Source organism: Ruditapes philippinarum, unplaced genomic scaffold (genome assembly GCF_026571515.1).
Source record: "Ruditapes philippinarum isolate M1 unplaced genomic scaffold, ASM2657151v2 ctg5552_1_1_1_1, whole genome shotgun sequence".
Lineage (NCBI taxonomy): Eukaryota > Metazoa > Mollusca > Bivalvia > Venerida > Veneridae > Ruditapes > Ruditapes philippinarum.
The window spans coordinates 75581-138210 of NW_026858426.1; the positions used below are offsets into that span (position 1 = coordinate 75581).

Sequence of the window (62630 nt, forward strand, 5' to 3'; positions counted from 1 at the left end):
TCCTTGAACATAAACTTTAAGAGCAAAAATACAATTTTCAGGGGTAGATAGCTCAAACAAACAAAAAAAGGATAGAAAATAGATCCTAAAATTATTTTCACCACTTTGTTTCAATTATGATTCCTATTTAATCAAGGTTAAGAAATTCTCTGCACTAGTTTAAATGTTCCTTTATTGCATACGTCAAAACATACACACACAAAATCCATAAGGAACCTAATACCTTACTTTTTTTAAAGTCTGGTCTTAGGGAAAAAACATGGCAAGTTAAAGTATGGACTTTTTTGTGAAATATGAAAGAAACCCTTATCTACGTTGTTATACATGATAAACTGTTTAACTGGATGTTTCAAGTGTATAAAGAACCTATTACCTTTTTGTAAAATATGAAACGTTGTTATACATGATGAACTGTATAACGGATGTTTCGAATGTATAAATTCGTGTCTTCTTTCAACCGAAACTTTTAATTGATGGTATCACTTTGATTTAAAACGTATTTCTTACAAAGACCAACCGGGGCATTTAAACACAAATATAAGCAAAATAAATATTAATAGACTCAGTAATGAATTGAAAATCGTATTTTCATGCCATTCTCGTCCTGATTTGATTTGGGTTGCACTGCTTGTCATTTTTCACAATTATAATAATTATTCTGGAAAAATGGAGTGAGCAATTATTCTGAAATTTTGAAAACACCAAATAAAACATTAATTTGGTGAAAATATTTCCATTCTGTTATGTCAAAACACTAAGTGGGGTAGTTTTTTCTGTGTTTCTCATTTGTGATTGAATCAATTTTAACGAAAGGGTGTTTATGTTATTGTTTTCTTTTTTTCTTTTTAAACGTTACTGAATCAGGGAATATACCTAAATACTTAAAAAATCAAAGGTTCCACATTAAATTTATGTATCAAAAATTCACTGCAAGTGTTCAATTCGTAAGGGGTTAAATTCGAACCACTATTAGCAATAAATTGTGATATGAGTTGGATTTCCACTCAACATAGACGTTGGGTTAACATTTTACGATTTTGTAATCGACTTGTAAATAAGTTAGTATATGCTTTCAATTTTCATTATGTCTATTGTGCTAAATTTTTAGTTGAAGCTATGAATAGAATAAGGATGTCTCTGCATAGATTTTTTTAAATGTTGTAAATGTATTTGCCCTAAAGCTATGTTACATGAATGGTAACTGTATAATGTACCATATATGTGATTTGATACGTCAAGTGATAATAAGATAGAAAAAATGATAATATTTAAGCTTGTATACTTCCTATTTCACTTCTGCAGATGTTGTTATTATGTACTAGAGCATTTTAATCTGTATCACTTCATGAATGTATATAATTAGTTCATATCTAAATGATGCTACAAATTGTTGTTGTTTTTTTGTTGTTGTTTTTTTTTTAAGATTAAACTCATTGAGTGACTTGTAGGCCCAACGTGACCGGGTGTTGTAGAAATAAATATATATCCTCATTATATATGTACATTACACAATGTCACTATTATAAAATTTACTTCATAATGTCTTTACTTATCATATATTTTCATTATTTACGTTTTAAGAAGAAAATACTAACGACATTATAGTGTATATTATAAGATTAAGTTTACAATTTTTAAGTTATATACACGCTTAGTTTGCTTGATCTACCGGATAGATTTACCTGATATCTGTAATAAGCATAAAGTATATTGTACTTTAATGTATGATTTATGCTAACATCAAAAAACAATAATATGTCCCAAAAAATGATAGAAATGTTGATTTATTTCATCAAGCCACGGTTTAAACTAGCTTAATATTTGTTACGCAAGGAGTGTTTTCAAACAAAATAATAACGCTTGATATTTTTTGCCGTAGTAATGTATATATCTAATGTTATTTAACTGTAAAAAAGTAATTAACTTCAAATTTTAACGAGCGTGAAACGTTTAAAAACCAAAAAAGTTTGATCACACATGTAAATATTTTTTTGGTATATCTGATTGTGCTTTTTGGACAATATTGATTTTGTTAACATTGAATATGAAGATTACGAGCAAATGCACTGTGGTTTGTAAAGGTCGCGATGTAAATAAAAAAGTAAATAGTTGTGATTAATGCAGGAAAAACAATTACGCTGCCCCTAAAAACCGCATTGTTAAAGCTGCATGCCTCCAGATGAGCCATAATTGTTCATGAAAATCAATATTGCGAAAAATGTAATAAAATTTAAAGAAAGGTAAATTATTCAAGATCCAAGTTATACTTTTCATGTTCTGTGCGTTAAAGACTGATTTGCAGTATTTTATTACCATATTTCTACTGCGTTACTAACGCAGTAAGGGCTATTTTTGCATATATTGACAACTTTTAGGTGATTTCTTGAATTGTTAGTGCCGATTACATAACATTAAAAAACAATGCCATTAAGAAAATTAAATAACTGCAAGCCAAGGTTAGAAAACCAAGATATTTATTATTGGGTTTTAACATAGCGTTTGTTTATTTATGATAAGATATTACATTTCGTTTATATCTAAGTTTTCGATTGCACGCTATCTTGTCATGCACAGGATATTTCTATCGGACAAGGCTACTCCATAATCTGATATGTTGTCAAGTATAACAAAATACGCGCAAAAACGTGCTATCTTATCATAAGTATAAGGTCGTTTAAACGACCGTCATTAAGACGCAGTTAAAACGGTTCGCATTTTTGCTACCGCGACACCCCTAATCGTTATCATGTAGTATTATTCAATTGTGCTGAGAATTTTAAGAAAGGGTGTTTGTTTTCATTTATTTTAATACATACATACATTTCTAATCTTGATCAAATACATATTTAATCATTTACAAACCATACATTTACGAATCAGACAATTATCATGTTAACGCTTTATAATTATAAGGTACATATTGAAATGTTAAAAGTAGTTGCAATTAAACAAATTTATAAACTCTAGGTATAGAATAATCAAAATATTATCAAGTATTGTTCACTTATACTATTATAATAATTACAAACTCGTGCAAAATAGAACTCATCCTCTATATCAGGTAAATTACAAATAAAACAAATGTAAAATGTGCAATGTATCTGGCAACGTTTAATTCTAGAATTAAATACCGTCTATTTATTTTCTATGTTGATAGCAAAAACAATTCTAGAGGTTCCTTGAAATTTGACCAAGAAACAGTGAGTAATCAAGTGACCTTTCGGGTTAGTGGAGACATTATGCATTTTCGACGTGCTTAGCATTTTTGAATGTGCTTCGCCTTATCGCAATATAGCTTCCCAATGTTATGTGACGACCACCCATAATATAAACGGCATAGTAAAAGTGTGTTTATACCTGCGCCATTTAAATGATATTTTATCGAAATAAAACGGCCACTTGATGCAGCATTTCAGCTGTCCGGCAATGAATTGTAAATAATAACGTCATTCAATACACTACAATGTATTCAGTTATCTAGTTATAATTACAGTCACTATAATTTAACGTCCTTGTCAATTTGTGCGTATCAAGCTGTATGTATATTCAATACATTACTTTGCTACCCAGGTAGTTTTGAATAAACTGTGATCGTTGAATGAATATGTTAGCGTTTGGGACACTGTGGGATTAATTAGCAAATATGTATGTAGAGTTACGTACAAATATGTCTTTAAAATCAAAACGTCATGTTATTGTGATTTTAATTTTCGTTACCATTGTGACATGTTTTATAAGTATGTCAAAACTTCGAATAATGGAGTATCGTACTCAAAAATGTGTTAATATATTTAGAAAAGACATTAGTTTAATTGAGTCTATATTAGGGATACATATAAACGGAGGTGAAGACTTTGGGAAAGCATTACAACAACTCATCAGAAACTATACCGTGGGAGTGAATCGGACGGTATGGGATAAAAATCTAAACAATTCGACACAAGAACAAAGCACAAAAAAACCGGATGAAATAAGAGAAACAGTATGTGATAAATGTTTTACTCATGATTTTAAATATTTGATAAATAATGAGAAAATCTGTAAGAAAAAAAGCGACAACAACGACACAATAGATTTGTTTATCATGATTTTGACAGTACATAAGAACTTTGAACAACGTGACGTCATTCGTAGAACGTGGCTGTCATACTCCAAGAACAATACTGGTAACGTACGTTATGCGTTTTTGCTCGGCAAGCCGACAAATGATGATCTTCACGAAAAAGTTGTACAGGAAAATAACGTGCATAATGATATAATAAAAGAAGATTTTGTTGATACTTATAACAATTTAACTTATAAGACCATAATGGGATTTAAATGGGTTGTGAAATTTTGTCCTACAGCTAAATATATTCTCAAAACGGACGATGACATGTATATAAATGTTCCAAATTTCGTACATTATGTAAACACATCTGGTGCAGAGTTAGAAAATCATTTGGTCGGTTCTTGTGAGAAAATTGCAAGTCCAATCAGGAACAATGGTTCAAAATGGTATGCCTCCAAAAAATCATACAAAGAAAGACGGTTTCCTGGTTACTGTTCTGGGACTGGCTACATTACAAGTTTCAATATAGTGAACAAAATATTTGCCATATCCCCTAAAATTCCATTTTTTCATCTGGAGGACATATATGTTGGTCTTTGTTTAAGGAAAATTGGAGGATCTGTAAAAAATAAAGGAGGTTTTAATCGAGGCAGGGTGAAATTAGATGCATGTGTTTATAAAGGTAAAACAATGTTTACGTCACACCAAGTGACGGCTAAACAAATGGAAACTATATGGAACTCGAAATGTTAATTGAAACTACTAATTTGTAATGCCACATATTATCTATTATTTCTAAATTACCGGTATCTTTATATTCTTTATACTTTATATCTTAACTGTTTCAAAGGCGTATTCTAAGATTAAATAAAGACAAAACGCAGGGAAAAAAAACTAATGATTATAATTTACATGAACTTATACTTACCTAAATTATTTAATTTTTATATTATTTTTTTTCAATGGCAGATTATTCACAATAAAGGCTAGCTATGCCTAATTGTTCTGCATTTCACGTAGCGGACTTCCAGTTGCAAGATTTCAAGAATAAGTATGGAGAAGTAGTGTTTTTTTTTTTCTTAACTTCAACCTTTTTTCGACTTTTCAAAAAAGATGGCCTGTTTTTTTTAAGAATTCTTTCAGTCTCCATACTTTTTACTGAATGGAAGGAATAGAATTTTTTAAAGGAATTCCATGAAATTTTGTATTGATAAAATGGGGAAAAAAAACGTGTACCTGTATGTAAATTATCTGCCCCCTTGATAATTACAAAAAAATCTCAAATTCAAGAGCAGATAACTCGAAGAGGAGGTCGCTGACTTCAAAATGTGTTTCGTGTCATCATATTTTAAGATCATGAAAAGAAAAAATAGAAATTATTAATTGATTAATTAATTAACTTTCAATCTTCTATGACAATATGTAACCCTAGCATACACATTTATTATTAAAAAGAATGTATTGCTGGAAGATAACCAAAGATTTGAAAAAATTGTGTCAACAATTTGTAAATGTTTTTAAATGAATAAAGTGTCATCTTTTTTGTTGACAACAAAGATAAAAATTCTAGTTTTCTCGGGTATTTTTAAATGCCTCATGATTTTTTTAAATTGTTTAGTAATGACAAACATGTGTTTAATAATATTTTGAATATGGATTTTGAGCAAGTAAGATGATTTACAACTAAAAAAGAGTAGAACTGAACGTGAAGTATTGTGTCAAAAAGTAGTAAAACTTTAACAAAATAGTATTTTGACTACCATACAAAATACTAATAAACACTCGCCAACAGAGCAAAAGAAGCAAAACAGTTCATCTGTGTGACAAAAGAGAGTTTGTGTTGTGTTGATTTTTTTAAAACTGTAACAATGCCAAAATACTAGTAAAAGGTTTTCGAGAAATGAAAATGACAGTCTTTCTGAGGTATAAGCGTCCTTTAAAAACATCCTTTTAACATATGAGCCGCGTCACGACAAAACCAACATAATGGGTTTGCGACCAGCATGGATCCTGACCAGCCTGCTCATCGCGCAGTCTGATCAGGATCCACGCTGTTCGCGTACCAACTTTATAACAAGTAGAGAAACTGATAGCGAACAGCATGGATCCTGATCAGACTGGGCGGAAGCGCAGGCTGGTCTGGATCCATGCTGGTCGCTAACCTATTATGTTGGTTTTGTCATGACACGGCTCATATATATCCTGGTGTTTTATGTGTTTGTAACACATGATAAATTTTCTTCCGCTTTATTTTAACATGAAATATGAAGCGGATCGCTTTCTGTGGTGTTTAGCTTATAGTTAATTTCACAGCGATATGATTAATGCCTGAAACCTGCCAAGGTTTTAACTTATCGTCGCTGGTATGAAGAGTAAAACACGATTTAAACAGAAAAAATGAGATAAATACTTAAAGACAGACTGCAGCTATTAAGGTGTTTAATCTTTAATTCATTTAAATTCCGCGCATATCTCAATGAATCAATGAAAAAATGGCAACCTCCTTTGTTTTGTTTGTGAGACAATTTTCGTGCGTCGGATATTCCATAGGCATTCTCATAGAAAAATTAATGTTAAGGATATAAAGCTCACTGTTTTGAGACAATTTCTCATTATTTAAGTTTATGGGGAAAATGAATAGTCTGACCATTACTCGGAATAAATACCACGACAATAGTCACGTTAAAAAACTTCAAGGGAATACATAAGAAAGGGTAAATATTACGAAAGAAAAACAAAAACAAAACAACATTACGAAGGTTTTTCATGTAGAACAAAAACATGCTTATTTCAGTAAATGAGTCAAATGATGGTTAATTGTATACGATACATTGGGAAAACAACATTGAGAATATTTGCTCTGGTAGCTTTGCACGTTAAAAGATATTGTTTTTTCCTAAATAAAGTAGTAAGTTATAGAGCTACATGCCTCCAGATGAGTCAAAATACTTCAATAAAATCAAACTTGAGAAAAAAGTAGAAAAGTAAAAAGTTTAAGTTTCAAGTAATTTTTTACATTTTATGTGTGAATAATGACTGATTTTTCAGTATTTACAACTATATTTCTAATGCGTTATTAACGCAGTAAAGGCTTTTTATACATATTTTGACCACTTTTTGGTACTTTACATGGTTTGTAAGTGCCATTGATAATTTGTAAATTGCTTCCTTTTAGTTACTTTACAATATTATACATTAAATACATTTTCAAAATTTTCATGAAAATCAGCATGAATCTGGAGGCGTGCTGCTTTAAAGCTGCTTTGTAAGATAAATTTTCATTGGCATAATAAAATGTGATGTTCACTTCAGTAGTAGGTATAATTAGTCTGAAAGCCAGAGCTGACAATTGGAGCAGACTTTTAGAGGGTCTATGAGTTTTAGATTATTTACTGTTGCTTTATCTGTACAATCCTAATGTGGCAAACTGGCGTAAAAGGTCTTTGATAGAAAACGATTATTTGGCCATTTTAAATGTTCTTTAGTGGTATTATATACTATCTGTAACTTGTTATGGTAAATGTTGAATAATGCACGTAAACAAACAGGAGCGATGGCCTAGTCATTACGGTGTCTACCCCCTCCACCTTGAGATCGTGACTTCAAGCCTTAATTCTCCACGACCACATTGCCTCATAATTTGGCATTCGGCAGCCCCATAAGGAAACCAACATAGTGCAGAAAATGAGAAAACGTCATTCAAATCTGACGTAAAATTATGCACGCTTTATATTGATATAAGGTTGTATACCCCTAATGCCCTATCTCCACTTTGAAGAGTATTCGAATAGGTTTGTATCACTGTAAAGTGTATTGAAATTCAGGGGCGCGGGTTCAAACCCCAAAAGGGGCAACTTTTTTTCTTTCTTTCTTTTCTTTTCTTTTTAACACTTTTTTTAATCTCTCAGATCCCTTATGGAAGAAAAAATGTTTCATTTTAATTATATAATTATTGTAGGTATTTATTTACTAAATAATGCCAAATTTAATAGCAAATATGATACAATATATTTTAAAAGTTTAATTAAATAAAAACTAATCGGTAAATGTATTTTATATTTTGCAAGACCAACCAATATACATTTTAAAAGAATTTAGGCAGACTTTGAAAACAGCCCCTTATTGTGGAAAATTTTAGGGATATTTTACATAAGGCTTTTTACATTATGAGGGAAATGGTCAAATAAGTGTTAAAAGTGGGTGGGATAGGTTACATTCTTATACATATTAAAAACATTTCGTTTAAAAACAATCATTTTGCTTGTTTAATTTGTTACCTTAATGTCATTACATGTTTCTTAACAATGTGCAATAGGAAAACATACTAATGATATTATAGATTATTTAGAGTTTCCTCATTTCTGAAAAAAGCCCTTCTAATGGCAAACTTTTAGTTCAGAAAAGTGTCCAAAACCATAAACCGTACGTTAAATTTTGCTTACGTTTTGCATACAGGTGTTATTAAAGGCATTTAACTGTCCTATGTTGTCAATTTCACAGTTCCTTATAGTGCCTATTAGGGGTGTTCTACCTTAACGCGTACACAATATCTACTCGATACAGTCAGTGCACGTCGTCCCACAACATCTATGGCGTGAAGGACGGAAGTTTCCGAAATACAAATATTTAACAAAAACGTTTTAATGAAACGACTGTAATACATTACATTTATATTATGGGCAGCTGTACTTAATGCCCGCTTACACTTTTCCTATTTTATGATGTTAAGCAGTAAATTGTGATCTGTTTTGAATCTATATCACGTGTTGTTTATTTGCATTTATATGCAAATATTAATTTTAGTAGAATATTTGTTTTTACGTTTTAATATATAAAGATCGACATTCACAATTCATTTGTAATTTATAATATAAAAAATAAACGTTTAATAGTCACGCAGTTTCGCAATTAAACGCATAAAGGGGTTGCAAGCTTTCATTACTCGTCTACCTTATAATAGATATGCCTAAACTTATAACAATAGCAAAGATCGATCAATGTAACTCTATGCCCTCAACATCTGCAAAGGTAGTTTCCAAGTATCATATAGAAATCAATTAGACATAATAAAACGTTTATTAGAACGGGTGCTTAACAAATATGTGTTTAGACCCTTGTTGATTTTTGTACTTATATTTTACTCAACTGAAACAATCCTCAGTCAATCATGATTGAGGCATGGACATATTTTGTATGCAAGATTTGTAAAATTATCTCATTGTTTAAATACCTATCATAATATCAACTGAAGTACAATAAATATATAAATCTGTATGATAGATAGACATGAAATTGTATAAAAGCTTTGAGTCGTTTATACTGAACAATAGTAAGTTTTTGTATGTGTCAATTCAAATCGAAATCGTGGCTAAGCTATCTAATTTTCTTTTGTCCTACCATTACACCATATCATATTTCAGTCCAGCGTATAGAAAACTAAAGCTTATACCGAGAGTAGAATTAAAGTAAATATCTTCCCTTTACAATCTTCACAATTGTACAACAAAATTATTATTTGCTCGTCTCTCATTAAAAAAAAATGTATCTTTCATCAAACGATTGAGCTTTATTTAAAGAGGTATATGTGTGTTCAAAGCAATTGATTCATTGTTTGTTTCCGTTGAAACCAATGTGTTATTCTTTTTCTTGTTTACCTTTGGAAATACGAGACCGACCAACGTTAAGTTTTACGACTATTAAAATTGCCCACATGGCTGCACACCTAAGCAAAATTAATGTATTTACTATTTAGCAAAGAAATGTACATTTCATTTAATACTGTATAAGGTCATGCACATGACTGCACAGTAAACACTCAAGCTAATGTATTCAACAGATAAATAAACAACCCATTTTATATTGCATGAAGTTAACCGTCATCTAAATAACGTACATGTATAACTTCATTTCGTGGCCATTTTGCCATAGAAATGCAGTTATTTTTATTTCTCAAAAGGCTTTTAACTGTGGTGTCGAAAAAGTGACTAATCAACCAATTATCTTCTGTAGCGTTTCGGCAAAAATAAAGTTATAGTGAATTAGTATTTGATATGCAGGAAGTCAAAATAGCACCTTGTCTTTAAACGTTATAAATACAGTATGCCCTTTCTTAAGGAGTAAAAATTAAAAGAGTTACTGAGGCATAATTGAGCAGTGTCGCGACAAAACCAACATAATTGGTTTGAGATCCGCTCGGTCTGATCAGGATCCATACTGCTCGCTTTCAAACCCTATTGCAAGTAAATTAACTGATAGCGAACAGCATAGATCCTGATCAGACTGTGCGGAGGCGCAGGCTGGTCTGGATCCATGCTGGTCGCAAACCCACTATGTTGGTTTTGTCATGACGCAGCTCAATTATCTTTAACATACAAAACCCTCGATAACAGGATATTCACAGGCAGACGTCGATAATTAATTTATTGATTTTACACGTGCCCTTATAAAAGCCATTAAGCACCACAATAATGTAGAGGATAAATTCCATGAAACGTTATTCTCTCTAGGTGAATCTTTAATCTCAGATTGTAAAGTAATTCAGACCAAATTAGTTTAAAGAGCTGTCCATTATATCTTATGTTAACTTTAGCCCATCAGATGTAGTTGACATTGTAAAGAATTGAATTCTAAGAATGCATCATAACTTAAACAATATAGTTAAGTTAATTAAAATATTTCAAACATATTTCATCAATGATAAAGCCAATCTTTTTCAATCAGAAGTTGTTTTAAGAAAGGATTGGGTATGTATTTTGTTTGTTTTTGTTTTCTTAAGTTTGGCGATGAACGGTAACAAATACTTTGTGATACGTGTTTTACACATGATACGTTACACTTTTTACAGTGTATAAGCGCAACGCTTATGTTTATGATTTGCAACAGACACATTGTAATATCAATTTACAAAATGCATTCAACATTATGTTGAATTACATTTAATTTAATATATAACATTACTGTACAATGTAATCCACAAAAACATCTCAAAAATGAGAAAAAAATACGAATCTTGCGAGTTTCTTTACACTAAGTTGACATTGTAAAGAATTGAATTCTAAGAATGCATCATGACTTAAACACTACAGTTAAGTTAATTAATATATTTCAAACATATTTCATCAATGATAAAGCCAATCTTTTTCAATCAGAAGTTGTTTTAAGAAAGGAGGGGGTATGTTTTTTGTTTCTTTTTGTTTTCTTAAGTTTGGCGCAAGAAAAGGAAAGATGAACGGTAACAAATACTTTCTGATACGTGTTTTACATTTACACATGTTTACAGTGTATAAGCGCAACGCAGATGTTTATGATTTGCAACAGAAACATTTTAATGTCAATTTACAAAATGCATTCAACATTATGTTGAATTACCTTTAATTTAATATATAACATTACTGTACAATGTAATTCAAAAAACATTTCAATAATGTAAAAAAACACGAATCTTGCGAGTTTCTTTACACTAAGGTGTGCAAAGGTGCGATTCTCATGCACGATTTCGTATCTTAATGTACATATTATACGAACATGTATGCAAACTTGTATTGAAACTTGTAACAGGATATATAAGGGTAATTGTGTAAACAAAAAGATTAAATCAAAGTATAGTCTCACATCGTAATACGTTTGTGAAAGGCGGTATTTTTTTACAAATTAAGAGATGAGAAGAAATAGTTATTCAAATTTACATAAATATGTCGTTATGCTGGTTAGATGTATAATTCAGTTCGAATTATATTGAATATATTAATAAATTAAAGATTTATTCAATTTATTGCAAAGAAGCTTGAAAAAGAGAAGAAAAGGGACCACTATTGATTTGACGCGGCGCGATTTGTAATTTCAACTTAACCTAACAATGCGTATATCTTAAAATTCAGTCTTATTAACACACTTACAATATGTGTGCTTAAATTATTCTTTTTCAAACATTCAACCAAATTCAATCTAAAGTTTTTAATTTGCAATCACGTTTTAGGGTTCGCTTCAAGTAACATGGCTGAGATACTGCTTATGAAACGAAGGTTCGAACCTTGACCAACACAGGACATTGTACGAATTGATTTAATGCTACTTTTAAAGAGCTAAAATTACATTAGAAGCTGATCAGAATAGGTCGATTATGGTGAGTTGCATGTTTTATTAGTCCATCAAGTATATGTTGTAACAAAGTCGGCGTACAACAGCCACGTATGCAAAGCAGCCACCTATTATACATTTGTTTATAACTCACTTAACTGTGTGTTATTTGTTGATCAAACTTCCGACAAGAAGTTTGGCTTGTATCATGTAAACTAGTCTCCATCCAACTTAAGGAAGGTCTGAGGTTCTATTCAAAAGCGTACACGTGCTTAAAATGAAAATGGAACACCTCATGCTGTCACACACAAGTAAAGCTGACAAAAACGATGTTCCAGATGTTTCTTAGCACAAATCCTATCTTTTGCTGTTCTTCTACTGCTGTGCGTGCGTGCGTTTTTGCGTGCGTGCCTGTGTGTATTTCTGTTGTGTGTTTTTTTTCTGACAATTATTTCTGATTAATATTTTTTGATATGGTTTAGATAATTAGAAATATAATTATAGACATGTTATAGTAAAATTTTCTACTATATAATAATTATGATAAGCTTCGTACAAAATTTTGCGGGGAACTTAAAAATCTCGATATTTTATAATATATGTTGAAAACAGCAAGGAACATTTTGACTTCAGTGGCCAGTAGTATGGTGGCATATTTCTGCCACCAGATAACATGATAACTAACTAGTTAATTAAGAGGTTAACTAGTTACGTAACTAGTTAGCCTTTTAATTAACTAGTTAGTTATCAGGTTAACTAGTTACGTAACTAGTTAACCTCTTAATAAACAAGTAAGATTTCAGATTAACTTGTTACGTAACAAGTTAACCTCTTAATTAACTAGTTAGTTATCAGGTAATCTGGTGGCAGAAATATGCCACCATACAGTAGCGTCCATGGTTTGATTTTATATTTTATCCTTCATTTGTCTATTAAAAAAAAAGTCGAGGAACAGACAGAATTCTCGGACATTTTTTGCAAGTGTTGTAGAAATTCTACAAAAGGTTTTGTGGCAAAATTATAGGCTGCGACTTTTTACTCCTTAACAACGGACTAATGAAATATTGCGGCGTGTACCGCGACTGTTTGTCAGGGACATATCCCGAATAAAAAGTCGATGCTTTATGCTCAAACTCAACTTTTTATGGTATGTATCAAAACAAAACATCGCGGGTTATAACGGCCGCAATCGGTCTCCTAAAGTAGGCATATGTTTGCATGGCTTATCGCGGTTTCCTTCGTAATATTCGATGTTTTTCGACTTGTTTTTCTCTAAGCCGCGATATTTTATACACTTTTGACATAACATCTTGCAGATTTAAAAGTTGCCCGTAACATTTTAAAAACTGACGGTAAAATTTCCCGCGGCTTTAAAATGGACGTTCTAGCCACCACATAAATGTCGACTTTCATACTTTACATACGGAGGAAGACCTCAGTAGCCTCTTCGTGCATTATTTCAGGAAAGATCAAGAACCCGAAAAGTTACACTGATTTTTCGTAAAGTTAGCTGGGTAGTTTTATCAGATGAAAACAAATCCAAATTCGCTGACGGGATTCGAGCCAACAACGGAGACGGGCTAGTGAGTATATTGCCAACTACCTTAGAACGCCACCATTTCGTTATTTTGAAAGCAAAGTGAAAATGTTTAATAAATATCATTATTACATGTACGATAAAAAAGTTGGCCTATGTGGCAAGCCAGCGTAAAAGGTCTGCACAAACTGCTGTTTGATAGAAAACGATTATTTGGCCATTTAAAATGTTCTTTTGTGGTACACTGTATTAAATACTATCTGTAACTTGTTATGGTAAATGTTAAAAAATGAACGTAAACAAAGAGGAGCGATGGCCTAGTCATTGCGGTGTCTACCCCTTCACCTTGAGATCGTGACTTCAAGCCTTAATTATCCACGAACACATTTCCTCACATGTCAACTGCATTTGGCAGCACCATGAGTAACCAGTTATGCATGCTTTATATTAATTCAACGCGTACACAATTCCTTCTTTCTACAGACTTCAGTGCGCGTCGTCTCACAATATCTATGGCGTGCAGGACGGAAGTTTCCAAATTCACGTATTTAACAAAAACGTTTTAACAAAATCAATGTAATACATTACATTGATATGATGGACAGCTCTTCTTAATGTCCGCTTGCACTTATCCTATTTCATGATGTTATGCGGTACATTGTGATTTATTTTGAATCTATATCACGTGTTGTTTATTTGCAATAACTTTACTTATCTTATACACAAATATTGATTTTAGTAGAATATTTGTTTTTACGTTTTAATATATAAAGATCGACATTCACAATTCATTTGTAATTTATAATATAAAAAATAAACGTTTGATAGTCACGCAGTTTCGCAATTAAACGCATAAAGGGGTTGCAAGCTTTCATTACTTGTCTACCTAAAATAGATATGCCTAAACTTATAACAATAGCAAAGATCGATCAATGTAACTCTATGCCCTCGACATCTGCAAAGGTAGTTTCCAAGTATCATATAGAAATCAATTAGACATAATTAAACGTTTATTAGAACGAGTGCTTAACAAATATGTGTTTAGACCCTTGTTGATTTTTGTACTTATATTTTACTCAACTGAAACAATCCTCAGTTAATCAATTAGATTTTTAACGATTTATATTATTAAAGTTATAATTATATGATCACAAAACCATTTTTCTTCATCTTGTACAAATGCACTAAGAGAATTACAAAAAAAAGCAAGCAAATCTTTTTTTTTATTATTTTTCTTATTATTTTATTCTATTTTTTTAAACATTCATTGAAATTTACAACAAACATTATTTCAAAATGAGAAAAAATACGAATCTTGCGAGTTTCTTTACACTATAAGGTGTGCAAAGGTGCGATTCTCGTATCTTAATGTACATATTATACGAGCATGTATGCAAACTTGTATTAAAACTTGTAACAGGATATATACAGGTAATTGTGTAAACAAAAAGATTAAATCAAAGTATAGTCTTACATCGTAATACGTTTGTGAAAGGCGGTATTTTTTTACAAGTTAAGAGATGAGAACAAATAGTTATTAAAATTTACATAAATATGTCGTTATGCTGGTTAGACGGGGTTTTTCTTTTTACAAATCAACTCGAATTATATTGAATATATTAATAAATTACAGATTTATTCTTTCAAAGAGGCTTGACAAAGAGAAGAAAAGGACCACTATTGATTTGACGCGGTGCGATTTGTAATTTCAACTTAACCTAACAATGCGTATATCTTAAAATTTAGTCTTGTAAATATTTGTGCCTAAATTATTCTTTTTTTCCCAACATTAAACCAAAGTCAATCTAAGTATTAAATTTACAATCACTTTTGAGAGTTCGCTTCAAGCAGCATGGCTGAGATACCGCTTACGAAACGAAGGTTCGAATCTTGACCGACATAGGGCATAGCACGAATTGATTTGATACTAGTTTTAATTAGCTATTTATTACATTAGAAGGTTACTAGAATATGTTGGCAATTTCTCTTGATTGCAGTGTTTCAATATGATGTGCATGATTTATCAGTCCATCAAGTATATACTGTAAGAAAGTCGGTGTACAACAGCCATCTTTAAGACATTCGCCAATTACTGTGTATTATTTATTGATCAAAATCCCGAAGAGAAGTTTTGTTTGTATTATGACTACTCTCCATCCAGCTTAAGGAAGATTCGAGGTTCTATTCACGTACATATACGTGGTAGGGTCAAAATGTTCCTTGCTGTTTCCAACCACAAGCACGAGTATCGGACCTTGATAAAAAAACCTTTGTGTTAATCTTGAATGTGTAAAAAATTTCTTTTAAAAATATACTGTTAGTTAAGAGAATGCCGGAACTCCAGATTCGAGTCTACGAGCAAGGAGTTCATTTCCCGGGATGTTGTGAAATCAATTGACCAGACAATTAAAAAACAATTTTTATCACTATTTTACGTTTGCATTAAGCTTCCAAATGAGACCGACCCCAAGTCTCTAGCCCTTCCGTTCATGAAATATCTATCAGGAAACGAGCGCATTCGTGCTTAAACTCTCAGGTAGACAAAACAATGGCACAACAATTCGGCACGTAAATATAGACTAATGCATGTTTGTTTGTCAAATAGGGGTCAAAATCACTTGAATTTACTCAATAATATTTCTAAAAACATCAAATGCATTGGGCCACTCACAACCGTCAGTAGCATCTGATACAAGCGAAATTCGAGTTTCAAACCTTTTCACGGTCTTTCGAATTAGGCAGTTTCGTTGCAGTTTCGCTTGCTTTTGGCCAATCAGACGACTCCTTACAAAATATCGAACAGCTGATTTATTATGTCGTAGAAAGGAACTGTTATGAAATATCGAGATTATACGTTCCACCTCGCACGATTCTCTTGCAGAATGAACAAATCAATACTAAGAACAAATGCAAATATATAATTCATTTAATATGCATTTAACACTACTAGTAGTCATTTAAAATTGTGTGCCTAGGATGACCTAATTCATATGCTATTGTAAGAAATAATTACATTAATATGTACAATCTGGTATGTTATATCTCTAAGTGGTAAGGGATAAGTTAATTCTGAATCCTGTAGCCTCATCGTTGTCGTCACTTTGAAACTGAATTATCGTAGAATCAGATCTAAATATTCCAGCCGGTCTGTTTCTTGCATCAAACCTGAGGTAGTTTCCTTCATTTAGAATGTCAACATAATCACCATGGTTTAAATCAAAGTGTTCAAATTCAAGAGCGAGCTTCAAACCGGAAGTAGGGAAAACGTTCCATTTACAGATGGTACCCGGTTCGTAATTTCTAGGAAAGTGCGGGCTGTTAAGGTGTTGCTGTCCTCCAGAAACCGTTATATTTCTTGAACATTCTGTAAGAAAGGTTAATGATTAAGAATACCACCAACATACCGCTCTAATTCGTAATTTCTTTCATTATCTCTTTATATCAAATAATGACAAATATAGATGTTACTTTAAGAAATCTTTTAACAACAAACATTTAAAAGCATATTATATATTGTCTATAGAAATACAATTAGATCTACTCATTGTTTAGCTTAATAGCGTAGTGGTAGAGTATTTATTTCGTCAGTTTTTAGACCCTTGCTCTTATCCTGGAAAAGGCATTTTTTATGCCATTATATTTTCTGCTTTTAGATTTTTTTCAACTGACTGGATTTTAATCCCTCACGAATTCCACAAGGCATTCAACAGAGTTTAAAAAAGTCGATAATTGGTGTAATAAATGATTGAATAAATAGAAATGGAAGAAGATGTTTAAAATGTGGCGAATAGTAAAATAAAATAAAATAAAATGAATAACACTATTAAAACTGTTCAATGACTGTTCAGAAATTAATATAATTTTAAACTTCAATTGTGAAAAAACATTAAAGATATAATTTGCTCAACCTTAAATAAAAAAATTTTCATCACATATATTTAATGAAATCTATAAAATTCTTACTGAATATGTCTGATTTAAATAAAAGAATACATCAACTATGTATGGAAAGCTACGTTCCATATAACAGGTCAAGTAAAGTTGTCTTAAAAAACAGTTTTTAATGACACTGTACCGATATTCACACTGTGACCACCTCTAGTGTGTAGAGATTAAAGACGATATCTTTAATGCCTGCGTCACATTACACTCCGATTAGGTTTACGATGAGGTACCGATGTCTGAACGGGCTGAAATTGCACATTTTTTAAAGGTCTCCGTCCGGTAACCCTCCAGTGTCAAGTGACCGGTGGTGCACCGTACAGGTAATCGGAGAATTTTAATGCAGAGTTATTTTCTTCCGGCATCCGGTACATCGCCAGCTCACCGTAGTAGACACGGTGAAACGCCCTCCGATACCAGGCCGGACACCTTTTGTTATCGGTTACATACCGGTTTAAATTTTCACCTCCTGGGCGCCAAATATTCCTCCAGTTTCCGAGCGATATATGAACGGTGTCCGTAGGCTTCTCGACAGGTAACTGACCAGGGCCCGGATGGACGCAGTACGTTGCACGTATGGTCCTAAGGTGTCCGTAAGGATAGCGTTAGGGTTATTAAACAGACCTTACGGCAGGTAAAGCTTTGGACTCTGAATTAGGCGACCCGTGTTCAATTCTTGGACAACGGTGAAGGTCATTTTAGTTGTACAGAGATAATCAGTACCTTGCAAAAGTGGAATACATTATTACTGTTTAACTGCTTGACAGACTGTCCAGGAACAATACGGTGGCTGAACTGTGCTCTAGTATGTATATTCAAGTTGCCTTACTGCCATAGTCATCAGAGTAAATAATAAATACCACCATCATTCCTTCTCTCATTAGCCAGCGTGCAGAGCTGAATCGGTTCAATCGCTTTAATTGTATTCTGGACATTGTGTGTTCGATTCCCGGGATGACCAACTGAAATTACTAGCAATCTTTCGGACGAGACTTTAAAGCAAAGTCCCGTGTATAAGTGCTTAAAAACTTGGAGAGGTAAAAAAGAAGGAGAAGATTGTTTGGTGTACTGCTTGGCTCCTTGACGGTGGTCATCCTGTGTTGCTGGATAGTGTTGTGGTTGCGTTCATTGAACGCCGCCTTCCTTATTGATCTTGTTTTTCATATTTTTCTGAAATTGTGGCATCTTGCTATCTGTATCTTCTGCTGTCCTTCTAAATCTAAAACGACTAATACTCTTCTTGAGGACTCGCCTATACGGGCAACCGATGGCGAGTATTAAGAGACTCAATTACACACACATATTCTCTCAGTTTTCACACACGTCAGAGGTTTCTGAAAAGTTTCAAGTTTCATTCACAATCTTTTATGGAAAACTTTGATTTCAGAGTGTAATGTTCCTTCCAAAACAGAAAGTCAAGAAAGAGTGGGGGATAAATCAGAGAAGGAGAAGGCAATGAAAAATGCCAACAAAAGAGGGGATGTGAAAAACGTCCGGAAAATGGGATAGCATGCCATACGAATACCGTCCAACAGCCGACCAGATATCGCACGTATACTTTACCATCACCGTACGATTGTTGCAAACAGACCAGATAACGGAAGGCAATTGGAAATTTATCGTACGGTAGTTTGCCGGTTACCGACCGGTGTCCAGAAAGAAGATGCCAAGGGTTTTCACCGGTCGACCGGGCGAGTACCCTTCGGAAACCGTCCGAATACCACCGAAGGAGAATGACCACCCACTTCTTCTCGGATATGATTGAAATGTATCTCTCCGATCTCAACTTATCAACGGTGTCCCATCGACCCCTCTATATCGGCCGGTCCCCGCTTGTAATGTGATGTAGGCATAAGTCGAACACGATAACGTTTGCATTAACCAGCCGTACCATAATGATATAATAGGTCGTGCCAATTATTCAATTATCATATTTTACACTTTGATTGCAATACAAAAAATAAGTGGATATGGACAAGTTTGTTTGTTTGTTTTGTTTGTTTGATTTTACGCCTTTGTCAACAGTATTTCAGTCATATAGGCGGGTAGTTTCCTAACCATCGTTCCTGGAGAGTTACACCAGTACTAGACTACCTTCCTCCGCGCTAAACTACCAAAGCATCTCCCGGGGATCGAACCCACGCCAGAGAGGTAACTGGATTAGAAGTCATCGACTCTAACCCCCTCGACCATGGAGGCGGCAACGGATATGGACAAGTAAATCCGAGTAGCATAATGTTAAGATTGTTCAGATTATGAAGAGCTCACTTTATGATAATGGTTTTTCGATTTCAAATCTGCAATTGTGAACATCTTTTAGTATGGTTTACATGCAACTTTTTCTATTTTCTTTTAATAAAACAGTAATATATTTAATGTTTTGCACACTTACCATAAAGCAAACATAAATGTATTTAATTTTAACTGTCATTAAACAGATTGACAGTATTAACAATTATATTCTGTTTGAAACTCGGAATTTCATTCGATACATTGTTAAGATTTACGGCTGTATTGCCTGTACCTTAACCTGTTGAATAAAAATGTGTATAAAACTTAAATGTTCTCAAATAGCATTGTGTAAATGAAAATCATGAGATCTTGAATCTAGTTCTATAAGAATTATCGCACTCCTATTTGTCAATGTTGATGTAAACAGGAAACGAAAGAAAAAGCGAATTCGAGCTTTAATCCGTATGAGGTCAAAACAAGTTCTTTTTTATATTTACAAATAGACCAGTTAGCAATTATCAATATTTCATGTATCAAATTTAAGCATAGTATATCCTCATATTTTGCTAAGCACAATATGTTTGAGTGTGAATATTTTTTTGGATAACACCGCGTTTTTTAATGTTGATTTCCTGTTTTATCAATTCAGTTGACGGGCGAATTTAACCCTATAAATGAGTTTTACACTGACTTTGTGGCATCCTCTCTTTAAGATTTCAGAACATGCAGCGTTTTTTTTTTAAATTTGTTCAAAAAATTGGTTGCTTGTGGCTGTCATTGACAGCTTGACAGCGCATTCTCATGCTCCCTATTAGGTTTATGATCGTTCTAACGGGTATGACTGCCCATTCTTAGACCAACATGGCTCAAATCTCCTGCATGGTTCTAGGTTGCATCTGACGAGCTGAAATTCTTACTAGCAGTTCATTCCACATGTGTTCTATCCCAGATGATGCCTTCCCACACCATAACTGACCCACCTCTGTAGCGGTCATGCTTAGCAATATTTGCAGCCTGAAACCGTTCACCTCGTCTTCTCCAGACTCTAACACGCCTATATGTGGAATCTAGACAGAACCTGGATTCATCAGTGAACAGAACGTATCTCAAGTGTTACATGGTTCACCGTGTATGCTCCATTCCAAACGGGTCTTGCGATGTCGACGCGTCATGGGGATACGTATGCAAGGTCTTCTCGACCGCAACATACCTTCATGCAGCCTTCTACGCACCATCTGCATGGAAACACGGACCCCGGAGCATTAGTAAGGTCTTTTAGAAGAGAAGTTGCTGTCAAAAACCTTGCTTGACGTGTCTGTACGACAAAAAACCTGAGCTTGCGTTGTTACACTTTGCCGACTTCTAGCATGCCTCCTGGCAGGTGAACCATGTAGCCGGTATCTCTCCAAGTCTCTTGTGATGACGGTGTGGTGCACATCAAGCGCCGCACCAAAATGACAAATGGTGCCCCTCATCATCCTCCCCCCCCCTTCTGCATCATCCCTACAGTCCTCCATAACTCTGCTTCTCTTAAATACCGCCTAATGTTAGCATTCGCCATGTCGATGTAACAGATTTAAGAAATGTAAAATATGGTAAACAAGACCAATAAGGAACGCAACCCCCAAACGACCTTACAACAAGGAGGGTCAGTGGCCAGGAGCCCATGAGGGCCCTAAACAAAACCAGAATAGGGCACAAGGTTGAGTACGGGCAGGATAATCATTAAATCATACATGAAAGGAAATAACAATAACCGATAAGGAAATCAATGCAATTGATAGATTAGTATGCCCACACAGTCAAAAGGCACAGGGGAAGGGAACTTGAAGTACGGGGAACGCAAGGGCGAAACCAATAAAAAAAACTAAAGGAAAAAGGGAAGATACTTACCGTAGATGAGAAAACAATAAGGGACACAAACAAAAGTGTCAAACAACAAAGACATTCATCTAAGGAACACAGAGGGGCGCCGCCTTTGAACGGTCACTGAATCACAAATAAGCCGATTAAATCGCCATATGATTGTACAACAGTCATAAACATGAAAATATTGGGGTGCATGCTTTCCACACTACCTTGAAGAGTAATAACGGATTGGTCAACACGGATTCATGTCAGGGGACTATCTCAAAAGTTGAGTAGTATATTTACCTGTTATAAGAGAGATTATTGAAACCTATGTTGCAAATTAAAAAAAAAACATACTCAAAAATATTCGCATTTGCAGATTTGAACTCGAAAAACAATTTTATTTAATAACCTGAGCACTTAATAACCAGAACTCTATAAACATTACACTGCTCTGGTAAACGTATCTATACGAAAGTGTAATATCTTAGTCATAATGGTACGACCAAATAATTATAAAGAATGTCGTTTTCGACTTTTACCCGTGCGAATAGCTGACATGCAACAAAACAGTATTTTCTTTTTAATATTTCATAAATTGATACTTTGATTAAAAGAACGGTTTATATTTGTCAAATATATTTTCGTTTTAATTTATTTCAAGTAACCCGATGCCTTTCGCTGATTTCATTTTTTTTATTTACATTTGAAATTCAAAATTTGATCCTATCAAAGTGTCGTTTTACAAATTTTTAAGTGACATAGAAAGCTGTCGTAAATAATTGATCATGTATTTATTGACTGTTGATATTGTTCAGTGTTGCATGTTTTTTCCCATGTATAATATACAGAACAACCTCTACATAGCGTACCTCTGTAAAGCAATAAGACTACCATAGTAACACCATTGATTAAGATTTTGATGATTTGAAAGTGCCGATACCTTGTTAAGGAATTAATAAAGACAAAAATTTCGTATCAGTTATAATCCTTGATATAGGCACGTTTCAATCACTCCTACTAATGTGACCTGTTATATTTTACATGTATAACTTTGGCCTAATGGATGGATGAATTGATGGATGGATGGGGTTGTTTCTTTTGGTCCTCTTTTGATCATTTCCAATCCCACGATACAATTTTTCGGCCACACATACTAATTTTCTGCCCCAGAATTTCAGTCTGTATCCAATAAAAGAAAACTCATGTCAAGTTGTACACATACACTAACCCACAATGTTTATCCTCTAAGAACGTAAGGTCAGACGAACGGACGGACATGCGGACAAAGGCACATACCAGTATTTGTGGTTTATTGGCTATTTCATTCATCACATAATAGATAAATACAGAATCCCTAAAGAAAGCCCAACACGGCAAAATTGAAAATGTTGCAGGCTCGGTTTGATTGAGCCTGTTCATGGACGGTACTGGAAAGTGCAAGTTACCGTCCACGCCCCCTAGCCCCGGCTTAAGCAGAATTCAACATTTAAACGTGAAACAGCAAAATTTTGAATTTAGAAACATCCGCAGATGTGTTAAACCGACAATTTATCTGATTTCCTTCTTTTTAAGGAAGGTTAAGGACCGAATGACTAGCTCATACACGTTTCTGATGGCAAATTATATGAGAAATATTATCTGGAATAGTTAGAGAAAATATTCTACAAATGGCTTACTTGATCTATGATAAACCGGACCAACAGATTCACTATTACCAGTTGTATAACGAGTATAGATCTCAATACTGTACTCTCTACCAAAGTGTGGATACGTTGATAGAAGAAAATATCGTGAATCCGGTGATACTGCTATTTCGTTGGAAACAGATTCTGACGTCAATTTGTAACTAATGATGTAAGAAGTTATAACGAATGGCGGTTTAATAGGTGGTTTCCATGAGATATTGAAGGCAGTGGTAAGCTCCTCGATATTAACATCTACTGGACTATTGCCTGAAATCATTAGACAACTTGCTATCTTGGACAATTATAAATTCAACATAAGCGTTTGTTTTTTATTCGGCAGAAAAAATTACTTGGCTCTAAATTTACATGTATAATCTATAAACTGTAAGATCTGCCCTTTAAAAAACCAATCTTCTGACAATCCAAATTGGAAATAAAAATTAGCACCAATTAGTCCGAAATAATAACTTCGCAAAAATAGCTTATTTTACAATAATGTATATCTTAACATTTAATAATACCAGAAGCTGAAGCGGTCATAGCAAATCCACCAGGTTTTCTGTCTGTGGGACCTGGTTTAGATACAAACGTCACCGTGGCGTCATTTCCTGGAATTATGATGTTGGAATATTGCGGTGATGCACTGCAATACCGCCTTGTGCTTCCAATGCGGACATAATCAGTGTAACAATTGCTGTCGCCGGATATGTTTAAATTTGTGAATGTCAAGTTCACGGTCTGTGAAGTATAAGTAATAGAGGATATTGATTGAGTGTATGTTCAATACTGAATTTATTGAACGAGTTGAATAAATGGATATTATGCGAGGTTCTTGTGAGCAAACAATTATTTTATTAAGTGTGTTAAATAAATTCACTATCGAACCTATACGAAAAGAATATTCTATCTACCCTTAATAAAAACTGCTTAAAGTTTACAAGAATCGTTTTTCATCGACGCGCATAAAGTGTTAAAATAATTATATGCACGACCGTGCAATACCATTTTAATGGGGTTGCAAAATTGGCACGGATATGTATCACACACCAGTGCCGCTTTTTGCGACTCCGTAATTAAAGTGGTATTGCACGCCCGTTTAAATATTTTGACATGACTTCATTTGTATATACAAAGTGTAAAGCAAACGCAACTTTTCGGTCCTTTTCGTAAGTCTTCGGATAGGGACGTTATTATAGATAATAGTCGATGACGTTCCGACTGAGTGTAAAGATCGATGCGCTAAATGCTGGCGTTACACTATATACGTGTCCATGAAAAATGATTATTTTTCACTTTAAAAAGTCTTTATTTTAGGATATGTAAAAGATAGAATATTATATTCGTGTAGGTTAAATACTGAATTTATTGAACTGGTTGAATAAAATAATACTATATCTCGCCATAAATTCAGTATTGAATTTACACTCATTCAATACCCTCAACTTGGGAAACAGATACATGGGATATAATCATATAACACCGAATGATGCAGCATGTTGGACTTGTTCGCGTGATAAATTAGCTACTTATTGATAATTGTATAGTAACCATATTAGTATAGTAACCATATGACACACCACCATTTATTTGTTAAAAGGATCATGTTTTGAGGGTGTAAGGCACAGACATTTAAGTTGCGAATATCTCGCAACATGCTTTGAAAGTTGATATTCCTTATTGTTTACAAAATAGGAAGGTTTACTAACCCATTTTATGTAGATTTTTTTTTTAAAAAAATACTTTGTGAAAAATATGATGTAGTAAATGGAAAATATTGCACAAAGAATAAAAAATTTAATCACATACTTGTCTAGCTGTTGTTTTTATTATCCATTGACAAACTACATCTTCTTCATAAAACCCGTGCTTGAAAAATGGAGAATGTATTTTATCATACGTCTCATTGTCTAGATAGAGGGTTTGTGTACATGCTGGAAAAATATAATATAAATTCGTAATACATTATGCTAGGATAGTTTACATGGCCTTGAAAAAATAGCTGCTAGCAATATAACGACTCCGGATACATATTTTACAATTGCTTAAAGATATACTTTGCTCATCTGTGAGTAAAATATTTTAATCGAAGAAATTAATTACAACCTATGTAATTCTAACTGAAAACGTCTAATTTGAATAAAAAATGCATACACTATGCATTGAAAGTCACGTTCTCTATTATAGGACAGGTAAAGTTGGTTTTTCCTTAAAAAAACTGCCAGTTTTTTTAACGACGCTATTTACTTATATCCATACTGTGATGACCATTGGAAGCTGTAATAAGCTGTAAGTAATATAAGTATATATGAAGAAAATATTATCTTAGACTAGTGCTAAACAATCGCAACTGTTGATCCCTTTCCGCCACTCTTCTGTTAAAGACTTTGTGGTTATATGGTTATAGGTTAGGTGTTCAAACTGCGAAACTTAATTTCAAGTTGAATAAACATTCATATTGGTAATCCAATTCGCCATAATAACGAGGCATTAGTGTTTGAATACCTGATCTTGTTGTAACAGGGTCAGACTCTGGACCTTTCCCATTGTCAGTTATGGCTGCGATGGTAATGGTGAATCTACGACCTGGGTGGCTTGAGTACGTCGACAGATAGTACGCCAACTTGTTTGGCGAGACTTTAATTTGTTGTATGCGACCATACGGTTCAAGTTTACATGAAAGCAAATACCCCTATGTATGTATAAAAATAAAATATGGAAATTCGATCTTTCGAGCAATACATAAAATGTCAGTTCTTGACAATTTTCAAAGGTTCAGAAACAGTCATCGATTATTTCCTTAGCATTCAATTGGCTTCCTTTTAAATCAATCTTTATTACAAAAATGTATTAAAAATTTACAACACAATTTTGCTTCACTAGATTGGTTCAAAACATTGGACAAATTGCCGACAAAAAAAAATTACTGTTATTTGATTGGCTGAAATTGGCTGGTTCCAGTTTATTCTTAGAGCATTCGGAAATACGGTGACCAGAACATTTGGTTTCCCGGGAGTTCCTGATATGGCTGCTAGATTGAAGAAAAAGAAAATGATTTCAAAATGTTGTAAAATATTATAGTACTATTGTATGATTTAAGTGATGATATATGGAACAATTTATTTATGAAAAGGATTCGACTGTTAAATGTTTAACTAATTTACTTTTTATACGAAATTGATACGAAAGTTATACTATGACGTCATTCACGTACTTGTAAGTGAAGTTGGAACTGACGTTGACATTTCTGGTGTCGTTGCAACTGACGTAGGTATCCATGTACTCGATAAGTACAGCATCCAATCCGGCACAGGAGGCACTCCTTAAAAAATAGTTCAGTTTATATTCATATGTAAACTATTTTTTAGTTTATATAAAAATTTATATCAATTCAACTGCGTTGGAAGCTATAAGCTTATTGAAACACTCTCGACCCAACCAGAACTAAGGAATGATTGCAAAGTTTCTTGATCGAGGAAACAACGGCTGGCTTCTTTCAGGGTTTGTACCCACGCGGTCAGCAATCCTTAGAATACTAGTCCAACGCGTTCAGCACTCGGCAATGCCGCTTCAGTAAACGATTAAGCATTTATTAAAAAAAACAGCTCAAAATGCGTTGCTAATATTATTATTCTTACGCGTTTTTATTGTGACGTCACAAAAATGTCACAGAATCGTTGGGTAACCAAAAGTACGTTAATACTTACTTAATTTTAGTTAATGATAAATAGGTGATTGTACTAATATCTACCCTTTAGTGGCATTGAAAAATATTGTTTACATGTATATTACATATATCATAGTAATATAATTACCAGATTTACAGCCATATAAAGTGTTAATTTTCCAAATATCAAGTTTACTAAATCCCTGCCGTTGACCCATTTCCACGTGAGTGTTATACTTAGGTCTCATTGTTGGCCTGTTTTGACCGTTACTGAATATATATGGCCCATAATGCATGATACTTCCGTAGTCATAGGAAGCACCAAGTGTATCTAAATATGTCGGTCCCTGAATAATGAAATCTTGATCTTTCCCTGTGATGAAAAATAAAAACGGTTAATATTGAAGATAATTTATCATCCGTTAACATGCCTTTAAACACAGGGACAAGACTCTGTGATCTAGGACCACCCCACCCACAGTGTACACCTTCGGTATGGAAGTCCCAAAGTACACCGTCTTGTCCCTGTGCTTTTAAACAGGAAGCATTTCAAGAATTTTTGGGTAAAAAAAAATAAGGAATAATAGAAGACTGCAATTAGTGCAAACGAAAATAACGTGTGCAGTTACATTCATTGCTTAATTTCATTGTATCAAGTCTCGCGTTTTGCTTACTCGTTTAGTACAAACAAATAAATGTTTAAACATTGTACGTTGTTATGTTAATAACACGGTTTAATAATTTTTGAAAAGTCACGATATCTAAATGAGGGATATAAGAACTTTGTAAGGCATGTTCACAATGAGTATTTAGCATTAAGTGACATTGGATGATAAAACAGAAGGATGCAAATGCCGGTACGCCCCTCTCCGGCCGTCTTAAAATCATCTAAGATGTCTACTTTATTTCAAGTATAGCAGAGCCAAGACATGCAGGAAAGTGCTTCCTTAAATACCCCTAGTGTATGCTCACAGACACATCTTGAAGACATGCTGCCTTTCTATTTTATTTTTACTCTAGAAGAACTACAGGTGTATTTCATGTGGAAAGATGTGGCCTTATACCCAAGCACCCTCGCCCCGCCCTTCGCCAAACAAAATTGATAGAGTTGCGGCTGCATTGGTTTCTTAGAATAAAGACACTTTTAATAAATACCAGATTGTATATTATTCCAAAGAACTGTCACATAATTGTCTCTATCCCATCGGTTCTGTTCGTGAAAGAAGCCGACCGCGTGCGTCATCTCGTGTAGAATAACGCCCATATAATAACAATCTGGACCTATAGTCAATGTTTGTTCTCCGCCATCTCTACCAATTGATGAATGGCAGCTGAAAGAAATATTAGCTGAATTAAGAATATTGTCGGCAAAAATGTGTGGTCCTCGACGCCGCTTTGATATTAATACCGTTTAAACATTGTCAAACTATAAAAAAAATGAACTGATAATCTCTATCGACTTTTTAACGAAAACTAACATTATTAATTAACATTTTTCAATATTAGGCACGTTTTCACTTCAAATGTTAGGCTAATATGAAGCTCAGCGCGGCATTATGAACATATAACAAGGCCATTATGCAAAAAGTACGGCCTTTACGAGAAAACCCGGCTATGAGATTTGAGAATTTTGCTTTGCTCCCCAGCTCGGCCATAATGAACCTGCCTTTTTTCATTGAAAAAAGTCGCCATTTTGAATTGCTTCAAGGTAGGTTTCCGGGCATTTTAAACCGGTAGGAAGTTAGCAGTAGCAGTGAGCAGTAGCAGTAGCAGTAGCAGATTTATAAAACGTGAAGTTGGCAGTAGCAGTAGGACAGCAGTAGCAGTAGCAAAATTATAAAACGTGAAATTGGCAGTAGCAGTAGCTCAGCAGTAGCAGTAGCAAAATTATAAAACGTGAAGTTGGCAGTAGCAGTAGCAAAATTATAAAACATAAACTGGCAGTAGTTGCACAGCAGTAGCAAAATTATAAAACGTGAAATTGGCAGTAGCAGTAGCTCAGCAGTAGCAGTAGCAAAATTATAAAACGTGAAGTTGGCAGTAGCAGTAGCTCAGCAGTAGCAGTAGCAAAATTATAAAACGTGAAGTTGGCAGTAGCAGTAGCTCAGCAGTAGCAGTAGCAAATTTATAAAAAGTGAAGTTGGCAGTAGCAGTAGCTCAGCAGTAGCAGTAGCAAATTTATATAACGTGAAGTTGGCAGTAGCAGTAGCTCAGCAGTAGCTGTAGCAAATTTATAAAACGTGAAGTTGGCAGTAGCAGTAGCTCGGCAGTAGCAGTAGCAAATTTATAAAAACGTGAAGATGGCAGTAGCAGTAGCTCAGCAAAATTAAAATAGCAGTAGCAATAGCAAAATTATAAAACGTGAAGTTTTGCAGTAGCAGTAGCTGGCAGTAGCAGTAGCTCAGCAGTAGCAGTAACAAATTTATAAAGCATGAAATTGGCAGTAGCAGTATCAGTAGCAAAATTATAAAACGTGAATTTAGCAGTAGCAGTAGCACAGCAGTAGCAGTAATATTGTAGCAGTAGAACAGCAACGCATTTTCGCGATTTTACTACTACGTTTAAGACGGGAAAAGGCCGCAAAAAATAGCTCAATATTTTGCCCTGTTTACATCCGATATATACCACAGGATGAACCGCAAGCAAGTGGGATTTTTCGTTTTGCATTTCGATTTCGCGTTATTTTATCGTGTTACAATCGCAATTCAGACGACAATGAAAAACCAAGCTGACCGTAATTTAACACTTCATTCAGATGAACAGTCACTTCACTTCGGTTTTACCTACGAAAACCGAATTATTTCATTTTGTTCGATATATACCCGAAAATCAAAAATAGTCGTTAAATAGAGTTAAAAGTTTTTTTACGGTCGTATGCAACAACTCGAATTCTGCATGGAATGGAATTATTTGTAAATGAAGGGGATCATCCTTTTTACTATGGAATTTCATACATGACAGTGTCCTGTTTAATGCATACTTGGTCCTGTTTACTGCGAGCTGCCTCCTGTTTAATTGCATAATTCTCAGCAGGAACTTAATTGACATTACGTCAGAGAAGGGATCGCTCCGCCCACTGGTTCAGGCGACCCGGTCAGTAAGAACCTTAGACAAAGTACGGTATCGATGAATTGGCAAAACTGTAATGTCACTAATGTTACAAATGAATTAACCTTATATAAATTTTCTATATATAAAAGTTTGATGCTTTAATGGTTTTATTGAATAGTAGATCTATTTCTCAATGTATAAATGCATTATGGTATTTCAAAAAAAAAAAGCGTAGGAAAAACAATATCTGCATTCCGTATTAATGATGCATGAAACGTTTTATTAAAGATCGTGTTATTTCTTGTTGATTTCAATGAAAATTTAAAACTGACAAAATATCATTATATCTTACAAATTCAAAGAGAGACTATATGTAGAAAGTATATGATTATGTTAAGAGTTTTATTTCGAAATTGAAAAAGCGAAGCAAAAACAGTAAAGTTATATAAGTGACACAAATAAATTTAAAAAATCATTTTTCGAGTTTTATGTGCGAAATTCTGTTGAGATAATACATTAATTTATTCAAGAATTTATAAAATTGATTCAGAAAATTGCATGCCCTTGTTAACTTTTTATATGTGATTATGTATTGATAACATACAAAGTTTTTATTATTTACGACATAACACAACGTTATTCTCTTTAAAATATGCTTCACATACATCAGACATGATGTTATTGGTATTTGTTTCGTATAAGCAGATCTATTTGAATATTTTATATTAATTTAATGAACTTTAATAGAAATACTCAGGTTAGATATTTTCACCAAAGTTGTTCCCTGCGGGCCGGAGCCCGCAGGGTATTGGTACGCGTTTTATTTTTGAGGCATGGAGGAGCACGTGACCTGTTTTCGGTACATGGAGGAGCATGTGATCTGTAAACCGTACATGATTGGTTAATTGACCTATTCGAAAACCTAGCTAAATACCGTTTCCCGGTACGTTACGGATTAACCTCTAGGGCACACCGGTCTCTCAAATGACCGGTGTACACAATGCTAGGGAATTAGTCCGAATTACACCTAATTAAGAACATAAAACTATTACGTGATATTTCTAATTTTCTATTATTATTTTACCGTTTAAGGTGGAAAAACTTGCATGATGTGTTTGAAAATTATCAATGTTTCTTTAATATCTATCTGAAATTTTACAAACAATAAACTGTTTATAGTGAAAATCCACAGAATTAAAATATTCGTTTGTGGCATCTGCCATAATAGATAGAGATATTTTCTGCGTAAACTTGTGTGTTAACTTTCTTTTATTTATTTTTTTGCACGGAATTATTCATACAATGGTATTTGATCATTTTCTTAAACAGAAATATTTATTTTTTATTTTCGACCAAGACCAAAGACCTTCTTCTATTGATCGATTATTGTCAACTATATTCCTGATACAAACGTTATTTTTTTCTATTTTTTCCCCAAACAATATTGAAAATAGTTAAATGAAATATCTTTAAATCACTATAAATGTTCCCCGCAGGAAACCATTTTACTTGTAAATCTCTTGAAAGTATCAGAATTGTTCCAGATATGCAGCTCGTGTGTTTCTCATATGTGGGTATTACGCACGCTCATCTCTGACTTTAATTGCAAAAATCTTTTTTTAACAAACTTAATCATAATTGTATGGAGCCCCTAAAGTGACATTTTCCACACTTTTTCCCGGGACTTAATACATTTAAACGAAATATTAATTCGTAATAGCGAAATATCAATTCATGTTTACGAAATATCAATTCGTAATTACGAAATATTAATTCGTTTTCACAAAATATTTATTCGTTTTAACGAAATAATAATTCGTGTTTATTAAATACTAATTCGTTATCGAAATAATAATTCGTTTTTACGAAATATTTATTCGTAACTACCAAATAATAATCCGTCTTTTACGAAATATTTCGTTTTTTTTTTAAATGTTAATTCGTTTTTACGAAATCATAATTCGTTTTAATGAAATCCTATTCCATTTTTGAGTAACCATGAACAGTCACAATACCATCATTCAGTAATGAGGACAGCAAGCAAAATAATATACCTGACTAATTGGTTATTAAATTATTTCTCAACCAGGCAAATAGTGCTTTATATTTCTTTTGTAATGGAACTTTAATGAGAATCATCGTAACAAAACCATCATAACAACAATCGTAACAATATAAACAAAAATATATGGTGCTTAAATAGTTTTTATTTCAACAGTTCAAAAATGTGAAATGGCGTCTGTTGTGCACTTCAATTTAATAAACAATTGTGATTTTCCCATTAGACGTATTATGTTTCTAATATACATGTAAGAATGTAAAACTCATTGTCATTTACTGTACATTATTACAATGTATATTAAATGTTGAAAAGATCTTCCCGTCCCGAAAAGGCTATTTCGGCAGGCAGTTGATATTATAAAATATTAATAGTTTAATAAATGTATGTGTAAACTATTTACCAATATTGCAACAATACGGAGCCCCTAAGGTGACATTTCCCACACTTTTTTCCCCAGACTTAATTCGATGTTACGAAATATTTATTCGTTTTTACGAAATATTAATTCGTAATAACGAAATATTAACTCGTTTTTACGAAATATTATTTCGTTATTACGAAATATTAATTTGTGAAAATGAAATATTATTTCGTAATTACGAACTAATATTTCGTAAAAACGATTTAATATTTCGTTATCACGAATGTTTCGTAATAACGAATTAATATCTCGTAATTACGAATTAATGTTTCGTTTTTATGAATTAATATTTATTTTTTTACGAAATGCATCATGTGATTAAACGGACTCACAAAAGGCACAAATGCATCTTTCTTGTCGGCTCAATAATTTAAAACCTTTGAAATTTACTATCTTTATAATATAAATTAGTGTTTTTTTATCATGGCATGGTGCCAATAAATAAATTTTAGCGAAATATATGTCTTTAAGATTAATTACTTATAGTGTATATGATATATAGTCGTTAGCTTTTTTAAGAAACATGTCAGAAAAGACTAATTGTCTAAGAAATTTAACATTTTTATTTTGCCAGCTGTTGGGAATATGTCCCTTTGTCATAGTCAGGCATTTGAGAAGCACATGCACGAAGCGATGCGCGAGAGACAAGAAAAGCGACATTCCGGCAAAACATGAAGCGAGCCGTGAAATTTCGTGGTACGGGATACTTCGACATGGCGAGATCTCGTGTTACAGTATCGTGCCTCGCTTCTGGTCTCGTCGGAATGTCGCGTCTCGCCCGATTCTGCGCGGTCAGATTTTCCATAATTATGGCATTACCCGGATTCTTTGAGGAACTCATGCACGTTGTAAGTGCTTTTCAATGACGGATCTGAAAGTAGCACTTCTCTTAAAATGGCAATATTTTTATATGTTTCTGATGAAAACAAAATACGTGTGGGATAATCATCTCGTTTTCTTCCTTAGATCATTTAGAGGTCTCCGTGGCCGGGAGATTTCAAAAAACTACTTGCCTTTAACCGATATTGGTTTGACACGCACTCGGAGCGTCGAACTATTCATGCGAGAAAGCCCGTCCAGGTTCCAAATGCAGAATACGTATCCGCGTGCGCACGTTATAGTAATCGCGTGAGCACGCAATAACTATTCCTTTTGCGTTCGCAGATATAAGTATCGAGTGGCCACGTAAACGCTTTTGCGTGTGAACATAATAAATAACAAAATCCTAAGTCCCTTTTACTACCCTTTGTTGCTTAGAATAATTCTTTAATCATTTATAAAACTTTGTTTATCGGAAAGAAACGTGTCACAATTGATAACGATAAAAATATCGCTGCATATGTGCTTTTTAGAATCGATGTTCGCCGTTTTACCTCATGTCAATTGTCCTCATAAATAGGTTTGTACATATTTTTATATAAAATCTTAAACCTAAAACCTACAGTGGAACTCTATATTATTATACTTCTAATTCAAGAAATTTGATTGGCTGAACCTGAAGCATACACTTAAACATACGAAATACCGTCCACCGTGATAAAATGATGAAAACGCAATGGTACGATGGTGAAAACATGATGATACGAACGTAAAAACGGTTGTATGATGGCGAAACAACGATGGTACAACGGGAATGGTGAAATTACGAAATCACGATGGTAAAATCGTGATGGTACGATGGTGAAAATACGATGCTACGATGGTGAAAATACGATGCTACGATTATGAAACTGCGACGGCATGATAATGAAAACGCGATATTATTTTCACTATCGTGTTATTGCATCAGCGTGATTTCACCATCCTGCCATCGTTGTTTCATCATCGTACCGTCGTGTTTTCATCATCGTACCATCGTTACATCACGTTTCAAAATTGTACAATCGTGCATAGTGTATCAGGGGAACAAAAATTGTTACTTATGTCCAAACGAAACACCGTAATCGGGCGATATTTGAACGATACAATATCGTGACTCGTTTCGCATCTCGCCTGAATCTCGCGTCTCTCTTCGCATATCGTGCGTCGACGCCAGACAAGAAAATCCTTCGAGGCCATGTACCACTAAATATTCCCTCTATATTCTATATAAAATTGACATTTTTCAAAGACCTACAAAGCATAGCTAGATCCATTTTAGAGAACAAATAAAGAGTTATGATAAAACGGAAAAAATGTACTTCAAAGAAAATGTCTAGCGTATTATTTGTTATTGTAAAATTTGCTATGACGTGGAAAAACCACCAATATTAAAATTGAAATTCACTTTATTAACACCTTTGCTCGCATTTTTGTTTTACCAAAATGTCTAAAATCGCGTGTCCCTTTAAAAAAGCTATCGCGCGCACATGTAATAGTACTAGTATCGCGTGGCCACGTAATAGCTATCGCGTGCGCACGTAATAGATAAGAAGATACTATGTCCCCTATATGCCACCGTAGATACTACCTTGGTGTTGCAAAGAATATTTCTTAAATTATTTATAATCTTTAAGCATCGAAAGAAACGTGTCACAATTAATAACGATAAGAATGGACTCTCTACATATGTATTTAAGTTCTGGATACTGCACTGGTAGAAATTTTCATTGTGACACGCAGAACAGGGATATTCTTTTAGTAAATATAGGACTCCTATGCAGAGGTAGGATGTTTTTGATCGGTCGGAAGTGACATAAAAACGGTATTACAAATACAGACAACACAGAACAATGACTGGTTGCCATGATACGGACGGGCATAATTATTACCATTTTAGAATTTTATGGAATAATGTGAGACAAATGTGATTCGAGTGTCCTTTCTATTGTGTGTCGAACACATCTGTCTTATTTCCCATTTTTCGCAAATATAAATGTTTACGAGCACATCGGTCACACCTCGTGAGACAAATGTGATCCGAGACAAATGTGCTCCTACATTGCTTGCAATACTGTGATTATTGCTTGTTCAACTAGGTGGCCTTCAAACTCGTAGTCGAGATTCAAGTATTCGACCTCGCACTTTCAATACGTTCGCCTTTATCACAAAGTACTAATATGCAAATTGGATTTTAAGCGTTGGTACTAGTACCGGTTGCCCAACGTACACAGAGGTTGGTTAGTTTATGTCTGAGGGATACTGAACTTGAATACTAGAATACAAGAAACGGTAATACGGAGTATTGAACTTTATTCGGACTGTGTGAATTCGTTGTGTTAGGAGTCGGATAGGACGAGTTGGTAATGTCGGTGAGAGCGATCCATTCTCCCGGAATAACAGTCTTGTAATTCTAATGTTGTTTCATGACCGTCATACACACCGATGGTCAATGTTGTACTTATGCAGTAAAGAAAAGTTATACACTGAATATTTCGAATTCGAGCATGTTTTACATATTATTACATTATATTCAGTCCAGAAGTAGTAAACAACAAGAATAAAAGGTCAGCTATAAAGATCGATCCTTTATTAATATCTATAGTCGCAGTTAAAACAGTTTTGAGGGAGCCTTGATGCGTGCTTTATATGTGACTGCTATCTATGAGTAAATACAAAAAACACAAACTATTTCGGCAACTGTATATATAGTTCTTTGACCAATGTGATTGCAATAGATTTTTTATTGTGAAACAAGAAGAAAATAGTTAGAAGTAGGCAGTAGACAGTACACTGTTTGTTGTAACGTTATCACAATATTCGGATGTTTGATATTATTGCTTTAAAATTTGCACAGCAAGCAATAGACAGTAAGCAAAACGCTGTATTTTGTATGTCTTGCTTATCAACACCGATTCCTAAGTGATATAATTAATATCTTAACATCAGAGTATCATTTTTCATAGCTCCGTCCTATTCAATCTACTCTAATGTAAGAAACCAGTTATTTGGAAATACACCACATCTGATATATAGACACATGTCTTCGAATCAGTTAAAAAAATCAACATAAAATTGTTTTTTTTAGAAGAAACTAATTTTCATCATGTTTTCGTTTGCATGTGCATTAACCAAAGGTCAGTATTTTCTGATTTGCTGGAAAAAAATGAAACCCGATTAATACTACCAACTACAGAAATATTATGAAAAGTGAAAATGTCGAAAATTATATGTAAAATTACGCACCTATGTCCAGATTGAAAGTTAAAGTTTGCTCGTTTAATAAAAAAAAAAAAACTTGTCCAGTTTGTAAATTTGAAAAAAGACGTACATCATATATAAATCATTTATTGATAAATTATGTTATGTTCGGTCATGAAATCGATTACCTAGAGTATTCAGAAGTGTTCGGCAGGCATTACGAAGGCAACCGATTTTCGGTTGTAAATTTAAAATTTCTCTAAAATACAGTTACATATATGATGAAACAATATATATAACATTGTCTTCCTTCTTTATGTAACATGTCCCCATAATTTAGATTAACTGCTTTACTCAACCCAGTTAATAGTGTTATTTTTTACCAATTGATGTTGAATAACAAAATAAAATAAATTTGTATTAACTAAAAATTAACACTGAAAATAGTCATATTGTGGAAGTTGTAATACATGAGTTGTTGAAAATGTATTATTCATGTCAATGCTCAATGCTCGTTTTATAATTTTGCTACTGCTACTGCTGAGCTACTGTTACTGCCAACTTCACGTTTTATAAATTTGCTACTGCTACTGCTACTGCTGAGCTACTGCTTCTGCCAACTTCACGTTTTATAATTTTGCTACTGCTACTGCTGAGCTACTGCTACTGCCAATTTCACGTTTTATAATTTTGCTACTGCTACTGCTGTCCTACTGCTACTGCCAACTTCACGTTTTATAAATTTGCTACTGCTACTGCTGAGCTACTGCTACTGCCAACTTCACGTTTTATAAATTTGGTACTGCTACTGCTGAGCTACTGCTACTGCCAACTTCACGTTTTTAAATTTGCTACTGCTACTGCTGAGCTACTGCTACTGCCACTTTCACGTTTTATAATTTTGCAACTGCTACTGCTGAGCTACTGCTACTGCCAACTTCACGTTTTATAATTTTGCTTCTGCTACTGCTGAGCTACTGCTACTGCCAACTTCACGTTTTATAATTTTGCTACTGCTACTGCTGAGCTACTGCTACTGCCAACTTCACGTTTTATAATTTTGCTACTGCTTCTGCTGAGCTACTGCTACTGCCAATTTCACGTTTTATAATTTTGCTACTGCTACTGCTGTCCTACTGCTACTGCCAATTTCACGTTTTTATAATTTTGCTACTGCTACTGCTAAGCTACTGCTACTGCCAATTTCACGTTTTATAATTTTGCTACTGCTACTGCTGTCCTACTGCTACTGTCAACTTCACGTTTTATTAATTTGCTACTGCTACTGCTAAGCTACTGCTACTGCCAACTTCACGTTTTATAAATTTGCTACTGCTGAGCTACTGCTACTGCCAACTTCACGTTTTATTAATTTGCTACTGCTACTGCTGAGCTACTGCTACTGCCAACTTCACGTTTTATAAATTTGCTACTGCTACTGCTGAGCTACTGCTACTGCCAACTTCACGTTTTATAATAACTTGCTACTGCACGTTTTATAAATTTGCTACTGCTACTGCTGAGCTACTGCTACTGCCAACTTCACGTTTTATAAATTTGCTACTACTGCAGAGCTACTGCTACTGCCAACTTCACATTTTATAAATTTGCTACTGCTACTGCTGAGCTACTGCTACTGCCAACTTCACGTTTTATAAATTTGCTACTGCTACTGCTGAGCTACTGCTACTGCCAATTTCACGTTTTATTATTTTGCTACTGCTACTGCTGCCCTACTGCTACTGCCAATTTCACGTTTTATAAATTTGCTACTGCTACTGCTGAGCTACTGCTACTGCCAACTTCACGTTTTATAAATTTGCTACTGCTACTGCTGAGCTACTGCTACTGCCAACTTCACGTTTTATAAATTTGCTACTGCTACTGCTGAGCTACTGCTACTGCCAACTTCACGTTTTATAAATTTGCTACTGCTACTGCTGAGCTACTGCTACTGCCAACTTCACGTTTTATAAATTTGCTACTGCTACTGCTGAGCTACTGCTACTGCCAACTTCACGTTTTATAAATTTGCTACTGCTACTGCTGAGCTACTGCTACTGCCAACTTCACGTTTTATAAATTTGCTACTGCTACTGCTGAGCTACTGCTACTGCCAACTTCACGTTTTATAAATTTGCTACTGCTACTGCTGAGCTACTGCTACTGCCAACTTCACGTTTTATAATTTTGCTACTGCTACTGCTGTGCTACTGCTACTGCCAACTTTACGTTTCCTACTGATGTGCTACTGCTACTGCCTACTTCCCATACATAAAACAAGAATCTCATTTGCAAAACCACACAACAACGGACTTTCACATCAGTTTATTTTTGTTCACTAAGTGACTTTTTAAGTTTATGTGTAGTTAATTAATAAAATTGTCAATAATTAAGTGTTTTCATTATGACCTTGATATTCGGCATTACACTGTCTTATATGATAGTCTTCAGTCCAATAACAAGGTAATAATGGAAACACTTAATTATTATCTATTAACATTATAATCTGACCCATCAACCTCCAACCCCTGCTATTTTGCTTCGCAATATACCCCTGACATATTGGAGCTTCTTCAGTCATATGATTCCGCCATTTTGTTTGTTGTTTTGTATAAAGTCATTTGGTTTTAAATTCAAAAAAACTATGGTGGCTGAATTGGAAATTTTGTGGGTCGTGTTGGCAAGGGGAAAAAACGCCAACGGGAAAAAAAAGCAAAAAAAGGGGCGGTTGGTGGGGAATTTGTTTGTTTTTCTGTCGCTAACGAATGTTACGAAAAAACGGCGCTTTGTCGTGCGGTGTTTTTGTCCGGTGTCACTTTTTCGCTCATTTAAAAATCAAAGGATTGGTTTACAGGCTAAGGGGAAAACCGCGCCCCAACGCCCCTTTCCCGTTTGGAGTTTAAAAAACGAAAGTGAGAAAAACAAAAGCCGTTTGGCAAAATTGTGTATTGCCCGCTAGGGGAAAAAGGACAAAAAAAGGCGCGAAGGAAAATGGGTTTCGTTGTGGGCTTGCCCACCAACGCGCAATGTCCCAAAATCACCCCAGAAAAATGTAGAATTTAATAATTGGGTTTTCTTTAATGTGACCAATGTGTCGTCGCACTGTCGTGTTGTTGTCCTGTCGCTAATAGCGAAGCACGCCGAACGGTGCATTGTTATGGTGGCTGTTTTGGTGCACTTTGTGCGTTGCGTTGTCGATAACGATAACAAAAACTATATCGTTATCACCTTTTCGTCTTGTCGCTAGCGTTGTCGGGATGTCGCCCTGTCGCTTGGTCCTGTCGAAAATTCTTCGGTTAGAGCCGAGCGACAATGTGACACCGTGCATCGTTAGCGACAGGACGACAAGACGAAAGTCCGACAACGCAACGTTTGGCGTGCGGAGAGTTTTTGCGATGTCGGCCTGTCGCTTGGCTTAAATACAAAAAGCTTATCCTTTGATTTGAGCCGAGCGACATTGTGACATTGCGACAACCTGCAACACGACAACGCGCCGTTTGGCCTTCTTCGTTAGCGACAAGACCAGTGTAACGTATGGCGCTTTGTCATGCTTTCGCTAGCGAAACAGGACGCACATAAGTGTTCCAAATCATATGGTGACTGATTTTGAACGCTTTTGTGCGTCGTGCTGTCGCTAGCGAAAAAAAAAGACAAAGCACCAAACGGCGGCGCGTTGTCGGACTTTCGTCTTGTCGGACTGTCGCAAACGAGGCATATCAATAAGTGCGTTGTCGTGCGGCGTGTTGTCACGATTGTCTCTCGGCTCAAATCGAAGGATTGGTAACAAGGCCAAGCGACAGGGCGACTTCACGAAAACGCGCCGCACGACAACGCGCCGTTTGGCGTGCTTTGATTGAGACAGGACGACAAAACGACAACGCGCCGTTTGGCGCGTTTCGCTAGCGACAAGACGAAAAGGCGATAACGATAAAGGTAATGTTGTCTTTATCGACAACGCAACGCGCAAAGTACCAAAACAGCCACCATAACAGTGCGCCGTTCGGCGCGTTTATAGGTTGTGTTGTCGCTTTTGACACGCACACAATATAACAAAATCAGAAACCATATTGGTGTGTATTCGTTTTCTACGTAAGAAGCTTCTTATCTGAAGTATACGGCAAGAGCCGGTGTTCAACATTTACGATAACTTAACGCTCTCACCAAACAAACCAGTTATAACATTATCATGTTAAAGCTTGATTATTTCTCATTTTTGCGTTTTGAGTGTTTGAAATCATTGTTATCATCATTAGCAAGTTATCATCATAAATTTGGTTTTGATCTACACAAACAATGCAAAGGTGGTTAATGAACTTAGCACCTTACTAAAAGGGAAAAGGGAAACAACCACACAACGTGCATAAGTAAATGCAAATTGTTTACCCTTGTCCAGTTTTGAAGCGTACGAAGTCGAATTCATTGATTCGTGGTGTAAATTTTATACACCTCACATCTTCGTTAAACTGTTTGATTGCATTGATTATCAATATCACACCTTCAGTACCTGCAAAAAAAAAATAATATCGTCATATCATATATCATACATCCATCATATCACATATCACATTTATCAAATTTCATATTAATAAATTTAAAATTAATCAAATATATTATTAAATGCATATATCATACATTACATAGTGCATTATAAAAATATTTAAAATAAAATGTGCATCGTATATTACAAGTCATATTAAGCATATAACATACATCATTATAACTACTAATTTATAAGGTATCATATATAAGCTATAGTATATCATATCCAAAACTTTTGATCATATCTTTATTTTAGTGCGACGTAAAGCCCAATTAACCAACCAAAAGGGAAAAATGACCATGTCTGATCATTTGTATATGGCGCCATTAACTGTCTTTCATGTGAATTGGAGTCGCGAAAATGTAACTTGTACCAGACAATCTACAACAACATTAAATTAAAATAAAATATGATATGTTTTCTTTTTTTGTTTCTTACTAAAGTCGCTCTTGTCTATGACATAAGGGATTTTGTTTTCCTTCCATAACCATGCCTTTACTGCCACCGCATTGCGTTTCTGAAAAAAATATATTGTTTCTTTGTCTTATTCATGTAAGTAACTTGAAGACACTTTAAAATAATTGAATCTTGAAACATCACTTTTTAGATCTTGTACATTAATATTTGAATATGAAGATTAGTTAGGGCTTGTTGTTGTATGAGTGTGCAAAGAAATGCAATAATTTGACAAATAATATATTCAACCTGAAAACGCAAATACATGTATCAGCAAAAACGTAATATAACGGGAAAAAAGACGGGAAAAAACAAACAAACAAAAACAGCAATACCACAGTATACGACCTAAAATCTATTAGGTCTATAGAACGGTTAGTTTCTTTGCATCGGCGACATCTAAAAATGCCGAAGCTTCGAAACCACATAATGCAAAAAAAAGATGGTCCGAACGAACGGAACACCTTAGTTATCTCGCTGAATTGTTGTTGTACATTTGAGTGCTTGTGACGATAACCATAGACTTGTGAAACATTCATTGAAAAAGACAAGCCACCACATCGATCGATTTTAATTTTGATATCTAATAAATCTCTTAAACCATAGATGATCTATTTGCACTACTCCATAATGAAATAATGAAAAAGTCCACAGTTTCAATCAAAACCTCCTGAATGTGATTTGTGTAAATTAAATTTTCATTTGTTAGAAGAAAAATTTAAAAAGGGTTTTTTGTCTTAACCCAAAAAAGAAAAATAAAAAAAAATGGAGGGTACCAAGAATAGAAACCCTAAATTGGGAGACAGGGGTATTAAAAACTTCTTTCTTTTGTAAATACGTGAAATTCAATATATTTAAAAAAATATGTATCCGTTTGCTTTTTTTTTTTTTTTTTTTTTTGTTCATGAAAATTAATGTCATTCATCCATAACTATTTTGTGACAACAGCGTATGAACTTACAGTTTTAATAACAACGGCGAAATGACTTCATCCTAAGCACATAGTTCCCTTCTAAAATAACGTCATTTTAACGCGGTTCATTCATAAAATGTGCTAAAATGACGTTGTTGTATGGCACGCAACTCATCTGGCACCCCCATGCTAGATGAAATTTCCGGATTGCGTAAAACTCACGGAACGCCAGTCTGCTATGCAAGAAACCTTAGTGCAACGTCAAAAATAAACGTTGTAAACGACCACAGACAATGGGTGGGGTACTTTGTTGAGACTTGACGGTACATGGGATTATTTCTTTTAATTCATGAGGAAATGGTTAAAAAAAACAATTTAAATGATTAAGACAGATGCCCTATTTGTGTAAAAACGTTAAAATATTTTATTGATCGTTTACAGGGGCGGTTCAAGTCGGCCAAGTGTCCGTGTTTACGTCAAGTATCCTAGTAATAAGTATGAGGTATCTGTATAGTACTGATCCTGAAACCGCTTATGTTTTCTTAAGTGATCAGAAAATGGGTTTGTTAGAGTCTCCTCAAATACTAAGATACTAAAATCAAACATGAGCTGTTCAATACCTTATGTACTTTGCCTGGGAATTCCTTTGATATTGTTTCATTAACCAACACTTGAGTATAATTGGCATAAAAAGATTATCACATACCCGTGCAACTTTTGCGACTCCGTAAAAACAAACATAGTGTAACGACATGCTTAACTGTAGACGCGTAAATGAAAAATGACTCTTTTTCACTTTAAACGGTCTTTATTTTTGGTATGTGATAAATTTCATATTAAATTCGTGTAAGTTCATAATAAGAGGGTCGCATAATATAATATTATTCAACTCATTCAATAAATTCAGTATTGAATTATCTTCTATATCTGGGGCAGTGACAGGTCAAACTAGTTTAATTGTTTCTGTTATTTCTTATTGAGAACAGGTTGCTAATACAAGCTCTGTAAAATATAAGGTTTTCAATATTTGTTTACACAATACCTAAGTTAGTCCATATTCCTGTTTGACCCTTTATGTTCATTCAACTTTCAAATAATTATTATTAGAAGCAAACTCTAGCTCATCGTCCAAATATTTTATCTTCCAATCTTCAGTGTCAGTATATAAATAACACATGGGTTTGTGGGTAACAGTAAAAATATCATCCCGAGGAAAATACTGTTGTCTTACAAAAATAAACCAAGAGTAACAATAACTAAACTGTCCTTACCTTTTGAGTTTTAAGTGTACTTTAGGCCTACTTGAGAAGTTTTCTATTTCTTGTATCATAATTTGGAGACCTTTCTGTTGAAAATCTGTCAGGGTTTAATCGTATACATATACATGGACAGTGCGTTAACTGGAGTGCGAGTATTAGTTACCCGCACTCCAGAACATGCCCATTGATTGGCTCATTTTTGCTGGGGTTTACATATTGTGACGGCAGAGATAGGGAAAGCGACAGAAATATCATATTCAGATGTTCGTTCATTGGTACATTTTTGCCGGGGTTTCATATTGTGGCAACAGGGAACGTGTTTTTATGTTTGACTATGATACAAAAGAGAAATAACACCAAAACACTCGGTAATCTGATTAATAATCGGGGGCTACGCCCCCTCGTACAAATCAGAAAACCTCGTGTTTCGGTGCTCTTTCTATTACTTTTATTCTTTAAGCAAGTGATGATATCTTCAAATCATAAACATACAATAAGCTCGGTTTTATTTAGAAAACAAAACACTAACACATTTGCACGGTTATGACCTGTGAAATCTGATCCTTCTATTTCAAGAATATTCTTAGCATGGTTTTTGACAAAATAACGATGATATCCTGTGTCTGTCCACCATATCTGTAACATTTCACTGATTAAAATTGTTAAATTATCCTTTGTTGCATGCTTAAATCGTCTGCATGTTCCAGTTTGACACAATTACAGTATTTACATTTCAAGTACTTCCGTTGAAAACGGATGTTCATTTTTTGACTATTCAACAAAAAGATATTTTATACGCGGAAAGCACACAACTAAATTTTATGGCAATCTCCTGGTTTAGACCCCTATGAGTGTCATAGTTACTCCAGAGAAGAAATTGATGTCCTTTCGGGGTTTAACGTTGAAAATAAGAATGAATCGAGAAAAATATGGCGGCCATTTTATTTCATTTTATTTAGAAAATAGACCACGTGACCAGATTTTATACTGCTTAAAAATACTGTTAGGGGGCCTACCTTTGTAACAGTACAAAATTCTTAGTCACGTTGTACACTTGCATTAACAGTAAAAATAACTCCCAGAGGCCTATGGGAAATTAGCATTACGAAAAAAGTGAGGGGTAATAATATCAATTGACAATAACATTAAATGTTGCAATATTGTATAATACATGTAAAGAAAACATAATGGTGTATGAAACTATTGAGTACAGAAGTGGCTGAAATGAAAACGTGTTTCTATATACAAATGATTTTTGTTTTTTTTAACTATTTTACATTCAAAAAGAATTTTCCTAAGAATAGTCAACTGATACTTATTTAATCCCGATTTTTTTTGCTACGAGTCAATGATCCAAATTTTTGGAAGATGTTCATTGCAAACATTGGTTGTTTCATTATTGTTTCATTATTTATGCCATTATTGTCATTTTTGGTTTTAACTTAATGTATTCTAAGTATTCATGTTTTATTGGCGTCATTGCCCTGTCTTGCTATAACAGGTTGTGGTTATCATTTGCATTTATTGTTGATATGTATCCTTGTGGTTGTTATTTGTGTTGATCAAAATAAAAGTATGTGGTTGTTATGGGCTTATTATACGAGTTGATTTTCAAGAGCGTCGTGTGTTATCAAGGGGACATCGCTATAATATTAACTTGTAAAAATCCACGAAACTTTTATACAAATTGTACATACGACCGATTGGCTCCTGACGTTTCCATGTGCAATAACTTTTTTTATATATATACACACAAAAAATTGACTTTGCAACTTTTGGGGAAGGAGGAAATGTTGATCAAATGAAAAGTGTGTAAACATTATTTCATTCATCGTTTATTAGCGAATGCGACTCAAACAAAATACCTTTGGCTATTTACAAATCATGACAAAAATGTCATATAAATGTTGTGACATGGAATAAGGGAGCAGTTATATTAACAGGAAAAATCTGATTTTCACACTAGTAATAATTATTTTTATAATGATACCGCCACCAATGTTCTGATTATTGTCGCGTATATTATGCATTCTTTGAACGTTTTTTACTGGATAATAAAGTTGTAGTAGGTATATCTATGTTCTGTAGGATTAATTTGGTTTTTAACTTTTTATGGATTAATTTGTCAAACAAAACATTTATAAAAGGGTACTGATTTATTCATTTATTACAAACAATTACAACAGTACTTTGCTCGTTTCTGTACCCACATGCCTTTCTCATATTAGCTACCGAAAATCTGAATACATTCTAGAACTATAACGGCACCTCTCTTTGTCCTCTTGACGTCATAACATCCGATTGACCAAACCCTCCTTTAGCACAATGGTTGAAATCTAGGTGTGGATAATGACCGTTAAAGAAAGAAGTTCCGAATGGAGATATGAACGCTGCAAATATCTTGGATGATGAGCACGTGACATTGAAGCCATTAGTAAGGACGCCGATATAAGATACAAGCGTGCTGATAAAAGAAAAAAAACATAGAAACAATAAGTGAGTTAGTTTCCCTCTTCGTGATATTTTTAAACAGTTAGTGATTGTCATTAAATAAAAACATTACTCAATATTCAAATTTAAAAATTAAAATTTAATTCTGGTGTGAATGTTACATTTATATCATAGATCTACACGAAATCATGTATAAATCTATAAATGAAATCATACTCTGTATATTTTAATGATATTTCACGCAGATAATATCCGAACGACATTATTCATTCAAACACAAATACCGTTATTTTCATTGTTATGGCAACATTTGTTTGGTAAAAACCAACTTGTAATATTTACGCAAAATTGCCTTCAATGTGATACAAAAAATCACATTGCACAGACAATGTACGAGCTCAGCAGGTGTTAGACTTCCTTGTGGGAGTTTATTTTGTCACAAAGGGAGATAAATCAGCAGTAAATACACAGTAAACTGCTGTAATATTAGCCGCAGAGTTGTCTCCTCTTAAACAGTCATAGTACAATGGCTGTTCATGTTTGTTATGTTTGTGTTGAATATATGTGAACATAAATAGACGAGACTATATTAAATTAATTAATTAATTACCATCATGTTACCATCATTAACAAAAGTTTTAAACTTTATTGGCTAGCGACAAAATAAGTAACATTAATTGACTTATTTGCAAAATGTCTTTTATGTTATCAACATCGTTTAAGACATTAACTTACTTGCAAACAAGGTCCTTATTGTTGTATCCATCCAGGGAATTAAAGGCTGTGCCGCCACTGGTTGCAAAGAATGATACCAGTCGAAAATCGTCATCACACATTGATGTAGACACGTAACTCTCGTTCACTTTAACAGAGAAAATTTAATTAAACTAAAATATAACTATGAGAATAAAGAATTTCCTACTGAAAATCGATACATAACACTATTTTATCTACATTAACCCTTCACTTGCTAAAATTGGTATAGTTGATTTGCCGTGCTTTGAATTTGCAACAGACCGTTTGAAATGAATGAAGACAAATATTGATCAGTATTTCGTTTGTATTTTATTATTTGTATACACGGCTGATTAGTATTTCCTAGTAATAAGAGAAATTGGTAACCAAGGTATATAAAAAAGATGTCTAAAATACATTTGGCTGCTCGGACGATTTACCGGAAATTAAATATTCAGATTTTTTTGTGAACAGTTCATCATTTGATGGAAATAGAACTGATTAGCCCATGTCAACAGTGTAGATTATACATGTCTGAATTGTAAGCTAGATTTATACATTTTGATGTACAAACCCCTTACTATTAAATATGATAACCATAAACCTATATTGTCAGTCTTTAGTCTTGTAATTTTCGAAAGGCTGACATATTTCGAGATATTGTACCAGTGTTTCATATCTTAAAATACCTTTCGAACTATTTTCGTCAAGGTAATATGCTCCAGAATGAATCATATGAATTGTATCAATAAGATCTGTATGACTTTAGATAAAGTAAATAAATAAAGTGATGTTTAAAGCTGCAAATCACAATATTTTGCGGTACTAATTTGGTACATGTTTTGACTAAATAAGCGCAAGGGAAGGGAAACAACTCGCACAAAAATAACCTATTCACAGAGTATTTGCAGAGTTCTCGCCCCGACAATACTTGTTAAGTTATGTTAAAAAATGGCTTCGTCGTAAAAATGGCGTGGCATTTCAGTGCATATATTTTGACGTGACGTCACTAGCGTTGCAATACTGTATAGGCGTGTCAATGCTTAAATGGAAAAAATGGTTCTTTTTTAGGTATGTGATAAATAAAATATCATATTCGTGTTGGTTCATTACAAAATTTATTGAAATCGTTGAATAAAAAAATAAAATATTATGCCCGCCAGATGTTCGCATAACATAATTTTATTATCACTCAATAAATTCAGTATTCAATTTGAACACATTTACACTCATTCAGTATCTTTTGTATATTCAATCACCTTGACATTCTGATATGTGAAGCAAGCCAGCCCCCATCTGTGATAGATGTATATACGTGTTCACGGCTGACTGCATTTGCTTCATGGTGCACTGGGAGCCAATAACAGCCAATTGTTTTACCATACAAGCCAGTACTTCCTGAACAAAACTGATAAAAATCATATACATGTTATATTACATTCTTTGAATAGTATTTTCTCAATATGATTTAATAAAATGATTTATTTAGCTAACACGTCCATTATTTCCTCTATCTTAACTCGACTTCAGAACGCCATCGAGAACATCTTCTTGTCTTTTATTTAAAGCAAACTAACATTTTATTCCTTAACAAGAAAAGTTGGAAAGTCGCTATTTAACATAATTAAGACTAGCCTGTTTAGTTATGACATCTGACCAACCAGAACCTATGTACAGTTTCATTTTCTCAAATTAATTATTTTCTATACTGAATTCCCTAACACTAACAATGGACTGTTTCAACTTCAACACAGGACATGTCTATTACACAAATTCATCAGAAAAAAGGTTTGAGCCGGTCTATATTTGGTCTGTTTGGATATCACAAAATTTATGTCAACGATAAATGCAATAACCACAAACTTACCTGTTTTAACTAAATTATTTATGACTACTTACCTACATTGCATGTTTTTATCTTGTTGGGACATGTTGTCTGTAAAGTTAGTTCTTGGTAGACTTGCCATGCACGTGGTCACGCTGCTGTAGGAGAATATGGTAACATAGTCCACACAATTCTTGTCCGAACTCGAACCTTGTGTCCCTACCGTCTGAAATATTCCAAAATGTTAACTTTAATGATCCCAATGAAGCTCGAGTTATTTTTTTTAAATTCTAAACTAATTTGATACATAAGCCAATGTTTCATTGATATGCAGTGTGTCCGCTAGAACTAACCAATCTTTATGATAGACTTGTCAAGACATAATAAACACATACTGAAAATTGGCAGGAACATAGATTGCAAGCATTCTGACTATGGATGGTGTATCTATTATTATGTATAATTTTGGTTTATGTGTGGTAATACTCTGTGTATAGGTTAAAGTTTATTAGTACGTATTTTCAAAATGAAATTGGTCAGGCGCAGCACAGCCGCCCGACCAATTTAATATTTAATTTTAACCGACTTAGAGTTTTAGATTATTTTTAAAAACAGTCGATTTACTAGACTGATTAACAGTTTGCGTTACGATTTATTTGAAATACTGCAATACTATCGGACAAAAAGATAATTTCAAAAAATTAATCACTCACTGATAATGCACATACCTTAAAGCAACTACCAAGGTCTACACCAAATGCGTGTTTAGAAAGAAATGTTGCCGTTGTATGACTTCTAAAGGCTTCCTCTACTTGAAACTTACTGCACTGAATACCAATATAGCCAAGACTTTGTTCGGCACACTGAACGAGTGCTGCCTTATACCTTGAAATGTAAATAATGCATACATATTTTTGTTGGTTTATTCGTCGCATTTACACGTTCAAATGGCGACTTTCTAGCTTTACTGGTGGAGACATACCTCAGGTACTCATCTGTACATTATTGCAGGCACAAAAAGTCACCTGAGTAGAACCACCGACAACCTTAACCACTCAATCACATCCTCGGTAACCCATCCTCGTTACGTATACACTTCATTCGTACGTAGAACTTCAGCGAAATCAGTACCCTTGGGTTCCAACGATGCTCGGCCACGGACGCCTCGTTATAAAACATATTTAAACTACGTTCAATAAAATTAAAACGCTTAGAACAGAAATAATTAGCATATATAAGGAGGAGGAGTTTATTTGAGTTTTAAGGTCTTAATTAGTTTGACTTTTTTGTTGGTTTTGTTGTTGTTGTTGTTGTTGTTGTTGTTGTTGTTGTTGAATTTTCAGTCACATTGTCATTGTAAACATCATATGATGACTTTTCAACTTTCATTTTGGAGAAAGACTTCAGATACCTCTTCTTATATTATACGTAGACATAAAAGAAGACACATCATTTTTCCGTAAGCTATCTGGATAGCTTCATCACATGAATGAATACTAAGTCAGTGAAGTGTTTGTAGCTAAGGAAATATTAATGTTTGTAGTTCATTAAACATCAAAATAGTCTACGGAAATGTCTTCATTTATTTGGATAGGAAAATTAGCTAAGATAGTTGTATGACTTTTTTTATCAAAAACTGAAATTGTTTTAAAATCTATAGTTTAAGAAGAAATACAAAAAAAAGAAAATGAGCCGCGTCACGACAAAACCAACATAGTGCGTTTGCGACCAGCATGGATCCAGACCAGCCTGAGCCTCCGCGCAGTCTGATCAGGATCCATGCTGTTCGCTATCAGTTTCTCTACTTGTTATAGGGTTTGTAAGCGAACAGCATGGATCCTGATCAGATTGCGCGGATGCGCAGGCTGGTCTGAATCCATGCTGGTCGCAAACGCACTATGTTGGTTTTGTCGTGACGCGGCTCAAATGTCTTACGCGCAAGCCGCCAACGAGTCTCCATACAACGCCATTTGTGAAAGGTATGGTGTGCAAGCAATAAGCGTGTACGTCACTAGTCGATCTTCGCTTGAACAGATATTTCCAACTTCTGGTGTAACTTTTATTAGAAATAAAGCAACACGAGAATATAAATATCAAACATTTGCTTAATTGTTCAAAAATACTTTACAAATTTACAAATACACATTCTTTCTTTCTCCCTTCTTTCCATTCTTTCGTTCTCCCGTAATTCCGTCATTCTTTTACCCGCTACATTTAACCATACTGAATGCGATTGAAAAGTTGCCCCACCTCTTCAGAAAAAATATTCAATAACTGGTCAAATAAGTCAACCAATTGACTGCGAGGGAACTACTTGAATGATTCTTTTATTCCGTTCCGGCCAAAATATATAGATCTTTTTTTTTTTGAAGAAGGGATTATTGGTTTAAGTCACACTTTACTCATGTTAGTACACTCCCGATGCCCTTGTATAACTTACCATTCTGGCTTGTTAAAAGAAAGATTTAATGTAACCAGGGTCGAAATTCGAACAAAGAGCGACATGGTTCTACTAATTTAAATCAGTTACCTTAACCACGCGGCTGCGGAAACCTGCCTATTCTATTTCTACCAAGGTATATGATCAGCTAATATTTGAATGTGGAGCAAACATAAACCAGACTATGACCACCTCTTTAACAATGACTAAGTTCCATGTTAAAAAAAACAACAGAACAACAGTATCAACATACGTGTACAAGAGTCGTAATTGAAGAGTTCCGGACCGATTGTTTTATAAATGATCGCCATGCTTGCCCCAATATCTGGTAGATCACAGTCAAGCCCTTGATCATGTATCTTTTTCTGTATACAATACAACGTCTCTTTATATATACTGTAACAAACAAAAATAGTGGATTACAGGCTTCGTCCAATAAATGACAAAGTATTTTTGCCCTTATCAAAAGCCTTAACAATATGCATGTATATTTCGCATATTATCAGGGTTTCATTGAGTGAAAGTTATAAAGATAAAGTGTTTTTATCATTCTCAATAAGTCTAGGGTGTAGCAAATTTTTGACAGAGTAAAAATTTAACATAGAATTTTGCATTTCCTTCATTAAAGCCACATCTAAGTAATTTTGGATATTGACATGCATGACTTGGTCGAAAGTGTTTTTGAAAATATTCTCTTTTTTATTGTGATACCGTGCAAATGCTTAAAAATAGCATACATGTTTCATTTATAACTGTTTACATTGTTATTCGTCCTTTTTTTCTTCACTTCAGTGTTGTTATTTTTTCTAGTCCTTCGGGATCATTGTTGCCAGCACTATTAAGTGTTGAGAATTGAGTACCGCTCAAGCCGGTGCTAGGGGGCGTGAGGAGTGTTGCACTTATTCATTATCTCTCATGTACAGACTCAATCAAACCGAGTATGCAATTCTTGTGTAATTTTGTTGTGATTAATGCTTCCGAGGAATCACTTTCTTTCCAGAATTTCGAATGTTCGCAGTATATAAATTTAAGGTAAGGTACAATACCTGCAAATTTCGTCCTGGGAATTGATTGTACTGTTCAGAAAGCCAATGCCAGTGACGCAGGTTTGAGCTGCTACACTTGTCACCGTTTGTACTGGACATGCTGAAAACATAACAATCCAATGAAATGATTTGACCAGCCACCAGATTTTAATAGCAAAAGAACTAAATAGTTTAAAAGATAAATACTGTTGAAAAACAGTTTTAATTTGTTATTTGTTATACAAAAAAGATAGAGTGTAAATACATTTATATGACAATCTTTTATTTATAGTCATTTGTAAAACGACAATAATACACGAATGTCACTTACTTGCATATCCCAACTGAAAAATGAAGAAAATACTTTTATTTATTTATTTATTTATTTATTTTTATGTATTTATTTATTATTTATTTATTTATTTATTTATTTATTCCTTCATTTATTAATTAATTCATTCATTCATTCATTTATTCATTCATTCCTTCATTTTATTATTTAAAGAAAGAAAAGATTAGGGTATGAAAGAAGAAAAAAAGTCTTAAATATGGAAAAGAAGATGAAGAAGAAGCAGGTGAAATAAAAGAAGAGGAGGAGAAAGAAGAATATGAAGAAATGTAAAACAGGTCACTGAAGTGAACATTAAAGTACTTAAATAAGGGAAAGTAAAAAATGGAAAAAAAAGGAAAAGAAGAAGAAGAAAAAAAAGAAGATTAAAAATGAAAGAAGAAAAAGAGAAAAGAAGCAGGAGAAAAATGCCAAGCCATGATGAATTAGAAGAAGAAAACGAAGACGAAAAAATGACGATGATGAAGATAGCAAGCCTCGCAATTCATGCGGGTAATGGCGTCATCATACATGTGACTTCATGGACGTCATCTTATTATAATATTGTGTGTTGCTGTCGTGTGCTCATTTTATTAAATACAACATTATAAGAATTATCATTTGTTATAATAATTTGTTATACTTGTTGTTAGTTATCTGTATTCACGTGCTAATATGTATATATAAATTGTAAAATCACGGTCATGCTCGTTTATCGTTGAATTATGTTTTATTTCTTTCTAACACTTACTCAAAAAAATAAGATATTCACTTACGTCAGCTAGGACTGTTACCAAGTAAAAGACCGTGAAGCCAACTGCATAGTTACGACAAGCAAACATATCTGCACCAATATAGTCCTCCAATTAACCAAACTGTCGTCAAAGTACAGTCCTCAATAAAAATATGAACTCTGGTCTCATAAATATTACAATATCTGGTGTAGTGTCCGTATCATTTATCTAAACATATAAATGTAAGGAGAATATTTGTTTGCGGGTGCTTTGTTTTCGAGACGGTTGGTTTCAGAATGCACTTCATTATAAATTATTATTTCTTTAAAATCTAAAATGGTGATATTATTATTAGTCTGTAAACATCTAATTATTATCTAATGAAATATATACATAGAGTAATTAATGGAATGATAAGCGGATATGTGATCGGTTTTGCAATATTTACATATTATGTACGTCTTGTACATATACGAACTTCGCTAGCAATACATTACAATTACACAACCTCTAGTGGTGATAGAGTCTTTTTCTCCAGTTGTTTTTTTTTCTATAAATTTTCTTTTTGACTGTTTGCTCTTATATATCTTACATTGTAAAATACTTGAGTATGTACATTTCTTGTATATAATTATGCCATGAACTGTAACTGGGAGAGGACACTCATTTCTGCCTAATCCAGAATTGTATTGTGTGAATATTGTTAATCATACAAAAATGTTATGTTTAAACAATGATAAAATATTAATCATACTCAAATCGTTTTGATTTTACAGTAAATAAGCTTACTCGTACATCTACAGAGATTGTTTAAGCAACCATTTCTAATCTTTTGGCGGTAGTTTGATAAATATAACTTAAATTGTTGTGTTTCTAAAAAACAAAACCATTTTCTGGTATGTATGAAAATTGTTATTCATTAATAGTATCTAAATAACGGGACTGAATTTCTATAAAGTTATAGTTCATAGTTATATTACAAAAGAAAATGACTTTAGAAAATCAAATTAACAAAAATATTGTAATAGTTTGAGAAATGATTTAAGAGACAATCTGAATATTTTTGCGTAAACTATTGCACAATTTATTAATCTAATCGCTTTCACCATAAACGTTTCTCACCATGCTAACTGATTATGGACTTATTCTGTATCCTTAAATAAGCTATGCATATTTTTGCGCATAAAAATGCTTTGGATTCGAAGGAATTACTTATTTTGTAAATTTGAAATTTTCACGGGAACAAATCGTGCTGCTTTAAAGGTCGATCACCGTCCGAGTAATCTCCCCTTCTCTGAAGAAGTCGTGAGTAAATGTATATATATCTTATAATATAAACAAAACACAAGGAATACTGTCTCACCTACTCGCGATTATCCCATCCCGTTCGTTGATTATAAGTAGCTTTTTTGTATGATTTGTTCACTGTCACCAGAGTTCTTAAATAATCATAATAAGAATCAAATAATTCCCACGACTGTCCGAAATATAATCAAGAATTAATTTTCAGATACATATCCTTATATACCATAATATATTATTTTTACACGGCGTTGAATCGTTTGTTAAACAGGGGGTGCGATCTAACCACTTATTTTTACATTCAGTTATGATTATTTAAAGAATTTAAGGATTCTGATGCCAGTGGGTTTTTTTGCATATTTAATGTTAAACGCCTATTGTTGGGAACACACTGGCACTATCATCATCTGGTTTTCATCATCATTATCTCCACCGTCCTCCTCCTCCACCTCCTCCTAACCATCATCATCATCAACATCATTTGCTTTCAGCCACTATGTTTACGCAACGTTTTAGGTTATATTTTTAAAGGTAAAATAGAATTGGTGTACATTGTCGGTGGCTCGTATTACCTTTTATTCGTTAAACTATTCAAGCATAGAACGGTCTTTTGTTTAAGCTGAATTACTTTTTTTTTCATTTGTTATTTCATGCTTGTTTTAACTGTTATAGGTATTTCAATTCAATTTTAGACATTTCCTGATTTCAAAATATTGTATAATATCTTCTTTTCTCTTGAGTTTAAATGAAAATGAAAAATATTAATCTCTTTCGCTTTGGAGTAGTGTATACATTTTTCTCCGTGTTTTCACTTATTTCATGTAAGTTAGTTTTATTTTATGTATTTATTTGTTTAAGATTATCCAAATGATATACTAGTAATATACTTTGTTATTACTTTTATTACATGGCAGTCACACTACTATAGTGTTTTCGATTGTATTATACTTTTTCTTCATTAGGATATTTGATTTAAACTAGTAGTGCCATTTTTTTTAATTTTATAAGCTTTTCACGTATTTCATCTAGGAATATTTTATAAATAATTTCTACCCATTTGATTTATAAATATAAAAGATAAAACTCTTATTAAACAAATTCCTAAGATTTGAAAGCCGAAAATGGGCCATAAAGTATTTTATAATGTATAAAATAAATGTATTATATATTATGTTTTGACCAAGGATATACATGTTTATCACTAATATTAAGGAGTATAGAATACCGTAAAATGTATACTCTGCTCATATTTCAATCTCATATGCTCACATGCAGTGAGCAAACCACATCACGTAAGACGTTACTTTTAAGGTATCGCATGCATAAAACGATACAATATGTTAATTAAAGCAAGTTTCCCCTCAGAATCAAATCTGAAATGCTATATGAGATACATAAAATATATCACATTGTTTAGCTTCCTATTGTATGAATTTAAAATTATGAACAAAACTGAATATTTATTTCTTGTTTATTTTTTTTCGGACTTGCGCATAGCTCCCTGTCCACTAAAAATATGATTACGATACATTATCAAAACGCAGAGTAAGCAGATCTTACATGTACAATTATGTAGATAAGAACAAAATAATATTACATATATATCAGAAAGTAGACACTTATATAACGAGTGTTCTAGTTTAGTCTTTCATTTAATGAAGAACTTTCATTTGTAAGATAAATTTAATTAAAATTCATGTAATAAGATATAATCTGTATGTATATTAAATATATATTTGTGTGCACACATACGGAACTTTGTGATGAACTGTCTGTAAAGTTTATTTCCAACACTACTTAAATAATCTTCATATTTAAAGTCTAATTTCATATGTTTGTAACAGATAAGTCGCGTTGCTGAAATGCATTGTCATTTTTTATACTGGGGATATGTTTTGTGAAAAACTGACATAAAATAAAATGGAACTCCACTGAGGTTTTTTTACATGAAAGGAATGTACATATTTCCGACATGTTTGTACCATTTGATAAAGGTCTGGACAAAAAAACGTGTGTGCATTCCCTGTGCCATATGATTTGAAAAGAAAATATGTTGGATTTGGTGAGAGGTTATTATTTCAGATTAAAATATCATATGTTTTCTTTGTTTTCCTTTTTTGCGTGTTTGTTTCAAAGGCATGTACTCGGTTAGAATTGGGTCACAAATTCGATTCACCCCATCCATATCGCAAGTGTTTGTCTTCTGCAATTTATGCATATGTTTTATTATTGTCATAAACACCACTGGACATTTTAAGGTGTTGCACCAAAACATAATGACCCCGTCTGTGACTTGTATTAACAAGCGACAAAATGTTTCGTCGTCGTTGTTGTTGTTGTTGTTGCTGATGATGATGTTGTTGTTTTTCTTTTTTAATATTATTAACTTTCTAATTTTATTTCTTAGGTGTACCAACTTGCCCACCATACACGATCAACGTCGGCATCAATTCTACAGCAGGTACGACTTTAAAGACGATAGCGTGTAATACACTAACCGGGACTGTAGCGTATTCCATCGACACAAGTTCAGGTAAATTTAAATTTCATATGAAAAACGACAAAAGATTAGATAAGATAAATGCTTTAAATACAATCTCGTCTGTTTGTTGACGATGGAAATGAAGCTAGGTTTCATTAGTTAAATAAACGAATGTGTAACACGTGTTAAAAAAGGCAATAGGTGTGATAGGTCTGTACTCACCGAAAATAGTAAGTGTTTCAAATGTATATGTTACTAATACGTTTGACTTGGGAATTACACACACACTTGATGGTCAAACACTGTCCCTACATATTAATATCGGTGAAAAAAGTCAGACGGATATGTAACATCAGAAAATCTCAGTTTTATCTTTGAATAAATCTTTTAACGTTACATTTTCGGTCTGTAATTGACATATATATGCCGTATTTTTTCGAAACACAATTTTGGTCAGATATTTGCACGGGTTATATTTTGTGCTGATTCTACTATCCTTAAAATGTAAAAAATAAAATAGTATAAAAGCATATTTTCACATTAAAGACACTCGAAATACAATGCAAGTTTATTTCTATTAGATATTTTACCTTTTTATCACAAGTTGTTGACTAAAATCTCTTTCTGGTTTTTGAAATAATTCCACCTCTCATGTGAAAAACTAAAATACGGCATTTTCAAATAAATAAATAGATCCCGATCTCTCTCTTCCTTTTTTGTATTAAATACACTGCATTATTGTATTACTAGAATCGTGACGCCAAATGCAAGTGTGTGTATTGACAATATATTCAGTACACATTTTCTTCAGAATAAAATAATTAATTAAAATTATAATTATTCATTGACATTTTCCTTACAAAAACTACCATGTTATTTTTTTTATTTCTCCAGATGGTTATTCATACTTTGCAATTGATTCATCCTCTGGGATTCTGTCACTAGCAAATTTGTTGGACGTAGAATATGGACCAAGAACATGGACAGTAAATGTTATGGCAACGGACGATACCGGAACAAGTAAGTTTTTTTGATAATATCAATAGACTGTGTAAGTGTATTGCTTATTTCTTTAATTTGAGTGTTGTTTTTTTTAATTAAATGTAAAGGTAACAGACAGGACCGGTTCTTGTAAGAATGAAGATTGTTGATTATTTCTTAATGATGCTGTCACTCCATACTAGTTCTTAACAAAGTCCAACCAGTTCCTCGAAATATCTTTGAAAGAACTGTGGTTTAGTTAAGACGAGTAAATTTTGCCGGAAAATATCTACAATGTGATTTAAAAGCCTTAGTAAATAAACCGTTAGTGATACGTCCACCACATTTTTATTACGACTGAAATCCGTTTATGTCTGACTTAATTGCCAGTTAACATTGTTTTGAATCAGTTTACGGCCGTCTGCAGTCAGTTCAAATCTATTGTGTTTCTAGTTCAATTATAAACTAGATTGCATTTAACTACAACGTGTTCTAACAATATCCCCATCATGCCTCTAATGCGTTCAGATCATCATTTCAATCACGTCCTGTTTTGCTGAGCATGTTTTGCTGTTAGTCACTATTCTAGTTCGGTCGTTCTTACATTTTAAAATCAAACCAACGATTTTTGAAATCAACATGAAAACAAAGGAGAGAAGAGCTAAAAATAAAGCCTTGTCCTTACCCAGTCCTTTCTTCGTCTTCTGTTTCTCTCTCATTACATATCTTTGCTCTGCTGACAACAAAATCCAATATCAAGTGTGCTCACAGCTGCTAGATTGTCTCGAGCAATTGAGACCAGTGAGAAAACGGCCCTTATTTATTTCTTCTTGGTATGATTGTACTGCAGCTAAGAAACACGTTGTAATAACGTCTGAACAAAGCAATTTATGTACTTGTAACGAATTGTGCGTATTGAGAACCTATTTTGAATGTTTGAATTTGAATAGAGACGTGTTGCAAACTTGTACAAAAAATTTAATGTTTATTTAATATATTTAAACGGAATAACGACATACTAGAAACAATTCGGCCGAGTGAAACTCTTACGTCCCTTGTTCCATCAAATTACAATTGCGCTCGAAATATATTCGTCTTGCTTTAAGTTCGCTGGCTGTCCATCTTATTGGAGAACTGGATGGCACCCCAAAAGTTTTTTAAGTAGGCTCAAAGATCTGAGCGAAGTTCCTGATAAGGCAAGGTAAGGCATCATAATAATAATGTTCAATAATACTAACAATAAATGCCTTATATTCACAGCGGAATGTAACACAACGAAAAGAAAATGGTAAGCCCTGAAATTAAAGGACCTACTGACAATAATTTGTAATTTTAATATGTGTCATATCAAATTTGTAGCTACAACAGTAGTGACGGTAAATACTTATATATCAACTACGACGACGACATCAACACAGCCTCCGCCGGGATATGACTGGTTTGACGAGGCACATAATAAATACCTATTCTGGTCTGTTATGGGTTTCGCAGCGGCTATGACAGGTAAGATAACTCTGTCTATACTTCAATTATTAAAGGACATTATTATCTGCCATCGGCTTCGATGTCGAGTAATAGCGAAATTTTATGTTTCATATAATAACAGCACTATTTACATGTCTTGTAATAGAAATAAAATGTCTATGTCATGTAACAGCATGGAGCGTTATATTACATCTATAATAAAAGTATCTGTAACTTAATTTTAATGTAAATGGACATTAACATTATTTCAATGCATTATTTCTATGTCACGGGGTATAAACATTATTTCTATGCCACGGGGTATAAACATTATTTCTGTGTCACGGGTATAAACATTATTTCTATGTCACGGGGTATAACATTATTTCTATATCACGTGGTATTAACATTATTTCTATATCACGTGGTATAAAAATTATTTCTATGTCATGGAGTATAAACATTATTTCTATATCACGGGGTATAAACATTATTTCTATGTCACGGGGTATAAACATTATTTCTATGTCACGGGGTATAAACATTATTTCTGTGTCACGGGGTATAAACATTATTTCTATGTCACGGGGTATAAACATTATTTCTATGTCACGGGGTATAAACATTATTTCTATGTCACGGGGTATAAACATTATTTCTATGTCACGGGGTATAAACATTATTTCCATATCACCGGGTATAATCATTATTTCTATGTCACGGGGTATAACATTACTTCTGTGTCACGGGGTATAAACATTATTTTATGTCACGGGATATAACATTATATCTATGTCACGGGGTATAAACATTATTTCTGTGTCACGGGGTATAAACATTATTTCTGTGTTACGGGGTATAACATTATTTCTCTGTCAAAGGGGAATAAAGATTATTTCTGTGTTACGGGGTATAAACATTATTTCTATATCACGGGGTATAAACATAATTTCTATATCACGTGGTATAAAAAAAAATTCTATGTCACGGGGTATAAACATTATTTCTATGTCACGGGGTATAACATTATTTCTGTGTCACGGGGTATAAACATTATTTCTATGTCACGGGGTATAACATTATTTCTATATCACGTGGTATAAACATTATTTATATATCACAGGGTATAAACATTATTTATATATCACGGGGTATAAACATTACTTCTGTGTTACGGTGTATAAACATTATTTCTATGTCACAGATATAAACATTATTTCTATGTCACGGGGTATAAACATTATTTCTATGTCACGGGGTATAAACATTATTTCTATGTCACGGGGTATAAACATTATTTCTGTGTCACGGGGTATAAACATTATTTCTATGTCACGGGGTATAAACATTATTTCTATGTCACGGGGTATAAACATTCATTCTATATCACGGGGTATAAACATTATTTCTATATCACGTGGTATAAACATTTTTTCTATGTCACGTAGTATAAACATTATTTCTATGTCACGGGGTATAAACATTATTTCTATGTCATGGGGTATAAACATTATTTCTGTGTTACGGGGTATAAACATTATTTCTATGTCACGGGATATAAACATTATTTTCATATCACCGGGTATAAACATTATTTCTATGTCACGGGGTATAAACATTATTTCTATGTCACGGGGTATAAACATTATTTCTATGTCACGGGGTATAAACATTATTTCTATGTCACGGGGTATAAACATTATTTCTGTGTCACGGGATATAAACATTATTTCTGTGTTACGGGGTATAACATTATTTCTCTGTCAAAGGGGAATAAAGATTATTTCTGTGTTACGGGGTATAAACATTATTTCTATATCACGGGGTAAAAACATAAATTTCTATATCACGTGGTATAAAAAAAAATTCTATGTCACGGGGTATAAACATTATTTCTATGTCACGGGGTATAAACATTATTTCTGTGTCACGGGGTATAAACATTATTTCTAGGTCACGAGGTATAACATTATTTCTATATCACGTGGTATAAACATTATTTATATATCACAGGGTATAAAACATTATTTATATATCACGAGGTAAATAAACATTACTTCTGTGTTACGGTGTATAAACATTATTTCTATGTTCACAGTATAAACATTATTTCTATGTCACGGGGTATAAACATTTTTATTTCTATGTCACGGGGTATAAACATTATTTCTCTGTCAAAGGGGAATAAAGATTATTTCTGTGTGTTACGGGGTATAAACATTCATTCTATATCACGGGGTATAAACATTATTTCTATATCACGTGGTATAAACATTTTTTCTATGTCACGTAGTATAAACATTATTTCTATGTCACGGGGTATAAACATTATTTCTATGTCATGGAGTATAAACATTATTTCTGTGTTCACGGGGTATAAACATTATTTCTATGTCACGGGATATAAACATTATTTCTATGTCACGGGGTATAAACATTATTTCTATGTCACGGGGTATAAACATTTTTTCTATGTCACAGAGTATAAACATTATTTCTATGTCACGGAGTATAAACATTATTTCTAGTGTCATGGGGTATAAACATTATTTCTGTGTCACGGGGTATAAACATTATTTCTGTGTTACGGGGTATAAAACATTATTTCTATGTCACGGGATATTAAACATTATTTTTCTATCAATCCCGGGTATAAACATTATTTCTATGTCACGGGGTTATAACATTATTTCTATGTCACGGCGGTATAAACATTATTTATGTGTCACGGGTATAAACATTTATGTAATATTTCTATGTCACGGGGTATAAACATTATTTCTGTGTCACGGGATATAAACATTATTTCTGTGTTCACGGGGTATAACATTATTTTCTCTGTGTCAAGGGGAATAAAGATTATTTCTGTGTTATCAAGGGTATAAACATTATTTCTTATATCAAGGGTAAAAACATAATTTCTATATCACGTGTGTATAAAAAAAATTTCTATGTCACGGGTATAAACATTATTCTATGTTCACGGGGTATAAACATTATTTCTATGTCACGGGGTATAAACATTATTTCTATGTCACGGGGTATAAACATTATTTCT

The 62630-nt window shown here is 33.6% G+C and overlaps 4 protein-coding genes across 4 annotated transcripts; 2 read left to right on the forward strand and 2 right to left on the reverse strand.

Moving 5' to 3' along the window:
- Positions 1-3564: 3564 nt before the first annotated feature.
- Positions 3565-4906, forward strand: LOC132753168 (beta-1,3-galactosyltransferase 1-like). The gene has a single exon (XM_060743607.1). The coding sequence runs from the start codon at positions 3644-3646 to the stop codon at positions 4802-4804; it is 1161 nt and encodes a 386-aa protein (XP_060599590.1). The 5' UTR covers positions 3565-3643; the 3' UTR covers positions 4805-4906.
- Positions 4907-16583: 11677 nt separating this feature from the next.
- LOC132753163 (bone morphogenetic protein 1-like) lies at positions 16584-46028 on the reverse strand. Its single transcript, XM_060743604.1, has 12 exons — positions 45987-46028; positions 41616-41694; positions 41021-41141; positions 28197-28372; positions 27190-27414; positions 26589-26696; positions 26302-26405; positions 25880-26066; positions 25184-25308; positions 23899-24115; positions 23369-23644; positions 16584-17028 (listed from the first exon to the last, which is right to left on the reverse strand). Exons 1-12 carry the CDS (start codon positions 46026-46028, stop codon positions 16709-16711), a joined length of 1980 nt encoding a protein of 659 aa, XP_060599587.1. The 3' UTR covers positions 16584-16708.
- LOC132753165 (uncharacterized) lies at positions 45840-53426 on the reverse strand (the record flags this gene model as incomplete). The annotated part of the gene is given in 10 exon segments (XM_060743606.1): positions 45840-46269; positions 46992-47118; positions 48251-48399; positions 48891-49042; positions 49545-49701; positions 50752-50872; positions 51510-51652; positions 52303-52402; positions 52613-52625; positions 53386-53426. Coding segments are annotated over 10 exon segments (1211 nt in total), but the record flags the coding sequence as incomplete, so codon positions are not given.
- Positions 53427-55328: 1902 nt separating this feature from the next.
- LOC132753164 (uncharacterized) lies at positions 55329-59611 on the forward strand (the record flags this gene model as incomplete). Its single annotated transcript, XM_060743605.1, has 4 exons — positions 55329-55466; positions 57053-57178; positions 58022-58147; positions 59468-59611. Coding segments are annotated over exons 1-4 (472 nt in total), but the record flags the coding sequence as incomplete, so codon positions are not given.
- Between the last annotated feature and the right edge of the window lie 3019 nt (positions 59612-62630).

What these genes read in the sequence shown, in the direction of transcription:
- LOC132753163 (XM_060743604.1), bottom strand. Translation starts at nt 46,028, where the DNA reads ATGAGAAAGGCATGTGGGTACAGAAACGAGCAAAGTACTGTT. An exon ending in TTGGAATAATATACAATCTG is followed by an intron (nt 27,415 to 28,196) that starts GTATTTATTAAA and finishes TTTTCATCACAG; the next exon opens with GGAAAGATCAAGATTTCATT. An exon ending in CCCTGTTACAACAAGATCAG is followed by an intron (nt 25,309 to 25,879) that starts GTATTCAAACAC and finishes ATATTTTTCCAG; the next exon opens with CATGTACACAAACCCTCTAT.
- LOC132753168 (XM_060743607.1), top strand. Translation starts at nt 3,644, where the DNA reads ATGTATGTAGAGTTACGTACAAATATGTCTTTAAAATCAAAACGTCAT.